Below are 72,089 nucleotides of genomic sequence, written 5' to 3' on the forward strand. Positions count from 1 at the left end.
TGTGACATTAATTTCAAACCGAACAAAAAAATCTGCGTGACGGTGAGGTATCTAGTGTCATCGGATTTAGACTTTTTCCACCATAATATTTTGATTTTCTTTTTTACTGCTTTAATGTTTTCATACAAATATCATTATGCCCACCAATCAACAGCACTAAATTTGTTATTTTAAAACTATCCTACGGATTTTAAAAGAACTATCCTTTGCGTTTTAATCCGGTTCAATCCAGTTTCGAGTGGTTTTAGCCAACGGGATTGGTTCACAATGCATCATCATATGACTAAGGAGATACCAAAATGCATCCAAATGAAAATTTAGCTCTAGACCAATCAAAACGCTGAACTGGAGAAACACGACGATCGATAAACACGAAATAGGACGGTGGAGTCTTGTCGCTAGAAAATTACCATTTATTGTAGAAATATTGTTTCTTTTTACCAAAAATTGGAGTGATAAACAGTTCCTGCATAAGTTCAGATTACACTGCCAGTATGACAGGATCTACGGAGATTCTGGACAACAAACCAATCGGGAAATTTGTGTGCGGAGTCGTTGAAGGTGAGACATCAAAATGGCGATTTGGCATATTTCCAACTGATTTTTTTTTTTTTGCCTTTTCTATTTTGTTTTCGTAATGTTTGTATCACACTGATAAATCATAAATGAATGGTTATGTTGATCACAAAAATAATTAAAAGATGTAACTTTGCAGACTGCATTCGCCTCGAGAATAAATTTGCATAATTTTGCTGAGCCCGAGGACAGGGATTTTAGCTGCCCTTACTCGTTCGCTCATTTTATGGTATGTTTTAGACAATGGGCTATTTCAGAAAATAGTTAACCCCTCCCCTGTAGGAAGTTTAAAAAAAAAGAAAAAGCTCCCCCTCCCGGAGACAAAATTTTAGCCCCCCCCCCTTCCACACACTGTTACCTAGAAATACCCCCCCCCCCACTTCCCATCGGGTCCCTCCAAATAACCCCCATCCCCTCCCATTTATCTGAAAAATTCCCACTCCCCTGGCTTGAGAACTGCTTGCATACTACGCATACAAAATACAGTGCTTTAGGGTATAGCTAACTAATATTTCCTGCATTCCAATTCAAAGGAATGAAATTTAGTACTTTTTTCTGTATATCAAACAGAAAACAGCCATTATTTTCAAAACATTTAGCTTTTAATAGAAATTTGTGTGTTTTTTCTCTCCATGCCATTGTTTACACATGTGCTAGTTTAGGGTGTACATGATAGCTTTGGTCATTTTTTCCATTATTAGTTTAAAATCCACATCTAAACAAACTTCCAAAGATTTTTATACTATAAATCAGAATAATAATGTATTCTCTTTTCAAACATGTTCAGCTTTTTGAATTTCTATCAAACACTTTTCATTCACTGATGTGTTTTACATGCACACTGATTTAGTCAGTAAGGGATAGCCTTGATTTTCATTTGATGACATGATATAAATGCTACAACAGGCCAACATTTAAAATGTCTGTCAAGATGTCTGTCTGCATGCCAGTGAAAAGATGCTGTGAAAATTTATACAATAATTCAAATCTAAATACAAATTTTATCAACCTATCCTCTATACCCTAAAATCTGGTATACCCTAAAGCGCTGTACATCCCACTCCCCTTTAGACCCTAGTTCTATAAATAAACGTCGGACTAAAATATTTTACGATTTTGACATTTCATATCAGGGCCCTCGTTTGCCGATTTTTGGGGCCAAAATTCGGCCCAGTTCCCCCTCAAAATAGTATGTTTTTTTCCCCCCAAGTGTAGAAAAATTCCCCCTCGAAAAAAAAAAAAATCAAGAAAAAAATTGATACCCGATAGTCTTAGGAGCGTCTCGTAACTTAATGGACCTGATAAAGTTTTACTCGGGTTCCATTTGACCCGGGAACCTGGGTCCGGGAGATTTTCAAAAGACGCTCAAAGGACCCGGCATGATAATTGCCTGTGCGTCACTCGGGACCCGGAGACTTTTTCCTTTGATAATCCTTCCTCTTACCAGTCATTTCCTACAGTAAAACTATGTCTACGATAAACACGTGTATTCAAAATAAACTCTGCTAAATTCCCGCCCTTTATCCTGTGGACATGCCACGCTGATTTTTCTTTATCAGCAAATTACGTCACGGCGAGTGAACATAGGTAATGAGAATCAATGAAGTGTTAACATTAATTGACATTGAGCCTGCATACTGTCAAAAAAGGCGCCAATTATTATCGTAATTAAGCGACCAGCTGATTACCGAGCATGTGAAAAGTGTCCTGCCTGATTTCTTCATGCAAACTTTAAATTAGACCATTGTTTAATGATTGTACCTTAATATCAACGAGAAAATCCACAAATTTAAATGAATTTGGAAAGTAAAAAAAAGATTAGAATGTCCGTTCACGATTCTAAATACACCCAATGACATATGCAATTTTTCCAAATTCACTACAAAAACTTGACTTTCAATGCAATTTTTAATGAAAAGTAGCATCATTATTTGAGGAACTATCTCTGGTTTACCTTAGTGGACCATGTTAACTGGCAAAAACAACATTTCAGACGACATTCCAAAAGTGTACCAGTATCCAGATAGTACGTTTTTGGATACATTTTTACAGTGTTTTAGAACTTTTCTGCTAACAAACAAAAATATTGAAGAAAAACCTCATCAAATTAAAATGAATTTTGATAAAAATTTATTTACAATATGAGATTATATGACCTGAAACAGAAATTGTTATTATGATGTAACATGTTCTTGGTTGTAGTAGCTATTAATTACCTAGTATTACTTTAAAAGAAAATATAGTCAATTGTATCGATGTGTTGAGACAGGACTCTTGTATTTTGAAAAAGGACCCTTCAAAATTTGGACCCAAGTGTCCCGGGACTCTTGGGTTTTCAGGTCTAGTGGAACCCCTGGTTTTACTGATCCGTATAATACGCGTGTTTTTCAGTTCCCTGGATGCGTGTATGCAAAGTAACTTCCCTTTGAAAAAAATGTCGCATAATGCACATCATACCGTAAAAAGATCACAGATGCAACAGGGGCGAAATGCGCAAAAAATAGATTTGCTTTTTAAGCAGCATGCTCTCAAAAAAAAAAAAACTACTGTCACGGACACCGCTGTTTCATCAGGGCTAGACATGCACAGTCAGGTAGATACGACGAAGGGAAGCCCTGCTCCGGCTGCTGCTGAGACAATGTCCGTGGATACTGCTAGTGCTACCAATAATGACGACATGTGAACCTCGATTGGATGTCACATAACTGATTTAATAAAAGAAAATAAAAGTTGCCTATTTTCAATAGATTATGTTCTGTACAATACTTCAGATATATGCACATTAGTCTGATATCTGTAATACTCAATTGACCTTAATTTAAGGGGTTATGATCAGATGTCATATCTCCAGAATGAATTCCCCCCTCCCTTGAAAACGACGCGAAATTCCCCCCTCCAAGGGCCCCGGCCCCAATCCCCCAAAATGTAGAGAGGGCCCTGTGAATGTATATGCGTTCTAAACATCGCTTCTAGAAACGCCGCAATCGGAACATCTCAGATATTACCGTTAGCGTCGGTCATCAGGAATTTCCCTTTCCAAAGAAAAGCCTTTCCAGAATTTCTGATTCGTGGATATATTTATCTACAACAATCTGATTTGGGATATATTTAATGAACGAAACAATCTGGAAATATTGTTAAGTCAAACGGCTCACAAATAATTTGTGCGATCGTGAAATGATTTCAGTCGCGTTCATTTCAATCGACCGAATATTTCATTTGTGTTCATTTCAGTCTACGCATACAAATTTCGGTCCGCCCAACATTTCACTCGCATTCATTTCAATCTACGTGTAAATATTTCGGTCCACCCAACATTTCACTCGCGTTCGTTAAATCTTAGTGAAGAAAGTTTGAGATACAAATGAACTAAAGCAGTTCGTTTGGTTCTTTCATGTGCCCAATGTAAAGCATTGATACACAGGGATGATTTTTTTTAAAGCACCTCCCAAGTGCTTCAAAAAAAAGTGCAAATCATACCTTTAGGTGGTATTTTCGCTATACAGTAATATGTATGGACTAGATTGTAAATTGAGATTTATATATGATGCAATTAAAAACATTTAAAAAGCTTTTTAAAAGTCATAAAATAAAAAAGGACAACTCTATTTTTGATAAATGACCTTATATTAAGTTTGAAATACTAAGGTCAAAAATAAAGAACTAAATATTAATGCTTTATAAACATCTAAGTAGTGAAAAATGCCCATTAAAGGGAGATAATTCAAAAATTGCAAACTATTAAAGGAATAATTTCATACATTGAGCAATTACTTTAGCTTTGAAATTGTTCTTGAAAAATTTAAACATTTTAATGACAAGATTAAAAACTATTTTTGATTCAATGTGATATTAGGATGAAATGGTTCAAGGGCAAATTGCTTGGTTAAAGTATAAAATGAAATAGAGATTTTAAAAAAATAATGGCTTCTAATTCTGGCACTTTAGGGTATGAAATGGTCCCAAGATTTTGCAATTGGCTTAAGTCATGGCTAAAAGTGTGAAACAGCCAGGGGAGGCCTTGATCTTACTCAATCTGTGTTTTTTGTTTTTTCATATATATAAAAAAAATTCCCCAATTTGGTATTTTACGATGCAAATTTCCCCATCTGAAAGGACCCAACCACCCTTCCCCCAAAACCATAAAAAAAGGGCTGAGGTACTTGTGAGATTTTTGCGAGAAGTGTGAAAGCTGATCAAATTATCCGTTACACTAGAGGTGATTGTATTTAGCCAATTAGCCCTGCGGTTACGTCTTTGACACTTTGCGTTTGATTTGTCAACACGCGAGAGTGCAAAAAAAAGCCAACAATAATTCAATAAGCGTTCCTCAGTCTAGACGATGTGTGATGCCTTCTTAGTGTTTATTAATGGAGATCATATGAAATCACGATGCTATACTCGTTTGATTAGCATGATTTTTTTAAACAAATAAGGAAAATTCGGTAGCCTGGTCGGGCTTGTATCTGCGGAAAATCGGTAGCCCGAGCTGAAATTTGGTAGCCACGGGCTATCGGACTACCGCGAATTTCGAGCACTGCTTTTTCGTTCATTTATGGGTTTTAAAAATTCAAAAAGTTTTGAAATGCATACGATTTTCATATTTTCTTGTTCAAATATCTTTTGAAAATGGATAAGCGTTTTAAATGACATATGATTGTAATAGCGGCGTAGCGATGCTCCAAACGTTTAGAAAAAACACTAAGTTAAGCGTTCATAATTAATCCAAAATAAAAAAGTTTAAAACATCACTGTTTACAAAAAAACATGGACGCTCGGCGTCTGCCCACCCAATCTATGTCTTATCAATTCTAAAAATAGAATATACAACGGATTTGTATACAAACACGATCTCTCCTATTATCTAGATTCCTTAAAAAACTTTCAAACTATGGCAGTTAAAAAAATTCAGAGGTTTAACACGCGTGTACTACATATTGGAAAATGGCTGATACAGGTAAACACATTACTACACGAAGCGTTTTCATTGGTCACGCACCCGACAACCATTACGTGCAGCGTTTTTTTTTCACCAAAATATTCGGCGAAATTCGGCCCCATTCCCCCCTCAAAATAGTATGTTTTTTTCCCCTTTCCGACGCCTAAAATTCCCCTCCGAAAATAAAAAAAAATGCCAATCAATTAAATCATAATTCACTAGTTTATTTCATTTATTTTCATATAGAAAACAGTTCACCGCGGTATCTCGCGTTTTGTTTACATCGACACCGGTTGGAGTAACTTCCCTTGATAAATCAGTATCATCGAAGCGCTTTATTATTCTGCACAACAACGCTGTTGAATGTTAGTCTGTAAATGATTTGCATTCTATTTGTTTGGCCGAGTAGTGTTCAGTTTTCCATCTTCTAGTCAGTCAGGGTTTGATTTTATGCTTTGGGAAGGGACTAGTCCAACGCATACATTTTTTTTACAGTTTGTTTTTATTGTGACAGGTCAAATGTAACAGTGACTGCAAATGTCAGAATTTGACAGAAACCTAAAAAAAAACAGCCACTCACCGACTTGCTTAGGAAGGGACCTAATGTCTGTTGTAAATTTTGGTAGTCTAATGGATGTCTTAACCTCCACATTTGAAAAAATTATTTGGTTATCTGGTAATGATATGCTACATTGTGTTATATGTCCTGTCACATGCTCTTATGGGCTCAATAAACTTGAAACTATAGTTTATTTCATCACAAATGAAAATTCCCCTTTTCTTAGTTTTACGTCGTATTTTTCCCCCTCCAAAGGGCACCGACCCCCTTCCCCCAAAACTGAAAAAAATCACTGACGTGGAGACGATTGAACCTTAGAGGTTTAAATTTTTTTACAACAGAAATTCTTGATAAATATGTCCTGTTCTTACTCTTTTATTTACTATTTACGATTTAAAACAACAGGTAAGCTGTTAGGGCTAAAAAAAATTGTGACTACTGATAAATCGTTATTTCAATCGATCACAGTTTTGATTGTTTCTGGTTGAGACCTTTAAATTAGGTATACAACGTAAAATCGGTCTACCCGAGGTCTCATTATTTAGACTAAGCCCAATACCTGGTAATGGTCCTGTCTATATAGGGAATGAACAAATCTAATAAAGCTAGATAAGAAAATATGTCGGCTTTTTTTTTCACCAAAATATTCGACGAAATTTGGCCCCATTCCCCCCCTCAAAATAGCATAATGTTTTTTCCCCCTTCTCGATGCGTAAAATTCCCCTCCCAGCACATGTTAAAATATGCAAGGATCAACTGATGACAGCCGGGAAAGGTTACCAAAATATACTTTTTGTATCTCTATGTTTGCGATATTTTACAGACGTAACAGAGACCATTGAAGCAGTCTCATACTTATCAGGTCTCTTTGAGGTCAAAAAAGCATAAATAGTATTCCCTATAATTATATTCTATATAAAAATGACATTTTTTAAAGAGCTACCAAACATAGCTAGACCCATTTCAGAGAACAAATCCTTACCTCATTTTAAAGAGTTATGATAAAACTGACATAAAATGAAGAGATAAGTAGGGGTCATGTATCTTCTAAGAGAGATTTCTCTTGTCATATATATTTGCTTACTGTAAAATCACATCAAAATCACACTGCTCTGACCTGGAAGTACTACTCATATACTAAAATTGAGTTTCACTTCACCAAATACAACCTCTTCTCCCATTTTTTCTACCAAAATGTCAAAAATACGTCCACAATGAAATTTAAACAGAAACCAGCTTTAATTTAGACCTCTGTGGCCATGCCAAGTGAAAAATTAGTGTTCCGAAACCTATCTGCCATTACGCGACTAGACCAGATGGCTCCCACACTGGTTCCTTTACTATGGTTAGGCCTTGACTTGTTTGTAAACTGACTCCATTTAACAGTCATATTTGATATTTCAGTTTTTCAAGTGATGATCGCAGCTTGGAAGATGGAATGAAATAACATGTTTACTTTGTCAAGTAAACTGTATCCTACTATGTTCTTTTTATTCAGGTTTTTATGGTATACCATGGACAACAGAACAGAGGAAACTTATGTTTCAATGGTAAATATTCCCTGTATTTTTTAGTACCGTTTTAAACCAGGTTTTCAACGTTGAAAACCTGAGTTATCAGATTGGGGTAGATGTCGGGCGGGCGGCAGCGGCGGCGTCAAACTGGTGTTTCCGGTCAATAACTTGTTTCGGTAAAGATATTTGAATAAAACTTGGTATATACATGTATGTAGCTTAAATCAAGACAAAGGCTGGGATTGATTTTGGGGTTTCTGTGGTCAAGGTCAAGGTCACTGTTACTTAAAATAGAAAAAGGGTTTCCGGTCAATAACTTGTTTCAGTAAAGATATTTGAATAAAACTTGGTATGTATGTAGCTTATATCAAGACAAAGGCAGGTATTGATTTTGGGGTTTCTGGGGTCAAGGTCAATGTCACTGTTACTTAAAATAGAAAAAGGGTTTCCGGTCAGTAACTTAACTTAGGAATGAGCTATCATGATGAAACTTGGTGTATAGAAAACTTATATAAAGTTGTAGCTTGGGATTGATTTTGGGGTTTCTGGGATCAAGGTCAAGGTCATTGTTACTAAAAATAGGGTTAGGTTAGTGTTAGGGTTAGCATATCTTCTACATGCATGGAGGGATTTTGATGAATGTTGGCAGAATTGTTCCCCATCATGAGACAGAGTGTCATGCGCAAGAACCAGGTCCCTAGGTCTAAGGTCAAGGTCACACTTAGAGGTCAAAGGATACAAGAATGAAAACTTTGTCCGGAGCATATCTTCTTCATGCATACAGGGATTTTGATGTAACTTGGCACAATTATACACCATCATGAGACGAAGTGTCTTCCGCAGTTCCCTTCTTTAGAATTACTTCCCTTTGTTGTTACTATAAATAGCTTATATTGTAACTTTTTCATTACTAGACGAAGGGTAAATCGAGACCACTTTTCTGTAGTACAACATGCATGTTACATCCAATTTTAAGGTGTATTTTGACCAATCTCTACCTGGTAAGGATTTCTGTGTGGACTTACAATTTTTATTTTTTTTGTTTTTTTTTTTTTGTTTTTTTTTTAAGATTAACTTCCCTTAGTTGTTACTATAAATAACTTATATTGTAACTTTTTTATAATTGACCGTAGGGAAAAACCAAGACCACTTTTCTGTGGTACAACATAGTTGTTACTTTCTAATTTTATGTGTATTTTAAGGTATCTCTACCTGGTAAGGAGTTTTTTTGTGGACTTAGAAAAACAAAAGAATTACAATGATTACTAAACAACCACAAAATTAAAATTACATCTGCAAATACAGGTGCTAGAGTAAAGAAATTTGCTTTGACGGGCGTATATTGTGACATTCTGGCACTCTTGTTTATTCTTACGAAAAGTGTTGAAAACCTGGTTTTGTGGCATTGCCGCGTTTCTTGTTATTACATTACTATATGTCTGTTGCAGTATGTTCCTAAGCCTATTCAGGCGTGCTTAAATGCTTTTGCAACATAACTTCATTGCATTGAAGTTATTCTTATGACAAATTTGCTAAATTTCTGCAAAAGAAATTCATCAAAATTGCACAAATTATGGACAATTTTGTAATGGCAGTATGTTAAAGATGTTGTACAATGTGAAACAAGTGTATGAGAAAGTGCTTAAACACATCCTTACAATATCCTACCGGACTAAATATTTCCCAATTCGGAACATTTACTTGTCAAATTCCCAATTTTTGGGGTATAGGCTATGTTCCAAAAACAGCAAGAAAAAACCCTGCAGTATATGAAAGAGCAAAACACCCTGTGCTGTTTCATTTAGACTTGCCTTGTTTACATACACGTTAATGCAGATGCTTTCAGAAAAGCCTGGGAAAAATTGTATATAATTTATTTTTGATTTCTTTTGATTTTTTTGTTACAAAACATTTAACATTGCATGTATTTGCAGGATGAATGCAATGGGAATGACGACATATATGTATGCCCCAAAAGATGATGCTAAACACAGAGCTTTCTGGAGAGACCTATATTCCGTGGAGGAAGCAGGTATGTTGAAATTTTAATCCTTACTCGATAATCAGGCCTCTGCAAATCCACTTGTTGTGTAGGAAGAGTTTCAGTAAATTCACTTAATGCTTATGGGGGCTACTGTCCCCACAGCGCCATTTTTCTTTTCTGTTTATTGAATATTTTTACAATTTAAGTGATTGTAACAAGCACACCCTGACTTTTAAATTCCTAGCTGGAAGTACATACGCGTAAAGTGCATTCTAGCCCACAAGCTATGCCACATGTTTTATACTGCCATGTGACTTTCAGTTTGTGTCTGATATTGACCAGACCTTCACAGCTTAGATGCTGGCTTTAATTGAAATCCTATGATTCAGTTGTGGAATTTTTCCCAATTGTGCAGCACATTCAGGATATGTATTGATTTTCATTCCAGTAATCTTTCTTTTACAGACAATCTGACTGGTCTTATTGAAGCAGCGACGGAGAACAACATAACATTTGTATATGCTATTTCCCCTGGGCTGGATATAAGCTTTTCAAGCTCTAAAGATGTACAGTGTTTGAAAAGAAAATTAGAGCAGGTAGTTACTATTTATAGCATTTACAAATTTATAAACTTAACATACTGATCTTAAGAAATGAAGAGTTCACAATAGACTGGTTTAAGCTTTGTCAGTATAAAAAGATTGTTCAGATTACAGGGGTTTTTACCAGGAGGGGAAGGGGCCCAGGCCTGTGATTTCGGGGGGGGAACTGAATGATTTAATTTTTAAAAGAAATTTTCTGAGGGCTATTATGAAGGGAAAAAAACCTGCAAAAATCTGTAAAACTAAAAATTTAGTGAATTATTATTAACTAGCTTGGAAGTATTTCTCTGATATACCAAGCAGGGTTTTTTATGCCCCCGAAGGGAGGCATATAGTTTTTGAACCGTCGGTCTGTCCGCATTTTTCGTGTCCGGTCCATATCTTTGTCATCGATGGATGGATTTTCAAATAACTTGGCATGAATGTGTACCACAGTAAGACGACGTGTCGCGCGCAAGACCCAGGTCCGTAGCTCAAAGGTCAAGGTCACACTTAGACATTAAAGGTTATTGCATTGATGGGCGTGTCCGGTCCATATCTTTGTCATCGATGGATGGATTTTCAAATAACTTGGCATGAATGTGTACCACAGTAAGACGACGTGTCGCGCGCAAGACCCAGGTCCGTACCTCAAAGGTCAAGGTCACACTTAGACATTAAGGGATAGTGCATTGATGGGCGTGTCTGGTCCATATCTTTGTCATCGATGGATGGATTTTCAAATAACTTGGCTTGAATGTGTACCACAATAAGACTACGTGTCATGCGCAAGACCCAGGTCCGTAGCTCAAAGGTCAAGCTCACACTTAGATGTTAAAGGTCTTTTTTCATGATAGTGCATTGATGGGCGTGTCCGGTCCATATCATTGTCATTCATGCATGGATTTTAATATAACTACGCATAAATGTGTGACACAGTAAGACGACGTGTCGCGCGCAAGACCCAGCTCCATAGGTCAAAGGTCCTAAACTCGAACATCGGCCATAACTATTCATTTAAAGTGCCATCGGGGGCATGTGTCATCCTATGGAGACAGCTCTTGTTTATTTCTATAATAGGGGCCGTTAATAGGCCCCTTCCCCTCAGAAAATTTCTTTTAAATCATGCAGTTTTCTCCAAAAATTGACATTACATCAGGTTTTTTATTCCCCTTTGCCCAAATACCGAGCTATTGTTTTCCCCAAATCACAGGCCTGGGCCCCTTCCCCTCCTGGTAAAAAAACCCTGCCAAAAGTTTTTAATGTGGTATCAGACTTGAATATTTTTAGCCCACCATCATCAGATGGTGGGCTATTCAAATCACTCTGCGTCCGTGGTCCGTCGTCCTTCCGTCCGTCCGTCAGTCCGTCCGTCCTTCCGTCCGTTAACAATTTCTCGTTATCGCATCTCCTCATAAACTACCTGGGGGATTTTGACCAAACTTTGTCAGAATGATGTATTGGTACCCTAGTTGTGTCCCCCTGAAAATCAGACTGGTTCAACAATTTTTTAGTAAGTTATGGCCCTTTGTTTATTTCTATAATTTACATAGATTTATATAGGGAAAAACTTTGAAAATCTTCTTGTCCAAAACCACAGAGCCTAGGGCTTTGATATTTGGTATGAAGCATCATCTAGTGGTCCTCTACCAAGATGATTCAAAATATTTCCTTGGGGTCTAATATGGCCCCGCCCCGGGGGTCACATGGTTTATATACACTTATATAGGGAAAAACTTTGAAAAACCTCTTGTTCAAAACCACAGGGCCTAGGGCTTTGATATTTTGTATATGACATCATCTAGAGGTCTTCTACCAAGATTGTTCAAATTATCCCCCTAGGGTCAAATATGGCCCCGCCCTGGGGGTCACATGGTTTACATAGACTTACATAGGGAAAAACTTTGAAAATCTTCTTGTCCAAACCACAAAGCCTAGGGCTTTGATATTTGTGATGTAGCATCATGTAGTGGTTCTCTACCAAGTTTGTTCAAATTATCTCCTAGGGTCAAATATGGCCCCGCCCCGGGGGTCACATGTTTCATAGACTTATATAGGGAAAAGCTTTTAAAATCTTCTTGTCAATAACCTACAACATTCAAATTTGGACCACATGTATAGTTTTGAGTGGCAAGATGAACCTTGACATGAGTTGACCTTTATTTTGACCTAGTGACCTACTTTCACATTTCTGTAGCTACAGCCTTCAAATTTGGACCACGTGCATAGTTTTGTGCACTGAAAAAAACTTTGACCTTGACTTTGACCTAGTGACCTACTTTCACATTTTTGAAGGTACAGGCTTCAAATTTGGACCACATGCATAGTTTTGTGTTCTGAATTGGAATTTGACCTTGATTTGACCTAGTGACCTACTTTCACATTTCTCAAGCTACAGCCTTCAAATTTGGACCACATGCATAGTTTTGTGTACGGAAACAAACTTTGACCTTTACATTGACCTAGTGACCTACTTTCACATTTTTGATGGTACAAGGCTTCAAATTTGGAACACATGCATAGTTCTGTGTTCCGAAATAAAATTTGACCTTGATTTTGACCTAGTGACCTACTTTCACATTTCTCGAGCTACAGCCTTCAAATTTGGACCACTTGCATAGTTTTGTGTACCGAAATGAACTTTGACCTTAAGATTGACCTAGTGACCTACTTTCACATTTCTGTAGCTACAGGCTTCAAATTTAGACCACATGCATAGGATTGTGTACCGAAACAAACTTTGACCTTGACATTGACCTAGTGACCTACTTTCACATTTTTGAAGGTACAGGCTCTAAATTTGGACGACATGCATAAATTTGTGTTCTGAAGTGTAATTTGACCTTGATTTTGACCTAGTGACCTACTTTCACATTTCGTCCTTGAAATTGATCTAGTGACCTACTTTCACATTTCTCAAGCTACAGCTTTTGAATTTGGACCACATGCAAAGTGTTGTGTACGGAAATGAAATTTGACCTTGAGCTAGTCAGTAAGTCTTGAAATTTGAAACACTCAAAAATGGCACATTGGTGGGCGCCAAGATCACTCTGTGATCTCTTGTTTTTTGTTAAGTATATTTTCCTTCACCAGACTATTACTTTAGATCTAGGCTCAATCATTGAGCCTAGATCTAAAGTCAATGTTTCATGTCCATGTAGAAATAGTGCAGAGAATTCAGTAGCACTGGAGAACAGAATTCAGTATCTAGACAATTTTGTGTTAATAGCTTAATAAAAATTAATTTTGAAATAATGTTTCTGTCATAGCTCAATTGTGTATATGTTAAATTTCAGGTAGCAGCATTTGGTTGCAATTCATTTGCATTGCTGTTTGATGACATTGATCCAGAATTGAGTATATCTGACAAGAGTGCATTCCAGTCTTCAGCTTGTGCTCAGGTCTCTATAACAAATGAAGTGTTTGAGCACCTAGGGCAACCAGAGTTTTACTTCTGTCCTACAGGTAAGTACATACATCATCTTGCAAGTAGACATGGCTAGATCTGTTGGAATATGATATTTTGGCAGTCTTTGCCTGTTAATATGTTTCATGAAGGCATTTTGTGTCAAACTGAATATGCTGAACTTGCATTTCAAAGTGAACAGAATTTGTTGATTGTCTAATGGGTCAGCTACCTTAAACATACGGATATTGACAGGTTAATCTTTTTGGAACATTGTACTATCTGTAATTACTTAATGGTAGGTTGGTATTATTTATGTGCCTTGCATTCATTCAAGGTGAAATCTGGATATAGACTTCATAATTGTACTGATTTCAAAATAAATTGATACCACGTCTTAGGTCATTGACTGAGAGCTGTCTTCATGATTATGATACTAAGTATGATAGATAAAAAGTGGCTTTTTTCTGTTCAGTTTATATTGTGTTGACTATAATTAGATATTTTTAACTTGTCATTATCGAGCTGAAATATGCGCATATATACTAGTTAAAGCCCCAACTTTAACTACCCTGGCAGTAAGTTTTGTAGGAGGAGCCTATCAAATTACAAGGCTACTCTAGGCTGTCTGTCAGCTAAAAATAGCTCACTTTCAATGATTCACAAGCAAATGTAAACAATGGTCAGTTGAAGAAGAAATATGAACTTACATGTTTTGATGATACAAATTATTATTATACATATTTCGTACATCCATATTAATATCATTGTTATGAAAAATTGAGTTGAGACTAGCATTCCTGATTTTTAAACTTCTTATAAATGTAAATTGAACAGTGAAACTGGAAATCAAACATTCTTAACTTTTCTGTCATTGCTGGCAGGTCCATTAATTGAGATAATGTAGCAATAAATGCAGAAATAATAAACTATTGAAGTCTGAGATGTAGCACAATGCACACAAATTAGCAAGTGTTGCTGTGATAAGGTCTCATAAAAATGATAAGCTATTTGAAATAATTTATCACTGTATGTCTGTTATTTAGTTCCCTTTCTTTAAAACATTTTTTAAATAACACAAAAAATATAACTGCAGAAATGATTGAATATGATATTCTATTCAGTTTAAAAATTCAAAATTACTTTTCTGGAAAAGTTTTACAATGCACTCTATGTGTTAATTTGATTGATACATCAAGCCTTCTGCTGATCAAGTTTGTTGATAAAATTAACCATGTGGGAATTGTTTACATTCTCTGTTTCTCTAGGGTTCATGACCTCATTAGCTCCTCCCGGCAAATTCAAATTTTTGGCAGTTAGGTTTAAATAATTTTTTGAAACTATACTTCACAATTTTTTGTTTTAAAAAATAAAAACACCAATTGATAAAGAATGTTTCAGTGTGTATTTATGCAATTTTTCATAACTTTTTATTCAGTAGTTTATTTAAAATTTTGAAAAAGGGCTCTCTGATGTGAAACATGCATAATTTATATAAAAACCTGCCCCAGCGCCATCTTCTGGCTTTTATATGGCAGTTAGGGGTTTAACATAAAAAAGAATATTTTAATTTCTTTTTTGTACTTGGTTTATTGTTCTTAGTTTCTGATCAAAGGACAGTTTCTCCTGTTTGCTCTAAGTCTTGTAAAACAGTTTTGTAATTTTGTATCTTTATGTTTACAGAATATTGTACATCAAGAGCAGTTCCAAATCTTGCCTCATCTGGGTATTTAAATACTGTTGGTTCTAAACTGCTGAACGATATTCACATTCTCTGGACAGGTGAGTTAAAGACCTTTCACATTTAAACCTGAACCTAAATATAGCGTAACAGTGTGAGACTGAAATTATTTCAGCCTTGACTGGGAACTGAACAAGGGATCTCTCACTCTGAAGGCTGACACTCTACCATGTCCTTATAAAAAGCTAACTTACATAGCAAGACAGTAAATGCGCATTCTTGAACTCTACCATACTACACATGTAATGTGTAATCTTGGTTTGAATAACCACTGTATTTTAATGTAATGTGTATTGGTAGTAATTCTTTTCTTTGCATGATGTTACATGATTGGATTAAGATATGTCTGATCAACAGAATAACTTAACATTTCAAGACATGTTTTAGGTTAGATCAAAGGCTTCTAGTTTCAAAAGATTTATTCAAATATTAATGTTTAAGACTAACCTTGTCAGACAAATTACAAAGAGCAAATTCATAGTGTAGTATATAATATTAAGCCTTTTACTGTTGTCACTAAACTCTGTTTATTTCATGTCATTGAGCGCACAAGGCTAAAACCAGAGTTTCGTTTCGCAGGTTCAAAAGTAATCAGCAAGAAAATCACAATTAAAGAATTGGAAGAGGTTGGCAGTGTGTTGAGAAGACCCCCAGTGATTTGGGACAACATTCATGCTAATGATTATGACCCAAGGCGAATCTTCTTGGGACCATATGACGGAAGATCACCAGAAATTATACCATACATTAGAGGGGTGCTTACGAATCCAAACTGTGAGTTTGAAGCCAACTATATTGCCCTCCACACATTGGGACAATGGTCACAGTCAAACAAAGATGGAGTGAAGAAGGATATCATAGCAGGTCAGTTCTTTAGGAAATTCAAGTCTGTTGTTTTACATGGAGTGTAATGAAAAATTTCAGATAACCTTTTGAAATAGAAGTAAAGAAGAAAGAAAGATCAGAGTAACTACAGTGTTGGTAATTTTTGCAAGATAGATTCTTGCTTGTTTTGGAGAAATCATAAATTTCTATGATGGACATCTATGATGGACAGCAATACAGATGTCCAGCTGTTCAGGTTTTGTGCCAGGGCTTTTCATCAGGAAATTGGGAAGTGGCCCAGGCCTTTCAAATTGGGAAATTTATGCGCGATAATTGTCTATTTTGGGAAAAAAGCTATTCGTGAAAATATAGGTACTAGGGTATAAATTTGAACAGTAATAAGTATTTTTCAACTGAAATTTAACTTTTACTGTAATACAGCACTTTATTTTGAATTTTGATTTCAAATTTCACAAATCTTATGATCACAAGTCCATGTCTCTTTGTTTTGTATTTTTGAAATTATCAACCAACATATTCAGTTCTGTGTCATTTGGGGCAAGCAGAAACAGTGGAAATAGTAGTATCGATACTAGTTGGGACCTCCTCGGTGATATTATCACCGGTACCCTCCTCTAACTTACGTTGTTTCACCCTGCAGTCGAATAGTGACCTCTGATTTTCTGATATTGCCGCCCGTTACATTGTTTTGTTGTAATACTTTCCGTTATGTGACATGTTTTTTAGAAAATGATAAACCGGAAGTAAACGCCGAAATAGGAATTAATTTATCTCCCCTGAAACACAGACTAAAATCTAAAATCCGGGACACGGAACATAACGGATTAGACTGGTTATGCGTAACACGTGGTCAATGTGCTATAGTAAAACAAAAAAATCGATACCAGACAAACGCTTCCTCCAGAGATAATAAATGTAAACAAAATCAAAATCATCTGCTGGCGTAATTTTGGGAAATCTTACCTTGCATTTTGGGAAGTGTCTGCCACAGTTGGGAAAAATTACTATATTTTTGGATTGGGAAGTAGCCGAATATTGGCCTCTGTTATATAAGGATGAAAAGCCCTGTGTGCAGATACAATGGTTCTTTGCAGATAAAACAAAAATCTTCTTTGTATAGGAAGGCATTTTTAGCCCACCATCATCAGATGGTGGGCTATTAAAATCACTCTGCGTCCGTGGTCCGTCCGTCCGTCATTCCGTCCGTCCGTCCGTTAACAATTTCTCGTTATCGCATCTCCTCATAAACTACTGGGGGGATTTTGACTAAACTTTGTGAGAATGATGTATTGATACCCTAGTTGTGTCCCCCTGAAAATCAGACTGGTTCAACAATTTGTGAGTGAGTTATGGCCCTTTGTTTATTTCTATAATTTATATAGATTTATATAGGGAAAAACTTTGAAAACCTTCTTGTCCAAAACCACAGAGCCTAGGGCTTTGATATTTGGTATGAAGCATCATCTAGTGGTCCTCTACCAAGATGATTCAAATTATTTCTCTGGGGTCAAATATGGCCCCGCCCTGGGGGTCACATGGTTTATATAGACTTATATAGGAAAAACTTTGAATAACCTCTTGTCCAAAACCACAGGTCCTAGGCTTTGATATTTTGTATGTGACATCATCTAGTGGTCTTCAACTAAGATTGTTCAAATTATACCCCTAGGGTCAAATATGGCCCCGCCCTGGGGGTCATATGGTTTACATAGACTTATATAGGGAAAAACTTTGAAAATCTTCTTGTTCAAACCACAAAGCCTAGGGCTTTGATACTTGTAATGTAGCATCATCTAGTGGTTCTCTACCAGGTTTATTCAAATTATCCTCCTAGGGTTAAATATGGCCCCGCCCCGGGGTCACATGGTTCATATAGACTTATATAGGAAAAGCTTTTAAAATGTCTTGTCAGTACTACAACATTAAACTTGGAACATGTATTTTTTGGTTGGCAGATGAACCTTGCATGAGTTGACTTTGGAATTTTGATCCTAGATACCTACTTTCAAACATTTTCTGTAGCTTAGATCAGGCTTCTAGTTTGACCTTTTCATAATTTATGTGCATACTGTGACTTAAAAAAATTTGTGTTTATATTGACTAGACCTATTTACTGTTTTGAAGGTACAGCATCAAACTTGGTCATTTCATGCATTCCAAAACCGATTTCGTCGCAGGTTCAAAAATCGAGAAATCATTGATGACATTGGCATTGTTGATAAGTACCCAGTACTTTGAACATTTCTCTAAGTATGCAAGCGATCCTTCACAATTGAGGATACATGATATTTTTGGTGTACGAAAAAACTTGACGTTGACATGACCAGTATGCCTACATTGACATGTTTTAAAAGAGGTACAGGCTATCATCAATTTTGGACAATCAAGTTTTGTATTCTGTGAATAAAAATTTGACCTTGAATTGATAAGTGACAAGTTACATTCATAACTACAGCTTTTAATTTTGGACATTGCATGTTGTTTTGGTAAACTGAAAGTGACCTTTGACCATACATTGACTAGTTGTGACCTACTTTCACATAATTGAAGTGCCAGGCTTCAAATTGGAACACATCGCATAGTTTTTATTTGGAAATTTAAATTTGACCTGATTTTTGACTAGTGACATAATTTACTTTCTCAACTACAGCCTTCAATTTTGACACATGCATGTTTTTGATTGTACGAAACAAAACTTTGACCTTTACATGCCAGTGACCTCTTTCACATTTTTGAATGTAACAAGGCTTCAATTTGGACACATGCATAGTATAGTATTCCGAATAAAATGTTGACCTTGGATTTTGACCGGTGACCTACTTTAACATTGTCACTCAGTCAAAGGCCTTTCTAATTTGGACCACTTGCATAGTTTTGTTGTACGAAATGAATTTATGACCTTTTAGAATGATGACCTGGTGACCTGATTCAATTTTCTATGCTACAGGACTATCTAAATCTGGGACCACATAGCATAGTTTTGTGTAACTCGCAAAACAAAACATTTGATACCTTGACAATGACCTAGGAAACTACTGTAACATCATTTTGAGCGTACAGGATCTTCATTTGGCACATTGCGAAGTTTGCGTTGTGGAAAAATATATTTTTGGACCTTGAGTAGCGAATATGGTCTGTTGATAAATTGGAAACCTTCAGAAATGCACATGGTTTTGCGTCCAAGATCACTCTGTGATCTTTTTAAAGGATGCCTAAATTGTTATCAAAGTGTGCTTTATAAACTTGAAAGCATTTCAGTACCTCATGAATGATAGCTGTTTAGTTTAGCTGGATATAATATATCAACTGTTCCTTATTATTTTCAGAAAATAGACTTAGTCCCGTAGCATCCGACATCAAGCTTGAAAGTGAATGTGATGATGTAACAGATGAAGGTATACCAGTACTTGGATTGAAATACCAGCCGAGACTTGCTCTAAGGACAGCCATAAATGACTGGTTGTTGGAATTTCACAAACCAAGACATCCTCCAAAGTCAGTGGCTGTGGCAGCTCCTCCGCCACCTACACCTAATAATATAGCACCCCCAATGCCAGTCTACAGCGATTTAGAAACAACAAGTCTTCCAACTTCAACTGTAAACAGTGCAGTTGATCCATCTTTCCTCAATCCAACATCGACAGTTCTTGTAAACAGTTTAGTAGACCCATTGTGTTCACCAGAGGCTTCCCCCTCGCATGTACAGCAAGATTCAGACTCTGATTCAGACATTTCACTCACTCCAGAGCCAATGGATTGTGTTCCCTCAGCAATAACAGACAGTCTAAATGTGCTAGAAAGTGATATAGATCTAACTAAAAATGCCTCCAGTGACAGTTTAATGCAGGTAGAAAATACAGTGTGTACTTGTGCAATAGAGGACACTAAACAGTCAGCGGAATTGCCAGCCCACATAGTGACACAGGAGGAATTAGACTTGTTTATTAGTTTCTTTTATTTGCCATTTGAGTACACATCGAGACCAGTCCAACTACTTCAAGATCTGCACTGGCTCAAGGTCAATGCTTTCCTCATTCCTAACTCACACAAGGAGAATCCAGCACAGGTATGCTTAAAATTATAGGTTCACAGTTTCAGGTAGAAAGAAATAAAAGTTGTAAGGTTAGAACTTACACATAATCTTTTTGAACATGTTCCAGTTGTTGGACAAATACATCGAAGTTTTCACTTGCCTTCTACAATCGAATTTCTGTTTACAGTGAATGCAAACATCATAATTGAGTCTTTCCTTGGCGAACTTGCAAGTAAAGTCAGTGAAGAAGTTTTATTTACCAATTCACAATGAGAAATTGATTTTATTTTATAAAATATATTTGATTTTATTTTATAAGAAGTATTTATGTCAATATACATGTGCCTTTGTGGTCATAAGTTGTTCCAAAACTTGTTTAAGTCAACATTTTTGTACTGCACATATATGCATAAAAGTGAGTTGCAGGAAAAACCCTAGTCTGGCTACTGAGTAGATAATCTTTGTAAATCTTTTTAATCATCTCTTATATATTCTGACCGATATTTCTTAATTCTTGGCTCTGATTATCAGTGTTTTGAGAAGAAAAGGGACATAATTATACAAAATTTGAATAGCCTCAGGATATCTCCTGTGAACAAAACACAGGGTCTGAACACAGACTAGAAAACCCCGAGAACCAGGTATGCTGACTTCTCAGCTGAACAGAAATATAAGAAAACATTGCCAGTTTACACTTTTAAAGTAGGAAAAAAATTCACAGTCTTGGGTGTATAATGAAAAAGAGCCTTAGTTCTGTACTGAAATAACTGGTGAAAATTGAACGTTTGCAGGTTGCTGAGTGGTGGGAGACCTCAAACAGGTTCCTGAGCACAGTGGAACAACTACAGTCTTTCACAAACCGTCTACGAGACATCCCCAATCAAGCTGTTGGCTACTACATTTACCCTTACCTTTGGGACATGCTTGGTGTCTTACAGAGCTGTTGTGCATTTATCAGGTGGTTAGGTAGGTGTTTCTCAAGATTCATTTATTAATTACTTTTATGCATTAAAAAATATATGAATTAGGTCATGTACATCAAATTTATAGTATTAAATAAGTATTTTACAGACTTCACTGGTGGGCAATATACAATAAATTTGAAAAAAGTTGATAGATACAAAATTAGATTCAGTTCACATGAAATACATGCAAAATTTGAAAATTTAACTGCTATTTATCTGCAAGTAACTATATCTATGTTATTTGATATATCTTTAATGCTTTTAGGTTTGGGTCAGCTTTCCAACTTCATTGTGTGTCAACTGCAAGGCCCTTTCACATGTACGTATACCTTCTAAATATGTTTTAGTGAAGCTTGTTCATCCGCCATTTATTGTTGGAATACTAAGTCCAGGAATGACAGCATTTTATAGTGTCTGTAATTCTATTATTTTTCAGAGCCGACATAGATTTATTTATATGATAAGATATGAAACCTTGCATTAAAGTCCTTTGGATGCACTTGAGTAGATGTTACAGATTCTGTCTTTGCACGAATTATTTTATCTTTTTTGGTTTTCTTGTGTTTTTGATTCAGATGACTTGAAAGAGAATTGTGGGTTGGACTGGATAGATAATTGTGGGTGGGACTGAAGAGAGAATTATGGGTGGGTACTGATTAGAATGGCATATAGGAGAAGGGCAATCGAAGAAAAATAGAAAATCTGGCAGCTTTTGCAAGACTGGTTTGGTATATTTTGATGCAAGCTACAGTGCATAATGTTGTTGTTGTTTGACAAGACTTGACTCACAGCAAATCAAGACTGTAATGCATGTTTAATACATGTTGCATATTTTTAAGGTGGGTGGGAGAGGGGGTAACAGTAATATTATTTGTAATCTTTGTGTGTAAACAGGATTTCATGCAACAGTCTTAACATGCTGTGTATATGAAGACTTGAAACTGTAGTTTCCATTAGAAATATCATCTGTTAAAAGAAAGCTGTGGAAATGATTGTGGGACGTCACTGAATGAATATTTTTCAGCAAAGATGGAGTTACAGACTTGAATGATAAATGCATATTGTTTATATTTTGCAATTTCAGAATGATTTTGTTTCAGAAAAAAGAATATTGTAAATAAACACGTTATGGTAGTAGTATTATTGAAATGCAAGCTTTCATGTTTTATACAAATGCATTTATGCAATACTCTGCAACCAGCTGTATGCAAGTCTTAAACCAAGGTTTTTGTTACATTTTCTTAGGGAAAAAATCAGCATAATGATTCAAATGTTCCTTACTGTAGTGTATTGTCCTTACTGTCGGCGAAACATGTAGTCATTGTCCCTTACTGTGAAAAAAGTTTGGCAAACTAATTGAAAAGATATAACTTAGGTTTTTGTACATTGGCTATAGCTGGTTCTGTTATGTTAATGCAGTAATTAATTGTCACAATGTTTGAAAACAAAATTCCACATTGAATGTGGGTACTTGCTGGTCATTTTTGGACATAGTTTTCCCAATTGTCAAATTAAACTGATGAAAAATCATTGAGCCAGAAGTGAAGACTGAAGTCCAGAGTTCAGGATTTGGTAAGCTAGTGGTACGGTAAATGTAAATCTGTCTTTTAAAAGTATTTTTATTCATTTAATAAAATCTTGTAAATAAAATCATGTAGAATATAATTTCTTAATAGTTTTGTATACATAAAATTTAAAAAAAAAATCATACTTGTTAGTAAATAATTTACAGTGCCTTTTTTTTTTAACGTTTAAATACAGTAAGATTGAGCTTCAAATGATCTAACAGAATTATATAAGAGATTAGAATTTTACTACTTGTTATAATGTACCAACTTTTGCATTGTTCTAATCACATTCTACTTTCTCTTTCCATACAGGGATGACCAAGGATTATCGGGATATGTTCCTAAGTGGAGATCAGGAACCCTGGTGTTTCCAAGGTGGCTTACAAGCCGAGTTTCAAGTATGTATAGTCAACAGAGCGCCCCCTACATGCATCTTTGTCGGAATTTCGGCTTGTATTGTGGTTGGACTTACTGTGTAAACCACTTGGCTGAAGATTGGAGGATTTAAAACATATAGATGATTGAAGATCATCAGTGTATAGATTACTATGCTTAGATAATAACCATTCTGTTGCAGATTTTGGGTCCTCATTCCAAGTGTATTATTTACAGGTGTGCAGTCTTGCTATGTGAAGGGATTCTCAACAAAACACAACCTTTTCACAACTCAGCTTGTTGCATTTTTATATGGTTATAAGTGTGCTTGGTAGTGCAGGGAAGGGGTCACAGGTGTGCTGGTGGGTTTGACAAGCTATGGTGAAGATGTTGTGTTTTGAAATTGATAATCACTGATTAATTACCAGATTGACTTTCAGATCAGAAACATTTGTATACTTTTATAAAACAACCAGCAGATTTAATTTCAAGTCGGAAAGTAAAGAGAGTAAATTTATGAGAAGTGATTGTGTTTCGCTAGTAGCATATGCTTTGCCTTGTGTTAAGTATGTGCTATCAGATTTTTTTTCTTGAAAGTTTTATTTTTTCTTCTTAATATGAATGGCTGGTCAATATTTAAGTATTCACATGCTTCCATGTAATGGACATAATGAAGGTTTTTACTTGCAGACAGCCAATTACAACATTTATTTCAGCATAAAAGCTATGGCTTTGTCAAAACATGCATCATAAAAGTCATCACTACTCCACAAAGTCTGCTGATAAGACAATTTTGGAGCCTGCAGTACTTTTGTTTATAAAAAAAAAAGAGAGAAGAGAAAAATCATGAGCGTGACGTGCAGATTACGTCAGAAGAAAATACAAGTGGAGACTTTTGACTTAACTTGATGTAAACTAGAGAAAGCCATAGTTCCTAAGCTGTAATTAAACAGTCAAATATATGGAAACACTTGAAATGAGGACCAAACTCTGCTTTTATGACAGCTCCTGTATTTCAAAAAATCTGATCATATTGGGGATATTTTACGTATCAATAATAATTTCATCACTTTGACATTTGTTAAGAACTTTAGCTGTCATACATGTTGCGAATAACCCTTTCTTTCAGAGCGCTGCGCTTGCGATATAAGACTGGTTTCCGTTAGATGGATCCATTCTGCGCGTCAAAATGAATGTTAACATATTCACAAGTTCTATTTTTGCTTTTGTAGCGAATGTTGCCAATGGCAGCAGCACATGATCTGCTGTACATCAGACATCCTGAACAGATCTTGAAGAAAACTTACACCTACAGGCCATACAGACCAGCTGATGAGGTATGTTAATGCTATTTAATGTTCACTACTAAGTGAAAAGAATATTGGATTTTGTGCTGTAAACACCTAAGTTGATTTTTTTAACCTTACTTGGGTTATGATTTGAGTGTGTCATACGTATTGCGGAAATTTAGTGTTTCTGGTACTAAAATTGTGTAAATCAACTGTCTTACAAAAGTAATGACTGTAAAGAAAGAATTTAAAATGTTTTCATATGTTTAGGATAAACTTTCTAAAGGAAGTTTCATAATTTCAGGCTGCAGTATATGATATCTGTCTGAAAACCTGTGATGATGGTATGGATGGGACAGAAGTCTTCCCTGGAAATCCACATGTTATTTGTGATAAGTAAGTAAACGTTCAATGTATTCATATATTGCATTTATCCTGAGGTCTACAACTGAAGATGCTAACATAGCTATGTGATACATCTTGGCGGATGCTGAATGCAGATTTTTTTGATAGCTAAAATCTACCCATCTTTTTTCATACAGATTTAACTATAGTGATATTCATCACAAAATACTTCATGCATTGATCATTAGTTCCTTAAGTTACAAACCCTGGCATACCAAAAATGCCTACCTGAGATGTTAATTGTTTTTTGTTACTTGATGGCTTTAGCAGCTGACAACTATTTAAATTAATGGAACTCCAAATAGAATGCCTCTTGACGTTGATGGAATTTGAGTAACCAGTACTTTATGATGCTATTTCAGATTAATTGGTGCTATAGTGACTTTAAGCCCGGAGTACTGTTTTGTTGTCGAGGATGAAATTGGTGTAATGGGTTACGCAGTAGCAGCTTTAGATGCCAAACAGCTGAAACAGCGTCAGAAAATTGCATGGATACCAGTCATGCAGGAAAAATACCCAAAACCTGAGCGTTGTAATGAGCTCACCCCAGCAGAGGTATGTAGCCATGATTTATATAATCATTATTTTACGAATCTTAAGGTACCAACTTCGCCTTAAAAAAATATGGGTTTAAATGCTTTTCTTAAATCTGTTGAATATTGGTTTGGTTGAAATTCCTTCCCATCTTGTTAAACTTAACGTAAGAGGCAGTAATATCCATCTGTTGAATGGCTTGCCAGTCATCAGTGGTCAAAACATGCCCAAGGTCCGAAGCAAGCATTTCATGAAAATGATATATTAGATGGTATCAGAAATTGATTACCACAGTTACTTTTAGCCCGTCAGGTTTAAAAAAAAAAAAAAATACGAGATCATCAGTGCTAAATTTTTGTTTAGGTCCGCCTTTTCTCTAAAACACTAGAAGAGCTACAGCTTTGAAAATTTGCACACTTGTTTGTCATCATTAGTTGACTGTGTAGGTCAAGAACCATAACTCTAACCTGCATTTTGCCCGAATTATGGACCTTTTTGTACTTAGAAATTGTGAACTAGAACTCTTTTCTTATATACTGACCAGCACGAACAATGGCTGCCGTAGGCAGTGCTCTTGTTTTAGGTTTTTAGCCCACCATCATTAGATGGTGGGCTATTCAAATCACTCTGCGTCCGTGGTCCGTCCGTCCTTCCGTCCGTTAACAATTTCTCGTTATCGCATCTCCTCAGAAACTACCGGGGAGATTTTGACCAAACTTTGTGAGAATGATGTATTGGTACCCTAGTTGTGTCCCCCTGAAAATCAGACTGGTTCAACAATTCTTTAGTAAGATATGGCCCTTTGTTTATTTCTATAATTTACATAGATTTATATAGGGAAAAACTTTGAAAATCTTCTTGTCCAAAACCACAGAGCCTAGGTCTTTGATATTTGGTATGAAGCATCATCTAGTGGTCCTCTACCAAGATGATCCAAATTATTTCCTTGGGGTCTAATATGGCCCCGCCCCGGGGGTCAAATGGTTTATATAGACTTATATAGGGAAAAACTTTGAAAAACCTCTTGTTCAAAACCACAGGGCCTAGGGCTTTGATATTTTGTATATGACATCATCTAGTGGTCTTCTTCTAAGATTTTTCAAATTATCCCCCTAGGGTCAAATATGGCCCCGCCCCAGGGGTCACATGGTTTACATGGACTTATATAGGGAAAAACGTTGAAAATCTTCTTGTCCAAACCACAAAGCCTAGGGCTTTGGCATTTGTAATGTAGCATCATCTAGTGGTTCTCTACCAAGTTTGTTCAAATTATCCCCCTAGGGTCAAATATGGCCCCGCCCTGGGGGGTCACATGGTTCATATAGACTTATATAGGGAAAAGATTTTAAAATCTTCTTGTCAATAAACTACAACATTCAACTTTGGACCACATGTATGGTTTTGAGTGGCAAGATGAACCTTGACATGAGTTGACCTTGATTTTGACCCAGTGACCTACTTTCACATTTCTGTAGCTACAGCCTTCAAATTTGGACCACGTGCATAGTTTTGTGCACTGAAAAAAACTTTGACCTTGATTTTGACCTACTGACCTACTTTCACATTTCTCAAGCTACAGCCTTCAAATTTGGACCACATGCATAGTTTTGTGTACCGAAACAAACTTTGAACTTTACATTGACCTAGTGACCTACTTTAACATTTTTGAAGGTACAGGCTTCCAATTTGGAACACATGCATAGTTCTGTGTTCCGAAATAAAATTTGACCTTGATTTTGGCCTAGTGACCTACTTTCACATTTCTTGAGCTACAGCCTTCAAATTTGGACCACTTGCATAGTTTTGTGTACTGAAATGAACTTTGACCTTAAGATTGACCTAGTGACCTACTTTCACATTTCTGTAGTTACAGGCTTCAAATTTAGACCACATGCACAGGATTGTGTACTGAAACAAACTTTGACCTTGACATTGACCTAGTGACCTATTTTCACATTTTTGAAGGTACAGGCTTTAAATTTGGACCACGTGCATAAATTTGTGTCCTGAAGTGTAATTGGACCTTGATTTTGACCTAGTGACCTACTTTCACATTTCGTCCTTGAAATTGATCTAGTGATCTACTTTCACATTTCTCAAGCTACAGCTTTCGAATTTGGACCACATGCACAGTGTTGTATACGGAAATGAAATTTGACCTTGAGCTAGTCAGTAAGTCTTGAAATTTGGAACACTCAAAAATGGCACATTGGTGGGCGCCAAGATCACTCTGTGATCTCTTGTTTAGCCAAGTAAGCATGTTTTGACTATAAACCGGTCACATAGTGTAGATCATGGACTGGCAACTTACATAAGGCATCATGTAGTGAAAAAAGGTATTCCACGAGTCAATGTGACACGATTATTTTAGTTATCTAGGTTGGATTTGGGAAGAGTATGTGCACTTTTTAGCTCACCTGTCACAAAGTGACAAGATGAGCTTTTGTGATGGCGCGGCGTCCGTCGTCCGTGCGTGCGTCCCTAAACTTTTGCTTGTGACCACTCTAGAGGTCACATTTTTCATGGGATCTTTATGAAAGTTGGTCAGAATGTTCACCTTGATGATATCTAGGTCATGTTCGAAACTGGGTCACGTGCCATCAAAAACTAGGTCAGTAGGTCTAAAAATAGAAAAACCTTGTGACCTCTCTAGAGGCCATATATTTCACAAGATCTTCATGAAAATTGGTCAGAATGTTCACCTTGATGATATCTAGGTCAAGTTCGATACTGGGTCACGTGGGGTCAAAAACTAGGTCAGTAGGTCTAAAAATAGAAAACCCTTGTGACCTCTCTAGAGGCCATATTTTTCATGAGATCTTCATGAATATTGGTCAGAATGTTCACCTTGATGATATCTAGGTCAAGTTCGAAACTGGGTCACGTGGGGTCAAAAACTAGGTCATTAGGTCTAAAAATAGAAAAACCTTTTGACCTCTCTAGAGGCCATATTTCTCAATGGATCTTCATGAAAATTGGTCAGAATGTTCAGCTTGATGATATCTAGGTCAAGTTTGAAATTGGGTCACGTGGGGGTAAAAACTAGGTCAGTAGATCTAAAAATAGAAAAACCTTGTGACCTCTCTAAAGCCATATTTTTCATGAGATCTTCATGAATGTTTGTCAGAATGTTCACCTTGATGATATCTAGGTCAAGTTCGATACTGGGTCATGTGAAATCAAAAACTAGGTCAGTAGGTCTAAAAATAGAAAAACCTTGTGACCTCTCTAGAGGCCATATTTCTCAATGGATCTTCATGAAAATTGGTCAGAATGTTCACCTTGATGATGTCTAGGTCAGATTCGAAACTGGGTCACGCGCGGTCAAAAATTAGGTCAGTAGGTGTAAAAATAGAAAAACCTTGTGACCTCTCTAGAGGCCATATTTTTCAATGGATCTTCATGAAAATTGGTCAGAATGTTTACCTTGATGATATCTAGATCAAATTCGAAACTGGGTCACGTGGGGTTAAAAACTAGGTCAGTAGATCTAAAAATAGAAAAACCTTGTGACCTCTCTAGGGGCCATATTTTTCATGAGATCTTCATGAATATTGGTCAGAATGTTCACCTTGATGATATCTAGGTCAAGTTCGAAACTGGGTCACGTGGGGTCAAAAACTAGGTCAGTAGGTCTAAAAATAGAAAAACTTTGTGACCTCTCTAGAGGCCATATTTCTCAATGGATCTTCATGAAAATTGGTGAGAATGTTCAGCTTGATGATATCCAGGTCAGGTTCGTAACTGGGTCATGTGCGGTCAAAAACTAGGTCAGTAGGTCGAAAAATAGAAAAACCTTGTGACCTCTCTAGAGGCCATATTTTTCACGAGAACTTCATGAAAATTGGTGAGAATGTTCACCTTGATGATATCTAGGTCAAAATTAAAAGTGGGTCACGTGCCTTCAAAAACTAGGTCATTAGGTCAAATAATAGAAAAACCTTGTGACCTCTCTAGAGGCCATATTTTTCAATGGATCTTCATGAAAATTGGTCAGAATTTTTTTATCTTGATGATATCTAGGTCACATGTGCTCAAAAACTAGGTCACTTTGTCAAATAATAGAAATAACGATGTCATACTCTTTTCAACACTGGGTCATTTGGGGATAGGTGAGCGATTCAGGACCATCATGGTCCTCTTGTTTGTTTTACTCCTGTGACAAAGTGAACTCACAATAGTAGCTAAAACCTTTTAAACTTTTTCTTACATTATGAAACTTGTATGTTTATAGGAGGTGATGCAAAGTTTCCATGGAGATTTAGTGGAGACCCCAGTCAGTGTAACTTCAGCATTCCCAGCTCTGATACGCCTGGATGTCCTCACAAGCAGAATGGAGGATCTAGCTGTTACGAAAAGATTACTTGCCTGTGCTCTGTCGGCTCTGCGAGCAAAGGGTGCTACTGGAGTTCACGTTGAATTGAGTGTCGGTGATAAATGTATGCTAGAGCATTACAGACTTTTGGGATTTGTGCCAGTGAAAGATTCCGACAATCTGGAAGATACAGTATATCTAGGAAGGTATCTGTGAAGAAAATACAGAAAAAAGCAACAAAAAAAACCAAAAAATATTAAATAAAATAAACTTCTTAAAAGTATTACAATTTTATATTGCAAGTCATAATGTATATTTGTATATTTTTGCTGATGACCCTCTAAGGGTGTGTCGTATTGTCTCGTTCAAAATGTTTGTTTTTTTGTAAAAAGTGAAGAAAAAAACTGTCCCAAGTCTTTCATATTGAATCATTTGTGTATTGATATAAAATATTAGTTAAAAATAGATAAAGGTATGATGAACTTAGAACTTGAATTATTAGCGATAATGGATGCTGATTTTAAATAAGAAATGATAGTGTGTTTGGAATATACTTGTATGAAGCAATAAAAATTATTAATGGTGTAAATTGTTATATAATTTTGTATTAATATAGGTAATTAAAGACATGTATGTTGGTTATGTTTTGAAACCATTTTGATATATAAGCTTGATACAGGTCTAGTAGACCGTTTTTCTTGACTGCATAGCTTTTTATGATACACTGTAGACAGAAATTTTAACCTTCATAAGAAACGGTGCTATAAGGGTGATAGATAAAAGGTTATACTAAAAGTGCTGTAAGGGCAACTTCGAGGGTTATAGAACAATATTGTCTGAGCTAGATCAAAATTGAAACCTGATAGCATAGTGACAGCTTGAGTTGATAAAATCTCTGCATAGCTTAGCTTTGGTTACTTTGTTAAATACCTTAAATTAAATCAATTTTGCTTAGATTTGTCAAGCTTTAGAAAACATTCTTATTCTTGCTTGGAACTTCAAAAAAGTTTACTGTATATTTGTGGAAGCCTCTTTTGGAGCTTGAGATATGTAACTGATGAACACTTGTGAACAAATTTTATGCATACTTCAAAAGTGTTAAATTAAAAAGTGGAAATTATGAAATGTGTGGGTGTATTACAAGATTTTGAGAAATAGTTTAAAAAATCCATTTTAGTGTGTATTGGTGTTTTAGAAGGTTTTTATTAGGGTTCATGTCGTGCTGATGTAAATGTGACATTAACTGTGATATTATGTACAGCCAAAATATTCTCTCTCTCTGTTTTGTGCTGTGATAGTATAATGATTATATTATTGAATCTTGTTTGATTATATTGTTATGTCAAATAAAGATCTAAAATCCACAGGTTGTTGGTTTTTGTTATAAAGTTTTTGGCATGTTGATGCACAATAGTACCTGATTTAAAAGCTTTTTTAGCCCACCTGAGCAATGCTCAGGGTGAGCTATTGTGATTATGTGTCCGTCTGTCATCAACAGTTGTGTTTAAAAGACATCTTATCCAAAACCACTGAAAGGATTTTGATGAAACTTTGCATGAATGGTCCTCAAACAGTTCCGCTTGGTTGCACATAGGGGCCGCCAGAGCTAAAAATAGAAAAACCTTAAACCAATGGTCCGATTTCGAAATAATTTCACACAAATGGTCCTTATGTCATCCTCTACCAAGATTGTTCAAATTATACCGACAAGTCAAAAAACATGGCCGCCAGAGGGCGTAGTCATTTGTGTGACCCTCTACCAAGCTTGTTCAAACGTTGCTGCCAGGGGGGCGTGGTCACTTTTCCCTATATGTATAAAGTAGAAACTTTAAAAATCCTGTGTGAAACCGCTAGCCCGATTTTAAAATAATTTTACACAAATAGTCGTTGGGGTGACCCTCTACCAAGGTTGTCAGATTATACTGATTCGTCAAAAAAACATGGCTGCGAGATGGCGTGGTCAATTTTCCCCATATGTGTACAGTGGAAATTTAAAAAAATCTTGTGTGAAACTGCTAGCCCGATTTTAAAACAATTTTACACAAATGGTCCTTGTGTGACCTACCCAATCTGACTAAAGTACTTGATCTTCTAAACGAAGATCTGAGAACGACCCATTCACATTCGTCTTCTGTATATTTTGGATTTCCATTATTGCTATTTTTATGTTATCCAATCAGGCGACTTGTTCGATTGTCAAAGAGTAAGAAAAATATGCAGTTATTCCAGGACTCGAACCCGGGACCCCTCGCTTACAAAGCAAGTGGCCTACCGACTGAGCTAACCGGCTATCTGATACAATACGACATAAAATTGTAAATATCAAAAGTCAATGCTAGAGGTAGATTTGCAAGCTGTTGTAAGTTAGGCTCTGATTGGCTAGTGAAAGGGCCGTCAGAACGAGGCAATGAATAGGTCGTTTTCAGATCCTATGCGTAGCGTAATAGGAGATGTACTTTAGTCAGATTGGTGACCTACCAAGATTGTTTAAATTATTTTGATTCGTCAAAAAAAACATGGCCACCAGAGGGCCCTTTATGTATATAGTGGAAACTAAGTTTTCTTGTTTGAAACTGCTAGCCCGATTTTAGAATAATTTTACACAAATGGCCCTTGTGTAACCCTCTATCAAGCTTGTTCAAATTATATCGATTCTTTAAAAAACATGGCTTCCAGGGGGCGTGGTCACTTCCCTCTATGTATATAGTGGAAATTTAAATAAAATCTTTTGTGAAACTTTAAGTCTTCTTGTGTGAAACTGCTAGCCCAATTTTAAAATAATTTAACACTTAGTCCTTGGGGTGACCCTCTACCAAGATTGTTCAGATTATACCGATTCGTCAAAAAACATTGCTGCCAGATGGCGTGGTCAATTTTCCTCATATGTATATGGTGGAAATTAAAAAAAAAATCTTGTGTGAAACTGCTAGCCCGATTTTAAAATAATTTTACACAAATGGTCCTTGTGTGACCTACCAAAGTTCATATTATTTTGATTCGTGAAAAAAATGGCCGCCGAGGGCGTGGTCACTTTTCCCTATAGGTATATAGCGGAAGGCAGTGGCTAGGGTTACGGTACCGTAATCCTAGCCTCCGATTCTAGAATTACGGAAGTTCCGTATTTCTAGACAACCCTATGAGAATAGGCTAGGATTACGGAAGTATTTAAGAGGAATCATATATATGTTAGGACATGCATAAATGATGTTGTTAACTTAATTGTTGCACTTAAAATAGCGATTTTTCATGTCTGTCGCATTATGGGTTAGTAAAAGAAGAAAGAGAAAAGGAAACAAAATGGAGAAAAACAATTAAAAATGAAAGAAAAAAAATGCATAATCATGACTATGAAATAATAACGTACTCTAAACAAAAACAAAATTACGACAATATTTTTTAAAAAAAAAGAACGATTATTTTTTATGGAAATTGAAAAGTAAAAGAAATGAGCCAATTGAACTGAGCACTCCTCGTGATGTGGCCCGGATATAGTTGGACAATTATGTAAACATTAAAACATTACTATTTTCATTAAGAATATTTTAACTTTTATCATTCATAATCATTCATCAACAGCGCATAAATAACTGTCCACCTATATTTTACTAACCCAAAATGGCGGATCGATAACACGAAATAATATGGCAGACATGAAAAATCGCTATTTTAAGTTAACAACATCATTTATGCATGTCTAACATACATATTTGATTCCTCGTAAATACTTACGTGATCCTAGCCTATTCTCATAGGGTTGTCTAGAAATACGGAACTTCCGTAATCCTAGAATCAGACGCTAGGATTACGGTACCGTAACCCTAGCCACAGCCATAGCGGAAACCTTAAAAATCTTGTGTGAAACTGTTAGCCCGATTTTAAAATAATTTTAAACAAATGCTTCTTCTATGACCTACAAACACTGTTCAAATTTTTCTGATTCGTCAAAAAACAACCGCCAGATGGCGTGGTCACTTTTCATCAACAGTTTCTTTAAATGATATCTCCTCCAAAACCATGGAATGGATTTGTGATCTCTTTGTATCCGTCTTTCAAAGGTGTTAAAATGGTTCCGGTTCATTGAACATAATTATAGGTCTTTTTGGTTAAAAATAGGTTTTTAGCAATCGGACTTTAAAAATCCTTTTCTGTAGAGCTTTAATATTTGGCATTTGATATAAGGGTTTGACTCTCTACCATACTTGTCCAAATTATTACCCTAAGGTAAAACAAATGTCCACGCCCCTATGTCTGGCATGACTTACTATAGGCTTATATATATAAGAAACTTTGAAAATCTTCTCTGAAACAATAACGGCTAGGGCCTTGATATTTGGCATGTGATATCAGATTTGTAATTTCTACAGTAATTATTCAAATTATTGCCCTAGGTTCAAACATGTGTATGGAATGTATATAATATAGGCTAACAGAAGAAACCTGCCTTGTACACAGGTGAGAGCTTTAGGGTCAATGACCCTCTTGTTTTGTCTATAAATATATTTTATAACGATAGAATATCTGCAGCTTTCATGTGCAGTCCTGTTTCCACTTCACTACTCGCAATTAGCCAAAGTTAAAAATGGTGAAAAAGAGCTAACAAACCACTGGATGGAAGTTCACTAAACTAGATATATAGCATAGCATCCTACTGCACATGGAATGTTGTGTAGCATCCCTGTGTAGTTTTGGTTCCACCCGACTTCACATAATTAGCCAGAGCTAAAAGTTGGGGAAAACGTTTGAAATTACCTTGCAAACCAATGGATTGGAGTTCACTAGGTATATAGCATCCTGCTTGACATAGCTTACCAGAGAAAGCATGAACATTTGCTGCATGGAAATGCATCCAATTGTTCTGCACTTGCGCACACGGGGCACCACCAGATTTTCAAAAAAACTTGACATCCTCGTGAATTCTGCTGCATTGCAAAGTAATCCCTAGAGCTCTGTGTAAAGAATAACACCTTTTGAAAATCAACCAATATCAATCTGACTAAAGTACTTGATCTTCTAAACGAAGATCTGAGAACGACCCATTCACATTCGTCTTCTGTATATTTTGGATTTCCATTATTGCTATTTTTATGTTATCCAATCAGACGACTTGTTCGATTGTCAAAGGATAAGAAAAATATGCGGTTATTCCAGGACTCGAACCCGGGACCCCTCGTTTACAAAGCAAGTGGCCTACCGACTGAGCTAATCGGCTATCTGATACATTACGACATAAGAATTGTAAATATCAAAAGTCAATGCTACATGTAGATTTGCAAGATGTTGTAAGCTAGGCTCTGAATGGCTAGCGAAAGAGCCGTCAGAACGAGGCAATGAATAGGTCGTTTTCAGATCCTATGCGTAGCGTAATATAGGAGATGTACTTTAGTCAGATTGAACCAATATTAGACCTATAACATCCTAACACTGACTGAAGGTCGAATGTTTAAACATGGTCATAACCTTTAAAGTATTATCAACCTTTGGTTGAGTGCCCCACCCATTAAGGTGACATGCAATAAAGACGCTCAAATTCACAATCCCGTGTCACATGATTTTGTTAGTAACATCAGAATTTATTTGTGTAAATAAAAACAAATTTTGCTCGCATTCGCGGCTTCCAATGTTGATGACGCCGAATGACTCCCCCCTCGCCTCTGAGGGCTCGAGCCCGGTTTGTGTCATTTCAGGCTGGCTTGCAGAAGGTCGTGGGTTCTACCCAGGTACCAACCCGTGCTTGAAAATATTGCCAGTAGAGCACCTGCTTCCTTAATCCATCATTTAGGTAGTGGACCCGTACTGACAATCGGCAAGTCATGCATTTTCCGTATGGCATTTTCCCGTTTTTACGGAATGTTATTAGCGCGTTAGCTACAATCGGATCACCTCGGCCTTTATGCTACGCAATAGACTATGGAGAATACGAAAATACCCGAAGTTTCACGATTGGTGTTAGCTACTTTACGTCCGAAGAATTGCCTAAACGGAAATTCACGATTGTCAATGAGTTCAACCGATCATAACGGACTTCCTAATTAGTTTCAGTGTGTAGAATACATTCAGGATATTTCTTCCTCGAAATATTTCAGCATAACCCTTATTATTATTGTACGAGTTAAAATGTAACTGGTATTATTAAAATTAACCAAATTATGCTGAAAACATTTTCTATACCGCAGTCTGTCTCAAACTGTTTCAGCATTTCTATGAGTATTTCATGACCGTTTAGTGCGGTCGGATATATCTCTAGTTATAGTAAATCAGGCTACATGGTCTTCGTTACTCAAGCTCTATAAAAGTATTGAAACTTTGCTAAAAGAGCCATGTTTTTCGGATGAAAAATGTTTGTGTAAAATTTCTAGGCTCCACAGAGACGACCGAGGATAAAATACTGTGTTTCTACCTAAGTGCCCGCATGCTGGTTCTTACTTTTGACACACAGAAAAAATGGTGGATATGTTTGGAGATACGTCAGTAAAGATAGTCTCGCAGTTTAAGAGGTCCGACACATGGGTGGATATGTTTAAATGTGGGTGGATTGAGTTTAATTACTTTTTTTGGTCCTAGAGCCAAACTATCAATAATCTCATACTGCTATGACTGCTCCCTAAACTAATAGTCATGGTAGTCTAGCATGACTATAAAACTTTTGTGATTCGAGGACAAACAATAAGTCATTAAGGTAATCTGCATGTTTGATAAACCGGAAGTAATATTAGCATAACGTCATTTGTCCCAATAACGTAGAATAAAGCCAGGACTCGGTATAAGGAAAATAAATGAATGACATCCCGAGGGCAAATTTATCAAAATGGCAAAGTTACTATCTTTGCAAATATAGAATATGATATTAAAACGTTTGCCAAGTTTACACTGGCCATAGCTTTCGCAGAAACGGTGGTTCCAACGCCGCGGCGGTGGAGGATTCGTCGCAGAAGCGGTGGATAAATATGGCCGGCTGACTACATTACGGTAAGTTTCCTAATGAGTTTCCCATACTCATTCACGTTTGAATGAAAACAACCAGTGAGACAGGAGCCTACATGTGTACTTTTCCAGCCACAAACACTTGTTCAGTGCAAGTCTTTGTCATTAATGTAAAAACGTCTGTACAGTTTGACGAGGGACTGCCGTTTTAGTAGTTCTTAAGAATAGGATCTGCTAAAGAAGTTCTTAGAAAATCTTCTGAGGCGAGGATTCTTTATTTTTTCACTATATTTCTAAACCTTGTAAAAACACAAATATCCCTTACATAACATCGCTCTGCTTCTCATCTCGTGTAAGGTAGAACAATTGTACCACTAAAATATCGTCTCCAGCCAAAGAAGCAGAGCGATGTTTTGTAAGGGATATTTGTCTGTCTATACTGTGTTTCTCTGTTTATTTTTCAGTGTTGAAACAAAAAATCTAAACTTTTTTCTTGACATTTTGAAATCTTGTAGTAAACCTCAGAAAAGAAAAGAAAAGAAGTAGAGATAAATCTTGTAAGAAGTCTTAACTCATATAACGCAGCTGCTCAATGGCATTTTCTATGGTATGATACATATTAGTAATTGTATTGTACATTAGTCAAGTTGGTATGTTATATGATGTAAAAGTTGCATGTGGTCAGCATTTAATCAAACAATCGATATTGTTAGTTGATATTTTGTATATATTTAGGGAAAATGAAGTTAAAGAAATCTTTCAAGCATTCATATAAACAATCATAATTGAAGTGTATTTGGTACGAAGTAACATGGTGTTATTTCTTGGCATTAGATTTAGTAACATAATTATGGTTCAAAACATAAAGCTTACTTTTCGTGTATGTATTCAACAGAACGGAAGTGCAAATCAGTAGTATATTATTACTAAACATTCGGTTTCTATTGCTGTCTAATGTCAAAGGGATTTCATGGACCTGCCCCAATCCAAATCCCGGGACAAGTGCTGTTTAGTTAAGTTAAATGTCCATAACGAACATTAAAGAAGCAAGATACACCGCAATGCGTTGCAATTGTTCCCACCGCCACTGCGTTGGAATCATTTTTGGTCGATTATATTATATTCCTGCAATGAAAATTCACCGATTACTAAGAAATAGGTTTTGCTTGACAGTGTCATACTTACGATTTGATGCAAACGTGCTCAGGGGTCGCTTTGTACAAGATTTTACCATTTTTGATGGAAATTCTACTAAAACAACAGTCCCTCGTCAAACTGTACGGAAGTGTTTACATTAATGACAAAGAATTGCGGCTGGAAGAGTACACATGTGGGCTCCTGTCTCACTGGTTGTTTTCATTCAAATGTGAAAAAAAATATGGGAAAACTCATTAGAAAACTTACCCTAATATAATCAGTCGGCCATTCTGTGACGAATCCAGACTCCGCCGCGGCGTTGGAACCACCGCTTCTGCGAAAGCCATGGCCAGTGTGAAGTTAGATACATGTAGTTCCAAATATTTCATTTTATGACTTGAAAATCAGTGTGTAATGCCGGATCTCTTCAATAATGGACACATATCTTAAAAACAAGTAAATGGGCCTATACATTTTATTTCACCATATTATAGTTCATACTCTTATTTACGACTGTGAGAAGTTTCAATAAAATCTACATGGTAGAAAAATTTCTAATCAAAATTGTGGTTTTCCCACAGAAGCCCATTATAAAAACCTGTGCGAGGTTCAAATTTTTCAAATCAGTCTAGCAAACAAATCAAGCACAGGACCCTATCTTTTTAGTTGTCCAATCTTCATTGTTTACAGTCTATAAATTTACACACCGATGTTATGACAAATACACAATGTACTGAACTGCTGAAATCACATGCGTATTTTTGTTTTCAAAATGATGAATCGCACCTGAGTATAGTCTGCATGTATAAATGTTGTTTGTGCTCCAGTTATTTCTGTTTATTTTGATTTTTGGGGGGCCATTTTCAATAATAACCAGATTACTGAAACTTGACTGACTGTAAATATACCGCTGTCCTAGACCCGACATTTAATGTACATGTTTATATGGTTTTAGAATGACACATACGTTTTGTATACAGAAACGTACACAATTGTATAAATTTTACATGTAATAGAAGATTATTGTTAATACTGTCAAATAAACTTCGTCAATATAAAGCATATATTGTACTGGTTACAGATACTTTTACATTGTAATGATCCAGTGGCAGAGCATAATTATCTGTTGTAAATACAGGGTTTTTTCTAGCTATCTTGGGAACATAGCCTATACCCCTAAAATTGGGAATTTTGACGGTTAAATGTTCCAAATTGGGGAAATATGTAGTCCCACAGGATATAGTAAGGATGTGTTTAAGCACTTTCTCATAAACTTGTTTCACATTGTACAACCTCTTTAACATACTTCCGTTACAAAATTGTCCATAATTTGGTCAATGTTTGAGCAATTTTGATAATTTTTTTTCAGGATGTAGATTGGGAATTTTTGCACTCATTTTGGGAAAAAACATACTTTTTGGCATTGGGAATATAGCCGGAAAACGGCTATAAAAACGGCCAAAAAAACCCTGAAATAAAACTCCATTTTGTGTGTCATTTATATATTGTTGAAAGTAATCATGCCTTTTAGTAGTAGCAGCTGAATGCAAATTTAAGCAGGTTAGCCATTGATTTTTTTCAAGATCAATACATAACACACTCACAATATCCATATTGTACTTACATGACAAGATTCAATTACAGATGAAGTGAGTTCTAGTTCTGGTACCTGCATTGAGCTATCATTTAGCAGGCTGGGCACATCTGTTGGTCGGGCTACTAAAGCACGATTTGGATATTTTAGCCCGATCGAGCTATAGTTAACAACAAGAAAGTAAAAGTACATTTTTATATGAATATGCCTAAATGTTAGTAATATATCATCAGCTCGGTGCAATTTTCATTATTTCAATGCATTTACCCATTTTTGGCGCCGAAGTAACGATATGTTATTTGACAAGCTAAAGTTGAAGAAGGGTGTTATAAACTGATAGATTAAATTTACAAAGGGACTACATTGTTAGGTACTTAATGCCAAAGTGTAAAACTGAAATCTTCCAGAAAAACAGGAAACTACGAGTGAAAGCCATGAATGGGTCAAAGCTGTCAGCTGTCAAGAAATCAATATTTGAATATCTATACCAGAGCAAGACTGGATTGGGTTGCGGAACGAACTTGGTCCAAACCTATCAGCTTTTGGTGTTTTGAATATTACAGTGTATATAGCGATTAAATATGAATAAATTGTAGACACTCGAGGATTAGTAATGTTCAGAGAAAGAATTTATTGTAATTTTAGTTCAGATAGTAATTAGATTCTACTGCGACTGTCACCTAGGGGAGGTAACAAGATTACGGAGCTGGTATTATAGAGAAGTAACCTATATAACCAAGGTAAACCTAAAATATATTTACATGGTAGATAATTTAAACAACCAGCAACTGCAACTTTATAATTGAGCCGCACCATGGGAAAACCAACATAGTGCATTTGCGACCAGCATGGATCCAGACTGTTCGCTAACGGTTTCTCTAATTGCAATAAGCAGCATGGATCCTAACGGATGCGCAGTCTGGTCTGGATGGGATCCATGCTAGTCGCAAATGCACTATGTTGGTTTCCACATGGTGCGGCTAAATTAAACGTTACTGTTTTATATACATACATTGTAAATGGCAATGTTTAATAGAAGTAAAATTTCAGTTATTCAAGTTTTATGTTTAACAAAAAGTTCCTTGTATTTTTCATAAACCTGTAGAATCTACGCTAATTTTTCTCTGTAGACTTTAAAGCTTCCGATAACTTTGTTAACTCCCTTGGAAATGTTTTCTTATTTTGATTACAAGGAAAGACTACATCTTTCTCTGTAAATTTGTACATTTCAAATGAAGATTTTCGAGGAAATTATTTGAAACCCCATAGATCTACATTGGAAATGTGTGACACAATATTTGATCCTAAAATACTTAATTAATATCTAACTAGAAAGCTTAAAAAGTAGCTTACCGTAGATAACGGGGTCTGACACGTGTGGGTCACCTTAATATGGCATAATAAATAGTCCCAAGCCACTGGGGACAAAAGCATGGGTCACTGCATATATAAAGTTTATATATGCAATGACCCATATTTATTATGCCATATTAAGGTGACCCACACGTGTCAGACCCCTTTGACCTTAGCCTGTAGAGATAAATGAAAACTGGTGCCACACATTACGAAATGTTTTCCATGATATTTACAACACAATTTCAAAGATGTTATATTCGTTATCACGGCAAAGCCAAGATAAATGGGCACTTCCATATTCCTCTGTGTTATATGTTGATTTCTGACAATATTTAAGGAATACAATATCATCTTTTTCTTTTTTAAAAAGATATTTATAAGGGCTTTCTGGTGATGTATGGTTTATCATACTTTTGTTCAGTATTTTTTTATTTACAAGGGTTGGAGAGTCGGAAAATGGCTCATTTTTAATCGTTATGCTGTTGCACGGAAAATTCATTACTTTTTGACCATTTATTTAATTACTATTTTAGTTTGTTACAGTTTTTATTTCAAGTTTTCTAACTTCAAATGACATTCAGGTAAGACACATTCTTTACAGATTTGAAATTGGTCCGAAAATATTCAAGATATTTATAAATAACTAAATCCATCACTTCGTTATGCGTTGATGGTTTTTACCTGCTCCGTTTCTACAAAGGGAATACCAAAGTTATTCTTTAAACTGGCAGATATAAACATTATAATCATGAAAAAGAAACACATTTGCCAGCATCTAAAAGCAAGATATTGATTTGCACTACATTATTTTCTGAAAAATGATAGCTGAATCTTGATATTTTTATGTAGAGTCCGTAGCCCCATTTTCAACAGTGTACCCTTTGCTCAAAAACAAGAGCAGTATAAAAATGAACCTTTGATTATTTTCGGGTTATCCCACATACTAACTACAGAAAAGACATTTCTTCAGAGAAGAAGCAGAAAAAAGTTTTGAACAAAAAAATGGTTGTCCGTAGCCCTGTAGAGTCCGTAGCCCCACCATATTTATGCAACTAAATCAGAATTTTTTATGCAATAATCATATCTAATACTAATAATTTTTCTCATTTATGATATAACAAAAGAGCTTCATTCTTTCAAACGTCTAAGATGTTGATAGTAAACAGTATAATGGGAAAAAAGATATAATTGTAATAAATTAATTATATTTTTGCCAATTTCCAACACTAATCTTACAGATCTAATGCATATTGATGTTTGTTTAGTATCATAAAGTATGGTTAAGGATACACTGTATCAGACTTATAATAAAAATTGTATTAACAAAGTATTTATATATTGATAATAAGTACAAGTTAAAAGTTATACAAGGGGCCTACGGACTCTACACTTCCATAACGAGTCCCGTTTCTGTTACATTTACCAATCTATTTCCAGATAATGTAAAGAAACAAACATACCAAACATGAGGCCTGTAACAAGGAACCAAACAGCTGAAGAAAGCAATTTTTTTGCATAATTGTGTGTACTGTTGACTGAAGCAGGGATGAAACATATTGTGTAGAGTCCGTAGCCCTATATTAGTCTGTATTTTAAATATGCAACCATTCTATATATGAATTCAGGAACTTCTTTCTAGGTTTAAACATGTTTTATTTAAGAAATAATTTATAGCAAAACAGTGCTTTATCACTATTTATACACAATGGGCGGTTATACGTCAGACATATTAATTTCACGAGGACACAGGCTGAGTGAAATTATTTCGGATGACGTATAACCACCCGAGTGTATAAATAGTGATATTGATAAAGCACTGTTTCGCTATAAATTATTTCGATTCTAATAATTTCTTTATTGTAAAATTTATATCAAATATAATCATAATGGAACTGTTTCTTCGCGCAAGCATGGCGCCAATAGTAGGTCTTTGTTTATACATGCCAGGACCGGAAATGGTAATACGTCTTGCAGTAGAGTTCAATTCGGATGAAAATTATTATGAATTATTCAGCAAAGCGAATAACTAAGTAAGTTTGTAAATTAATCAACACATTTGTGCAATGTGACATTTTGTTTAAAACATGTTATTAAATTAAATATTTCATGACATTTGAAAGTGCTATTTCTTGATGGGTACATGGCGCTAAATATCACATTGACGAGATGTCAACATAATATCGCTGTGATGATTAAAGCATTGTTAGTCATATTAGAATGTGATTAATCTTCCTGTTAAAACCAAAAGTGAGGTACACTGACACATTTCAATGTTTTGTTCATGTTCTTCATGTTCATGATGAAACAGTTTGTTCACTTGTGTCTTTACAAAGTTTAAATATTTATCAAAATGCAAAAAAAAAAAAAAAAAAAAAAAATGTTAGTTATATAATGCTCTTAAATGATCTAAGAATTATAAGACTGTCAGAAAATATCACTAATTCTGGAAACTGACTATGAAATATTATACTGCAGCAACTATTTTTCAAGTAACCATACATGGATGTAGAGTCTGTAGGCCTTGATCAATATCACGTATTGGGTTCTGTATCAGAAAAGTGTTTAAAGTTATTATCTGAAACCTTTAGTTCTATTTATACACATATTTCTTAATAGTTTTCAAGGAAGTTTGTCATACTCTTCTTAGTTTTCTGTTCAGAATGTAAATTGGAAGGCAGTGCATATTGTCTCATTTGATGGTACTTTGATATCCAGCTCTGGATATATTACGATATACATAAAATCAACTCTATATTCCATAAAGCAATATTGAAAACATCTTAATGCAACTAGATCTATTTAACTTATTTTCAACACCATGAATAACTTTTTCTGTGTTATCTATGTATGTTATGCTTTGGCATGTAGAGTCCGTAGGCCCTAAGAGGTGTGGTTCCTTAAGCATCCGTAACTTTTTTAGTTTGCATAATTGAAGAAAATCCTGATAGATTCTTGTGCGCGAAGGATGTACCTTGAAATCATCTACATCTACATCTACATGATACTTCCAACAATCATTAACGATTATGACTGGAAGGCCTACATCTGAAATCACACGATAAGATAAGAAATTTTGATTGAGTTTAAAATTCACCATATGTGCAACATCAGGGGTACCCTTTATCTTGGCTATGCCGATCAGTATAACACAGAATTACTTCCCATTATCCGGTACATGCGCGGAGGTCGCTAAAATGCATCGCCAACGTCATAGATATGACGTCATAATAATAAATAGGCATAATTCCAAAGGGTTTTCGGATGAGATAAAACGAAAAATAAAAATGTCTCTGAGCGTTATTTATAATTTTACGGAATCTTGGGTATGTAATGTTGTCACTCTATTACAATCATCATGAAAACTGACATTTGCGAATAACTGCTAGCACGGTGGGATAGATCTAATTTCGTATTAAATTTTATCACAGATCTGGGGGAAAAACTCTTTTCCATACGAAACATTCCATAGAGTAAACTCTTTTTCCATACGAAACATTCCATAGAGTAGGTACACACCTCTGAAATGTGTGTGTGTGTTATACGTCTATGGACGCAGTGACTCGGTAACTGTACAGTATGGAAAAGAGACCCTAGATCTAGTGCCTATAACGACGAACAGGTCTCGTGCCCCCACTTTTCGTTAGGGGATATAGATAGATTCGTCTGTCTGTCCGTCTGAGAAAATTTGTGTTACGCATATCCTAAAAGTATTTGACCTAGATCTACCGTAGGCCTAATGAAATTTTATAGGAATGTTATTCAACATTAGATCTATCAGTTTGCGCACAGGTCTGAGTTTAGGTAGTTTCAATTTTAGTCGAAATCTTTGTCTTAATGACATATAGATCTAGATCTAGTATAAACTTTGGCTATCTTAACTTTGTCCAAACACTAGATCAAATAAAGGAATAACATACTGGATCTAATATGAATCTGGCCAGAATGTTTGTCGTCATGGAACAATCTATCTAGAGTAAGATTCTAAATTGTGTCACTTTGTCAAGTTTCCTATGTACTAATGTCTCGGTGTGCAAAAGTTTGTTGCCTATTAGCAAATAAGGCTTGATTATGCGTTGCAAATATATACCGGTAATGGATATATAGATCTAGATGTTTTAACCCCAGTTACCCCAGTTTCAATATGGCCTCTCTAGAGTTTTAACAAAATGTTTTTGCCAATTTGACAAAGTGAACTGGATTTTTACGCCGGATGACGCAGTTTGAAGACTATGTTTCAGATGATCAGGTAGAACAAAATGCCGTTGGAGCATTAACAAGACTTTTCCATATGACTTTAATTGTGACTTAGGTTTGATTCCAGATAACTCAAATTAGATCTAGACTATACAATTCTGACCAGGTTTATTATATAGAAGTTATGAGATTTTTCTACGATTTTACAACGTTACCCAGTTTAACCCAAGATGACCAATTTTCAAATTTGACCTAGGTCTTATAAAGTTGGACTTTCTGGACAGGTTTCATATAAACCAGTTTCTAACTTAGTTTATAAATCATGAATGTACACAATTATTTAGAATTCGTTTAGATCTGGTAGATACTGCTACCTCTAGACTGTGTTAACAAGGTTACTCTTTAACTTCACCTAGTGGCCTAGTTTTGACCAGTTTCAAACTTGTCGTCTTATGACGACGACGACGACGGACACAGGGCAATCATACCAGTTCACACTGAGAACATTGTCTAAGGTGCTCAAGTTCTAAAACTGAGTAACCTTTCAATAAAATGTAATGACAGCAGGTCAAATACTTCTGGAGATATGTTTAAAACACATTTTCTTTTACAGACAGATAAATGGACCAACAGACTGACAAACAAAGGTTAATGTATATCACCCCTACAGCGAAGTAAAGTATAATAAGCCCAACTTTATCCCCGTTATATCTACTTGTACTTCGTCTTCATTTGCAAATGTCTAAGATTTGCATGGATTTTGTCTTAGACTAAACGCGGTTTCGGCATAACTTTGACCTTGATCAGCATACTTTTAGCTCGACTATTCGAAGAGTAGGGCAGTTATCCTACTCGCCCCGGCGTCGGCGTTAACGTTAGCGTGAGCGTCACACAAATGTTAAAGTTTGCGTACCACCCCAAATATTTTCAAAGTCCATTGAGATATTGCTTTCATATTTTGCATACTTGTTTACCATCATGACCCCAGTCTGTAAAAAGTAGGAGGCAACTCTATCAAGCATTTTGACTGAATTATAGCCCCTTTTCGACTTAGAATAAATGTTAAAGTTTGCGTACCACCCCAAACATTTTCAAAGTCCATTGAGATATTGCTTTCATATTTTTCATACTTGTTTACCATCATGACTCCAGTCTGTAAAAAGGAGGAGGCAACTCTATCAAGCATTTTGACTGAATTATGGCCCCTTTTCAGCTTAGAATAAATGTTGAAGTTTGCGTACCACCCCAAATATTTTCAAAGTCCATTGAGATATTGCTTTCATATTTTGCACACTTGTTAACCATCATGACCCAAGTCTGTAAAAAGGAGGAGGCAGCTCTATCAAGCATTTTGACTGAATTATGGCCCCTTTTCTACTTAGAATAAATGTTAAAGTTTGCGTATCACCCCAAATATTTGCAAAGTCCATTGAGATATTGCTTTCATATTTTGCATACTTGTTTACCATCATGACCCCAGTCTGTAAAAAGGAGGAGGCAACTCTATCAAGCATTTTGACTGAATTATGGCCCTTTTTCGACTTAGAATATGCTTATTGTAATGTTAAAGTTTTACTCATTGCTTATATTATACTATCAAGCACTGAGAATAGTCGAGCGCGCTGTCCACTGACAGCTCTTGTTTTATTCTTTGTAGATCTGTTTGTACTGTAGGTTGATCTAGATGCTCCCCTTACACGCGTTAAAATTGCCACATCATTGTCGTAGCCGAGTGTTTCAGTTTTACTTCTCTGCTTTCAGATCTTCTGCAAGGATAAGAACAGAACTAACTGCACAGAACTTTCAATGCGTATGGAAACCACGTCTAGTCTAAGTGACACCATGTTTGTCTTCGAACTGTTCCAAAGTGGCCTGATATTTTCAGCCTTAACCGCCGGATTGGTCAGCATCTGTCACGTGATCTATTGTCGTGCAATAATATGCCGTAATTCGTCATTACTGCTGGTACTCATTTTGACTGGTTTCTGTCATATGCTAGTCTGTGTGTACCTGCTTCAGATCTCTGAGCAGTCGGCATTGTACGAGATACCCAATGGAGGTCATCAACGGTGCACTGACTACTACCTCCCTGCTACACTTGCAAACACAATAATTTTAGCGTCTATAGTGCATAATATAATAAGACTGAATGTGAAATCAATGGTTTGCGCAGGGATCGTTTGGGCAGTTTCTGTTGGAAGTATAGTTGTCGGATTGTTATGTCTCGCGAGATTACACGAGTTCAGTCCTCCAGTAATGCAACAGGAGACATTTGTTTCTCTCGGAAGATCCAATGAAACACACCTGGATGTATTTTGGTCGGTTTGCAAGAAAGAAGTATATGCAGAGAAAATCCGACTTCTTGCGGAGTACGGACTAATATATATACCAGTCATTATCATCGTCCTTTTTGCCTGGCATAGATCTTTTAAACGGAACAAAGGTAGTATATAGATTAAAATATACTTAATCACCTTTACTATGGATTAATTCTTTTCAAACCCGCTTGAATTGTTTATGTTACAAGGCATTATGTCAATTTCTTGAAATAATATTTTTCATAAATATTAAGTATGTTCCCATTTTGAGCCGGAAAGTATACATATACATTTAGCCTATTATCCGATTATGTCAGACGTTACAGCTCGGCAAAATGACCGCATGTTACTGTTTAGAATATTTCTTGTCTGTATAAAAAACGATTAGTCAATGCAATCGCATTACACGAAATACGAAACTTGATAACAATGTCAAGTGTCAGGATAAGTCAACGATCAAGTTCGGTCATTCAGGTCAAAGGGGCATGTGGATTTATGTTAATTTTGTTTTCAAAAATTTAAAAACTTGGCCCTATTTAGAGTTATATACATGAGGTACTGCTTTTATGCAACGCCAAACTTTGAAAGTAAGAGATATATATATACTGGTATATCCGGAATGTTATAAGAATCCAACCCAACAGTAAATAAATATTGTTACGTTAGAGCAACGTCTCCAAAATTTGTAGTTAGATTAGGTACTTTTTAGCTCGACTATTCGAAGAATAGGGGAGCTATCCCACTCGCCCCGACGTCGGCGTTAGCGTTAGCGTGAGCGTCACACAAATGTTAAAGCTTGCGTACCACCCCAAATATTTTCAAAGTCCATTGAGATATTGCTTTGATATTTTCAATACTTGTTTACCATCATGACCCCCGTCTGTAAAAAGTAGGAGGCAACTCTATCAAGCATTTTGACTGAATTATGGCCCCTTTTCGACTTAGAATAAATGTTAAAGTTTGCGTACCACCCCAAATATTTTCAAAGTCCATTGAGATATTACTTTCATATTTTCCATACTTGTTTACCATCATGACCCCCGTCTGTAAAAAGGAGGAGGCAACTCTATCAAGCATTTTGACTGAATTATGGCCCCTTTTCGACTTAGAATAAATGTTAAAGTTTGCGTACCACCCCAAATATTTTCAAAGTCCATTGAGATATTGCTTTCATATTTTGCATACTTGTTTACCATCATGACCACTGTCTGTAAAAAGGAGGAGGCAACTCTATCAAGCATTTTGACTGAATTATGACCCCTTTACGACTTAGAATAAATGTTAAAGTTTGCGTACCACCCCAAATATTTTCAAAACCCATTGAGATATTGCTTTCATATTTTGCATACTTGTTTACCATCATGACCCCAGTCTGTAAAAAGGAGGAGGCAACTCTGTCAATCATTTTGACTGAATTTTGGCCCCTTTTTGACTTAGAATAAATGTTAAAGTTTGCGTACCACCCCAAATATTTTCAAAGTCCATTGAGATATTACTTTCATATTTTGCATACTTGTTTACCATCATGACCCCAGTCTGTAAAAAGGAGGATGCAACTCTATCAAGCATTTTGACTGAATTATGGCCCCTTTTCGACTTATTATAAATGTTAAAGTTTGCGTACCACCCCAAATATTTTCAAAATCCATTAAGATATTGCTTTCATATTTTGCATACTTGTTTACCATCATGACCCCCGTCTGTAAAAAGGAGGAGGCAACTCTATCAAGCATTTTGACTGAATTATGGCCCCTTTTCGACTTAGAATAAATGTTAAAGTTTGCGTACCACCCCAAATATTTTCAAAGTCCATTGAGATATTGCTTTCATATTTTGCATACTTGTTTACCATCATGACCCCAGTCTGTAAAAAGGAGGAGGCAACTCCATCAAGCATTTTGACTGAATTATGGCCCCTTTTCGACTTAGAATATGCTTATTGTAATGTTAAAGTTTTACTCATAGCTTATATTATACTATCAAGCACTGAGAATAGTCGAGCGCGCTGTCCACTGACAGCTCTTGTTTAATATCAACGTTATTAGGTCGGAAACTAGTACTACTTTTAGTGCTTTAGATAGTAAATCGAAAACATAAGAGATTGCTTTGACAAATAAAATTGTATTCTACTCCCTCTTTTAAACATTTTGTTACACGACTTGAAACAAAACTCTAGGGTAGGGGGTTCTAAATAGGTTATCCTACTAAACAAACTACATTTTTAGGTCTGAAGAACTCGAAACTTTGTAGAAAATGAGCAGAAGTACTGAATACATATAAACCTTTAGCCTGCTGCCGACAAGTGATTATGCCTTTGCGGCCAGTGGTCTGCACTGTTCGCTATTCAGTCGGTAAATTTTCAGTGAAAACCCCTTTGAATAATAAGTGGTGCTGCCCAAATTGAATGATGGATCAGTCCATTTTAGAAATGTAGCATGGTAAAGGTTAGATTCTTAAAGATATATTATGCTCATCTGTCACTGAAATATTCAGTCATTAGATTTTGACTATAAAAGTAAAATATCCTCACTAAATTCGTTTACTCCGTGAGATATATAGTGAGATACAATTTAATGTCATACATGGAATGTGAGTCGTGGTAGTGCTGATTCACATTGTGGCCAATTGCTCATTTATTAACTACTAGTAACTCGCAATGCACAAACATGTCACGTACTCCTCGTTTAAATGGGTCAACAGTGTTGTTGTACTTATAAAATAGACTGGCCCGGTTTATAGGTTGGTCAGGGCTACGGATATGCGATATGTATTGTATTTTGTTATTATTTTTGGGCATGGATCCCCTTCAGTTTGGAACCGTCCATGTTTACAAACACGTTTGTTTATTTTATGAGGAGTTGTACTTAGTCTTTACCTAGATAATATGGTGTGATTACGGTGTTTTCCTTTTCAAATATGAAATTTGGTCATACATGAAGTGTATATTGCCTAGGGTAGACCATAAAACCCGGAAACTTATTTTCAATCAAAACATTATCAAACGATATAAAACAATGCAGTCCATAACGTCTAGGTGTAAATAATGATAGACGCACTTCCAGTCAAAAGTAATTCAATTCATACACTTAAATTGCAAACTCGTTTTGAACTCTATGCACAGTTCATTTGAAAAAAATATGAACAGGTAATTAAAGTTCATTTTTAGTTTCATATAGAGGTTACTAAGAGTCACTTTCGATTCTAATGGTTTGGGCTAAGACTGTGTTTTTTTTTTTGCTATCTTCAAAAGTCCAGGCTAAATACACTTTTCACCGCGAAACGTAGACAGTTCTGCATATTTTGGGACCCAGATATTTCAGATAACATGCTTAACACGTAGTCAAATATCTGTTTGTTCCATTATAATTCTTACATTCATAATTATTCGCGACAATATTTTTGAAGCATTCTGACGTAGATTTTCAAAAACATTTTGTTTTATTTTCAGACGCGTCCCTGCTTAGGATCCGCATTGTCGATACCAGCTGCTGTGATGACGAAACAGACTTGTGTGTCTGCTCAAGACTCGGTCCGACATTCGTTGCCGTTTTAGCTTATTCGGCTGTGATATTGCTTATTGCACGTCCGGTGATGATTATGTATGCGCACGCAACGTCCGGATACTTCCGGGACATCCTTCCTAGTCTTCTACACACTGTTATGTATTGTTTCATTTGCTCTGAGTACCTGTCTAGAGCATTGAGGTACCAGACAAGGTTCAATGCAGTTGGTTACGTTGCTAAGGACAAAAAGAGAAAAGTCGTTTTGCATGTTTGAAAAGGGTAACAGTGCCTTTGAAATCCAAATAGTTTGACATTCCGGCGATTTTGACTACTGAAAAAATATAGAAATGTGTTTTGAACTTAATAACATTTATAGACATCGTAACTTTCAGGAATAAAACCTGTTGAAATGCATAAACGTCATCGCATGTTAAATGAGAGAACGTATTGTTATAAGTCAATCATTAGCAATTCGCTTGTTCATTGCAAATGAAACACACAAGTGCATGGAAGTGATTGCAACCTATCCCAATTTTAACAAAAATGTGCTATCTATTAGTAAGTGACTGTAGCTACTCTCGCATATGTAAATACTCATTTTTCCCCCAAAAATAACCGGCGAGAACTGTTAAATGTACATTCATAAATCCGTATTTGCATTCTAAATATTGAACGCCGTGATATAATCGTGGTATCAATATGTGCATGTGTATATCACTTAGTTTAGATATTTTTCTTTGCTGAAATCCATAAGTATTAATGTAAGTATATTTTGTTTCATGTTTTGTACATACATTGTATTCTTTTGTCGAAATGTATATAATGCTGTCACTTAATTAATATAATAATGCGCATTTATGTTGAGAAAATTATATATTTAAAGCTGTTTGATGTTTACATATTTTTTCTTTGAATTTCAATTTTTCAATAAATGTTGATACGAAAACTCGTGTGGATGTTTTTCTTCATATAGCGTTAAGCTCGGCCATTCGAAGAACAGTACGAGCTGTTCTACTCACCCAGGCGTAAGCGTTGGTGTCTAACTTTGGTTAAAGTTTTGCATACAAGTACATATAGCTATCATTTGAAAGCAAATATCTTTGAAACTTACTTTTTTCTTTTTCTAGGTCAAATACCAACCTCGCTGGGTCACGTCTGACATGTATTTTGGCCAAATTATGCCCCCCCCCCCATTGTGGACTTAGAAAATCCTGGTTAAAGTTTTGCATGCAAATTATTTTCTCCAAAACTAATGAAGATATTAAATTGAAACTTCACATGCGTCTTCGGGGTTATAAAACTAGGTGATAGCACCAAATACCATAACTCTAACATCTATTTTGGCGAAGTTATGCCTCCTCTTGTATTTAGAAAGTCCTGGTGAATGTTTTTCGTGCAAGTACATATAATTTAAAGGCATATAGCTTTGAAACTTACTTTTTCTTTTCCTAGGTCAATTACCAACCTCACTGGGGCAAGTCTCATGACTCTGACATGTATTTTGGCCGAATTATGCCCCCTTTTGGACTTAAAAAATCCTGGTTAAAGTCTTGCGTGCAAGTACATATATAATTATAACTATTATTTAAAGGCATTTAGCTTTGAAACTTACTTTTTCTTTTTCTAGGTCAATTACCAACCTCACAGGGTCAAGTCCCATAACTCTGACATGAATTTTTGCCAAATTATGCCCCTTTTGGACTAAGAAAATCCTGGTTAAAGTTGTGCGTTCAAGAGCATATAGCTACTATTTAAAGGCATATAACTTTGAAACTTATTTTTTCTTTTTCTGTGCCAATAAGCAACCCCACAGGATCAAGTCCCATAACTCTAAACATGTATTTTGGCCAAATTATGCACCCTTTTGGACTTAGAAAATTTTTGTTAAAGTTTTACATGCAAGTTACTATCTCCAAAAATAATGACGATATTGATTTGAAACTTCACACGTGTCTTCGGGGTTATAAAACTAGGTGATAGCATGAAGTCCCATAACTCTGACATTTATTTTGACCAAATTATGCCTCATTTTGGACTTAGAAAATCCTGGTTCAAGTTTTGCATATAAGTCACTATCTTAAAAACTAATGCAGATACTGGATTGAAACTTTTAAGATATTTTAACATTCAGGGTAATATTCCTGCTTCTGGGACAAAATTTGAATAGTCGAGCACTGGCTGTTTATTGACAGCTCTTGTTTCTAATGAAAGAATCAACACGCAATATATAATAGAGCCGCACCATGAGAAACCCAACATAGTGTATTTGCAACCAGAATTGATCTAGACCAGCCTGCGCATCCGTGCAGTCTGGTCAGGATCCATGCTGTTCGCTTTCAAAGCCTACTGGAATTAGAGAAACCGTTAGCGAACAGCATGGATCCTGACCAGACTGCGCGGATGCGCAGGCTGGTCTGTATCCATGCTGGTCGCAAAGCCACTATGTTGGTTTTCTCATGGCGCGGCTCAATTACTGAATACATTTCAAAACGGGTATGCCTTATCTTAGCTCGACAAAAAGCTTTTGCAGAAGGGCGGTGGTCTCTGCGTCACATCTTGGTTAAAGTTTCACGTGCAAAGCCATATCCCGGTAATCATTGCATTGGCTTAATTATATCTTGTTCTTTCATAGCTGAAGACTGTACAGTTTAGCATTTCAAACGTCGCCTATATTATCTAAATTCAACACTTCCTTTCGGGTGTAATCAACATATGGTGATATATAGAACATATCTGTGTACAATGTAAATGATAAAATCAGTTAATAGAATTGTTTCACGCATTTATGCATTAAAGTATTCACATAACAGTCGCTACAACCTCCGTCAATTATATGTGCAATTTATACTTAACGACAAGAGAAACAGTCTTTCCGCCATTGCATGTAAGTGCCTTAAGGTGGACTTGAAACATTTTACTCTCCGAGTATCGTTCATTTTGAAAGAAATGAGTCCTGACATCGTGTCAATGATCTGGTCCCGTGGGTTCTTTGCACAGAAACGTGTTTAATTTACGTTTCCTAAATATTTGTGTAATGTTAGCCATAAACACTTATACGACATTTTTGTGAACAATAGATGAGCAAGTGTTCAACAATACATTCAGTATCTAAATTGCATTCAACACAGATAATTGTATATTTTCTTGAAAATAACTCACTTAGTAGAAGTGTCACCGTCCTACAGTAAGGTATTGATTATAACACACTAAATAGTTTTTGTTCTTTATTCTATATAAAATTGACCTATTTTCAATGGCCGCAGCACACACCAGGACCCATTTTAAATGTCTGTAACCTACATTTTCTTGAAGAATATTGATAGTGCTAAAGAAAAATCAAAAGAAAAGTAGGGGTCATGTTTGATGCAAGAAAAATAATTTCAGTCAATCACACAAACTGCAAAATCAGCTAAAAAATGAGACCCCAAATTATACTAGTGGTGTATGATCTAAGTTTCCATGAAAAATTTTGTCATGTTGTTATTTCATTATGAAAATGCTACCTACATGTCAGTCATAGATCTGTCATGAGATTTTAGCAAAAAAAAATTGCAAAGAAAATAAGGAAAATAGCTCTACAGAGCAAAAAAAAAACAGGACTATTTGTGTCCGCCATTATGCGACTACCATTTTTTTCGCGCCATTTTTCTATTTAGTGTCTGTATACCTATTGTATTCTGTATCTGATAGAATTCATGAAGGCTCGCATCGCAAGCTGCGCGGACACAAAAATCTAGATTCCTATTTCTTTCCATATATTCTGTTTTGGAAACGTGGCGTCCATTTGAAATTTTGTGAATTGGCCAGATTATATTGATGCCCTTTTCTCGTTATTCTGAGCCCCTTAACCTGTATTTCAGTTCTTGTCAGTAACAGATTTAAGTTTCAAAAGAGGTTTTGCAATAGTTTGATACTCTTACATTTAAACTTAAAATATTCCCATGAAGAAAAATTCTAAGGAATATTGTCGATGAATAATCCAGGCATTTACGTGATGACCCTCGTCCCCTGAAACAGCCAAGCGCTTTCTCGTTGAACCGAGACTTGTGATCATTTGTACTAGCTGGCGAAAACTAAGATTTTTTTGAAAAAGTTCTTTAAGAAAATTAAGAACAGATATATAACTGTGTTTGTGGATCAAAAGGTTTTACAATAGGTGGTTACTGTTTCCAATAAGGTTATATATTACCCCAGCGATTTTAGATAAGCAAAATTTGTGCCAAAATTTTCTGTTGTGTATATTTCTATTTTAATGTGAATACTACTATTTTCTTTTTATTATCTTTAACAGTCATATGGTTTGCCACAACATGCATAAAATTTAGAAACAGGAAGTAGCTACAAGTGCAAATTTTCTAAGGCTCGGATCAATGAGAAGGTTCGGAATTACGAGAAATAGGCATACCGAATATTCGGTAGATACCCGGCACGAAACCAAGTGCTTGACGCGGATTATCGACAAAAAATTATAACTTTCGTTTATCTATTTCATTTTCAATTGGTAACATTCCCACGAAATCTAATGCAACGCCCGTGCGAGTTCTACTTGGAAGGGACTGCATATATTTAACGCATTGTCTATGTACGCGTTCGTGAGACTGTATCTGTGTTTCTGACAGGGAAGACCATAACTCAAACCCGTAAAGAGTCCTTGAGAGTACAATCGATTAGTACAAACGTTTGTGAATGGATGTAAGCCTTTATTGTGAATTCCACAGTCTGCGATGTTGCTCTTTGCATGCAGCTAATTTATACTTACTCCCGAGGAATGAAGTAAAGACGGGTCAGATCAGTTTCTAAAAATCGAACGTACAGAATAAGTTTGAAGCTCAGAATTCTGGTTCATGTACTCTGAATCCGTCGCATTGACGTATGTTAACATCTTAACTTGTGCTACCGGACGTACCATTTCTATCTCCCTCCCACTCCGAGAAGAGATAATCTAATTCGATATTCGTGGGTGGAGGGCGGGGTCAAAGTTTACCTAACTGTTTGACATAACCATCACACGTATATGTAAATACTAGTAATTGCATATTTAGAATTTAGGATTTCATATGTCCTAAATTAGTAATTAGTGCTTTTGGCTACAGGGTTAAGAGGGAAAACTTTTGGGCGATTTCTGACGAAGATAAAATACACAATATAATATGTTATCTATTTATTATCTACAAGTAACATCTAATTATACTCACATTACTCCAAGAGTCACAGCGTCACGGAATACAAATGAAAGGAAAAAATATTACAAATCTGTTATATTGTAGTACTTTTTATACAAAAAAACCCCAAGAAACAAAAAAAAAAACAACAACAACAAAAAAAAAACACAGTTAAACGCCCTCCACATTGTCTAATAATTCAAAACATGCCCCTTTGTATAATTACTTAATACAAAACACGAATTGAAAACAAAAGTTATAAACATATGATACACTAGGGCACAACACAGTTACACATGGAAATTCGAACGTGCTTTTTATTGACGGTCTATCGAGTTAGAAAAATTTGCCACTTCAAGAAGAAAAGAAAAGAAATTTTTTATTCATGTACCCCACTTTAGTCAGCTTGATTTCCCCGTTGTGATGAATTCTCAGATTCAGGCTCACAACCTAATAAAGGTAATAAATCAGACACAGTTTTCTTTATGTCTTTGTTTGTCGCTGCATATGTTTTCATATCATCCACGGCTATTCGGCATTCTTCATAGTTTTTCAATGCCAACTGACCACTGGTGGCTGACGATGTCAAACCGCGAGCCGTTTCGTTACGAAGACAGGTAATGGTTTCGTTGTGAGTATTTGTTTACATCTAGCGTGGCATGCCTATGCGGTTCACAAATTTTAATATATTTTGCTTTTTTTCGGTGTGGATCTTTGGATCGTTATTACACAGAAATGGTGAGTTAATGTGTATGTTATGTTTGTGTATGCGTATATGCGACATTTTGTTTTTTCTTAAATATTTTTGTGTTTATTAGTGTTCAATTACTATGTGTTACATAAAAATCCTTGTTTATTTGCAAAACGGTATAAAAGTAAGATAAAATAATCAAAGAAAGAGTCACTTGTCGAGATATCAGTGAATATTTGTTCCTGCTACAATAAGATGTCTCTGTTATTACGAAAACATTATTAAAATCGGCAATATACATCATTTTTTGTGTCTGTGTTTCGCACAGAGTGTGTCTAGGTTTTCATACGAAGTACAACAAAATAGTATGTGTTTCGTTACAAAGTCGATTTTCTTTTTTTTTTCAGAATCTTATGTGCAGCTATTGTGACTCTACATTTGAGAACATAAAAGACACAGTGTGTCATTGTGTTGAGGAATAGCCGGCAGAAAAGGTGTCCTACATGTGGAAGTCGATTGACGGGAGGAGTAATCGCCAAAGGACATACAATGTATTGGGGTCTAATGTTACCGGCAAAGAAATCAGTTTTGATCCCCAATCTGGGAAAATGATAGTACCTACCAAATCTTTAGCCAGCGACAGCCCAGTTCGAAAACTACACAAAATCAACACACCATCAAAATCAGTTCATCGTCAATTATATTCACAATTAGAAGTCGACCAAGAACATGTCGAAAACTTATCTTCAACTGAGGCAACTGATTCAGTTGCTGATTTATCGGAACTGTTGGACACCACAGTGTTATATTCGGATTCAGAGCCCGACATTGAGGAGTATGAACTAATGGAAAATGCAAATGACATCCCTGATGACGTAATGGCGGACACACAAACTGTACAAATGGTAGTTCAGCAACTTAAAACGTTATTGCCGTCTGTTACCACTCATTTAGCTGATTGTGGTCGTTTACATGAATGGATGAATTTCTTTCATTTGACTGACTCTGGAGATTTTAGTGTAAAGCACATTGCGGCCCAGTTGTTTCTAGATGTCATAAAGTTTTCAAGCCTAGAAGATGTGCGGCTAATGAGATACACTCCTGAAGTGAGACAGTTGTGGACAGTCGGACAGGCGCTGTTTAAATCTAAGTTTCTTCGATTCATGGGAGGATACAAGGTGTTTTCAGGAGCAATTGAGCATGGAGACAGTGACAATAAATCAATGACAAAGTCTGATATTAACATTATAAATTTTGTTTGTCCAAACAAGGATGTATTAAAGGAAGAGAGAAAGAATTACGCGCTGGACTGCAGCACCCCAGGGATTATACATTTAAATATACAGGCTGTATAAAACCTAGACATATTCTGTTGATGTCTTCAATAGAAAACACATACACCTTCAGTTGAAAACCCATACCTAATGCAGTGACTTCGAGAGAAAACCCATACTCATTTCTTATAAACACGACCGAGTATTAAAGGCATTTTTTTGTAGGAATAGAGGCATAAAATCAAATGAAAAACATGTACAGTCGAAAAATATGTTGAACTCGTTTTCAAAAGCTGAAAGTTTAAGCACAATAATTACATTTAATAACGGATGCTTGTGTTTATCATGAATTTGCTGTATAAAACCACACATTCAAAAAGAAACTGTCTGATTTTATTCAACACACGATCAAACAACTGCAAATTAGTCATATGTTTGCTTTGCTAACAATTGATAAAGATTTACAGCTAACGTTTCACACAAATACTCTTACCTTTATATGCACAGTTATGAATTCCAGAACAGGGGTGTGTGAGGCGTGTATGTAAACAAATACTCACAACGAAACCATTACCTGTCTTCGTAACGAAACGGCTCGCGGTTTGACATCGTCAGCCACCAGTGCTGACAGTGAAAGCTTAACACTTTGGCGTATAATAACAGATGAATAAATATCACACGTTTCTGTTCCGCAAGCATTGTTTGGATGTTTTTTGGGTACATTTGACTCAGACTTGGAAGTAAAATAACATCTAAGGCGATGTAAGTCCTCATGGTTTCTTTCAGTGAGCATCTTGGCTTAGATAAATCATAATCGTCATCAATTGGTTTCTTGGAACGTTCCCAGAAGGAATAATGTATCACCTGTCTCGTAAAACTTTTCTCAATCTCATGCACAATTTTCAGTGTTTCTTGATACTCTTTTGTACAAAAAAGATATGTCCCGAGTGTCAGCTTACCCGATGTCAGATTCAAATCAAGACCTGATCTTATTTCAGTTTCTGTTGTTTCTATGGTATTTTTTGTCTTTGATTTTTCTACTAAACATTGTTTGCAGAATTTTAAATATGCACCTATGATGTTTAATTCACGAACTAATAGTGTGCAAATGTTAGCACCTTCTAGAATCATTTCTGCGTTCTTTACTCTTTGTAGGCATACCTCTAAGTCTGTGCCCTTCATATCAGAATACATTAAAAAGCGACTAAACATTAGACAATTGATTGCGATGTGATGATGGTATATATCGTTTCTGTCAAAGTCAGAAATACCCACTTCGATTAATTTTATCCACATAACTTCGCCGTTACCCTGGTATGTTTCTAACTCGTGTTTTAGATTATCAAGCTTTTCTACTGGCTTTGTGTCCATCATATTGTCGTCTGGTATGAAATAATTTTTCATTTTCTTTGCATCTAGAGACATTATCAGTCTTTTCAGAAGGGCGTTCAGGCAAAAGAGTAAATTCTCGGGCTTCCAAACTTCTCCATCAGTCTCCTCTATAAGCCAAAATATTGTCGTTTTAATGAAATATGTACGAAACAAATCCGAAAATCTCGGGGAGATTTTGTTGCTAAAGAAGACTTTCATGATGCTTACACAAATTCTCTGGGTCTGATTAAATGACCAAACTAGTTGTCGCTCTGCTTTCGAAAATGACAGTCTCCATTCAATTTCCTTGTTTGATGAACTGGCATGTCTGACAGGAACCAGATTAATACCGAGTGACTTTATTTTAGCACGCAAGTCTTCTGAAAGCCAGTCATATTTTCGTTCTCTACTCAACCAGTCCTCTGCTACAACAGGCCACTCGCTCCTAAAGGAAATAGTTACATCAACATCTGCTTGTCTCGTCATTGCAGCATACGACATTAAGACGCACGAGCCGTGAATACGCATGTCATTTTGCTTTCCATGTTTTGGAAGAATGCGGTCTACTTGCGAGTTCCAGTAATCTAATATTAAAGTATTTGATATAAAGTTAGATCCGGGTTGACATAAGGAACTTAAACCACTACCATATATGGCAAACTCACTTATATCCTTGACATTCTCATCTTTTCCAAAAACTAGTTTTGAGTAACCGGAATAAACACCTGTGAGCTCCATGAACACATGTGTTGTGGTATCAGACAGGTCTGTTTCATGTGATATCGCATTTACCTGTACTCCTTCAGCCTCAAACATGAGATCAGTGTCAGATTGTGCACATGGCATACCCTCTGACCTTCTTCCGGAATATATAACTGAATGTCCCCAAATTTTGCTCAGAAAATAAGTCAAATATTTAGACCTTTCGATTCGCTTTTCGGTTTTTTCATTCAATAAATCCACATGTCCTGAATGAATAATTTCTTATTCATTCCTTTATTATTTTCAACAGGGTTCATTATGGTAGATTCACATCTTAAGTTTCGTTAATTTCACTAACGACTTTAAAATGTATGTCCATTGATTTGTATCTTTCCTATATATTTCCTCTTCATGAGACCATTCTGAAAAATATATAGTAATTTCACGGGATGTCTTATGATGACATTATCAATCCCAGTCCAAATAATATAATAACAATCTATAATATTTCATCCTCCATTTCTGAAGATGACGCATCACAAGACTTATTACAAATACAAACACATGTACATTCTATGTAAATATTAACACCTGATCTGTATATTTATGTCCTATAGTTTGTTACCGTGTATTGAGCCGTGACTACACTCTACGTTTAACATAATGTGTAGTAAAACTATAATCGTTTGATAGATTCAATAGTAGAGATCAATATAACTGCATATCTTCACTACTGATATTTCATTTTATTATCGGTTTGTTACCCAGCAAACACACAACGTTAAGACAACGTTGTGTTTTAGTTGTATGTTAGTTGTGTTATTTTACAACGTTGTGACAACGTTGTAACAACGTTGAGAACTATTCAAAGTAGTGATTTGAAATGTATAGGAGAAAGCCCTATGCAAGCAATGTGTGAATGTACTGAAAAGACCCTATAAAAAGACACACTGAGTTTTTATCTGAATCTTGTAAAATCTACAACGTTAGTACAACGTTGTGCAAACGTTGGGCTACAACGTTGTGTACGTAACAGTGCTGTAACGTTGTCACAACGTTGTTAAGTAACGTTGTCACAACGTTTTACTCAAGTTTGAATCACAACGTTGTTAAGGTAACGTTATATTAACGTTTTTACAATGTTGCCAATTTTCAGTGAAAGAGTAGTTATGAAAGTATATTCAAAACTGACAGTTGCCTAGAAAAGCCTGCCTACTAGTGGAGCTACCGAGGTCGCCTGCTCAGCAGCTGTCAACTGCCTCATACACGAACTGCTTTGCTACTCCCTTATATACTAATTTTTTTTGCTCGATTGTGAAGAATAAAGCTTTGAGTCCGTATCCGGGAAAACCTTTGTTGGAATGACGTTTAATGAGGACGTTAACTGTCATGACCCATTATTAGGGTTCAAACCCACGTCTCCGTGGTAAGCAGCCGGCACCTTGTCTCCAACACCACCACTCCCCTTCTGCCGCAAAACATTGCCAATTATATAGGTAATTTGTACAGCATATGCTATATGCAGGTCTAGAATTTTCTTCTTTTTTTATAGATATTCTGTAAATATATGTACAATCCATATAAATCTGAAGTCCAGAAGATTTTTCAGTATAAATTTATATCGACTGGTTGTATGAGATGTGTTAAAATTACAATTTAAATCATAACTGCAAGTTAAAATGAAATTTTTCACTCATTACATTAGCATGTAGATCTAGATTAAAAACATAGAAATTATTTTATACAGATGGATCACTTTATTTTTTTCACATTTTCCAAAAATTCAAAGTTGTCAATATTGACAGAAAATCACACAAAGAAACCTTCATATGCATTCTAAGTTTAACCCTGCAGTTTTGACTAAACTGTAATTCAGATATCGATACATCATTGAATACACCAAATCGGCATTATCCTGTTATTTGGTCCGCGGACCAGAAACTTTCCGGTCTTATTTTCTTGTATTAATGTAACTTTCTTGAAATTATATATCGGTGTTTCTCACCGTATTGGGGTCAAAAAGTAGTCCATCCTAAAAAGTAGTTCCTATAGTGTTGCAAAAAAGTCCCTTCCTCAGGTGACTATAGTCTGTATCAAAAGACTAATGCTATTTATTCCGTACAGTGTTGAAAAAATAGTCCCTAACCTCTGGTGACTATAGTCTGTATCAATAGACTAATGCTATTTATTCCGTAAAGTAACCGAATATGAAAACTACTTACATGTCAGTTAGAAGTCCAAAATTACTTCACAGCAAATGAACAACGAAATATACAAGTTTTAAAGGAACAGTTCCAGCACAAAATTAATAAAGTCTTTATTCCGAGATACTGTTTACGTACACACACAAAAAATCAATATACTCGTATCGGTTATTTGTGACATTAAATGCATACAGATTGTATTTCTTTTCGTCAAACAGACGGAATAAATCGCGAAAATGTTTATATCCGCTCTCATCCCTGCACAAATTTGTCAGATAAGCCCACTTTAGAAATATATCTGGATTTCATTCATTGACATACACGAATGCAGCTAATAATAAACGATCAAAATGTTTAACACCTATCTACCAAAACAGTCATCTAATTAGCTTTGGCCACTTTTTAGCATCTCCAATAATGTCTTGTATTATCATCTATTGTGTGTAAATTTTTCTTCTTCCATAGCTAACGGTCAATTGAAACTTGCAATCAAAATCAAGGCATATTAACATCTCTGTGAACTATGTTAATGGGTTCATTCGAAGTACATGGTTATCTTTTGATCTGAACGTAAAATTATGGGTAAACATTGTCTGCAGAATGCCTGACCTCACTATATATACTCCTGGTATTTGGTCCGCGGACCAAATAAATTCTTCGTCGCTATATATACTCCTGGTATTTGGTCCGCATCTGAAAACTTCTATATTAACGAATTATTTTAAGAATGTCACCCCCCAAAAGACTACCAAGCCCCATTTTCTGAAAATATGCTCCCCCAAAGAAAACCCTTTTCCCGGGGATACTTCCCTTTAAAAGGCATTAGAATGAATCTATTGGAAAACATTTTCGTCTCTATATATATACTCCTGGTATTTGGTCCGCGGACCAAATAAATTCCTCGTCGCTATATATACTCCTGGTATTTGGTCCGCATCTGAAAACTTCTTTATAAACGAATTATTTTGAGAATGTCACCCCCAAAAGACTGCCAAGCCCCATTTTCTGAAAATATGATCCCACAAAGAAAACCCTTTTCCCGGGGATACTTCCCTTTAAAAGGCATTAGAATGAATCTATTGGAAAACAATTTATACTTCTTTGGCCGAAGCTAAACATATCATTTAAATGTTGTGGAATTTATTTGGTCCGCGGACCAAATAACAGGATAATGCCCCCAGGTATTGGGACCTACGCTTAAGTAAATTATGTATTTATGAGGGTACATCAGAAATACTGATGACCTGAACTTCAAACTTCTGAAAAATAAGCTTGTTTCTTGAAATAAATTAGGTTATTTTAGTGTCAATATTTTGTTTTTGTTGTTGTTGTTGTTGTTGTTGTATATTTCATTATGTAAAGCTGACTTCGTAGCGATAGGTTCGAATCTATATTTTGCATTTATAATTTCGTTTATTTTAATTTAAGTTGTCGAATATACTGTAATATCATTGAACTTAAATATTTTTTCGTAAATTTACTTTGAGTATCTCCTTCTTAAAAAGAAACGTTGATTCGGATGTACTGAGACCTGAATATCTGCATGCGCGCCGATGTTTACAAAAGGAATGTCCAGTATTTTTGGTGTCTTTCGGTGATACTTTTACACATTATAGAGATAGTACCTAAGTTTTTCAAATCATAGGTTTGAAGTTAAAAAGCTTTGAAATGAAGACAAATGTCCATATAATTCTCAAAGTAAGTAAGTAAGTAAGTAAGTAAGTAACGACTTTATTTATAGTGGATGACATATTTGGCAGAGCCAATTTACAATATGGTCCACTGTATAAATATGTACAAGTACAATAAACATGATTATAAACAATAATAAGAGAAAATTTTACAGAACATGACAGCAACTGTTATGAGATATAATCCATAACTACAATTACAAAAAAAGCAATATGAACTGAAATAAAATTATATACATGTATAAACAAACAAAAATATTCTAAGTAAAGTTAATGACTTACATTAAAAGTCTGTACATGTAGAAACTTAAAGAATTTGGTAGGCAGTATTTTCTGATGGTAATTTTGGGTGAGAAAAGTGCCATTGAAGATAGGATTGTTTGAATTTTGCAAGAGTATCAGATGAGCGTATATGATTGGGTATGTTATTCCAGATTGTGGGTCCAGAGTAGCTCAAAGATTTACGAAAAAATTCTATTCTTGGTTTTGGTACCTTTAGTTCATTGTTTTGATTTGATCTAAGTTCACGATCACATGTTTGGTTTTGGTTGTGGTTAAATTTTGAAGTAAGATAGTCCGGCGATTGCATATTTATTGATTTATATACTAGGATAGCTTTTTTGTATTTTATTCTGTCAGGAAATGTCATCCATTTCAGTTCAAGAAATAATTCTGATGATGGAGCATTGAAATCTTTGTCGAGAATAATTCTTGCAGCACGCTTTTGGAATTTTAGAACAGTTTTTAATAGCTCATCATTACAGTTCCCCCAAATGGTACAGCAATAATCTAGGTGTGGTAGAATGTAGGCATTGTAAAATAACTTTCGAGAATGTAAGCTTAGGTATTGTTTTATACGTAAGAGAAGATATAAATTGGTATTGCATTTTTTTAGGGTTTGTTCAACTTGACATTTCCAGTTTAGGTGTTCATCAACATGAATTCCTAATAATTTCTCATTTGATGAGTATGATATAAGTTGACCTTGCATTTGAATATTGTTAGAGTTTGTGTGATCTTTTATCTTGTTGTTGTTATAGGAAGCAGTGATATACATAGCTTTAGTTTTTGATATGTTTGGAAGCATCGAGTTGCCTTTGCACCATTTATCAACAATATCAATGTTGGTCTGCAGTGTATTGTGTACCTCCATTACTGTTTTACCAAACACAGACATTGTCGTATCATCTGCAAACATGTCAACAGACGATTTGTTTGTGTGCAATGGTAGGTCATTGATATATAGTATAAACAGTATCGGACCGAGAACGGAGCCTTGAGGAACACCTGCAGAAATTTCTCAAAAACAGAAATATAGACAATATTTTAACCAGAAGTGCGGAGTTATGAGCATTTAATATTTTCATGATAACGAAAATTTTGTGATCAAGGACATGTAACTCTTCTTGAACATGGAGAGCATAAACATCAAAGGGACATAATATAGTCAATATTTTCTAATTGGGTGCATTTGATTTAACATTCAACTTTGATCTGGATTGCTAAATACTGATCCATGATACTGTATGCAAAAAATTTAGAACATCTGGAACAGTCTATTAACAGAAAAACTATGCTTTAGCAGAATCTAAATAGTTAAGCTCTAACTGGGACTCGAACCCAGGACCTCTCACACCTAAGGCAGACACTCTACCACTTCCCTATAACAGCAGTAGCTAATAGCTATGCAGTTTAATTGCTGGATTACATTGCGTGAACTGGAACAATAATCGGTGAACTCCGGATTATCGGCGTATTCGCTTTGTTACCTAACGGCCTTTTTTTGTAAAGAAAAAATATAATCTAATGCTGCCAACGTCATAATTGCTCAAAACTGTCCAAATTTCTCTGACGTGTTGTTCAGAGTATGAACTTACTAACTGGCAGTACCAGTGAAATATTACTTACACTGAATATTTTATATTTGCCCTTTTTGCAGCTGCCGAACGGCAAAGACGATAAGATTTGTCCAAATACAAAGAGCTATAAAATAAGGGGCCTTCACCTCCGTAGGAAAGCGTCTTAGCCCTTTCGACCAATGCGTCCGCAACTATGTAATTTCTGTTTCGAAGTCTTTCAGTGCTTACACATGATCTACTTTTAAGATTATATTTACAGCACAATGTTATTTTATCTACAGACAATAAAATAAATATTGATTTGATTTGTTAAGTGCTGTGTGGCGGCCATAAAAAAGTTGCCTCAACTTCATTTCAGTGTTGATATATTTTCAGGTCCTTCGGGATCATTGATTTCAACTCATTTACTGATTTAGATTTGAAGATTGAATACTGCTTAAGCTGGTGATAGGGGGCGTGGGCAGTGTTGCATTATCCATAACTGCTCATGAACAGACTCAATCAAACTGAGTCTGCAATTTTCACTGTTTGTTAAAATTGTTTTTTTCTCGGTGCTTCCAAGGGATCTACTTTTCAGATTATATTTATATTTTTAACTATATAAGTATTAAATCAGAGCTTCAGATAAGTTGCGTACTTATGAAAATAAATTTTCAGAAAACCTAATTGAATTAATAAAATTAACACAAGGATGTGTCTAGCCTTCCGGGTTCCCAAATGCCTAGTCTGAGATTTAGCCGATCTGAGATCCCTTTACCAGACGGCTAGCAAATCCTCAAGGATTTTCTAACCATCCGGTAATAGATTTCCTAATGAATAAGTAATGATACCTGTTATTTACTGAAAAAATATAGATGTCGATACTCGTCTGCAAACAAAACTTTGTGTGAATACATACTACAGATTTTCTTTTAATCGTGCATGTAGATACGAAGACTTGCATGTCAGTACTAAGGTCATATTATAAACTCATTCTAGTGTGAAAGCTAAGTCAGGTTTCTTTGTAAATCTTCAGGTCTTTTTACATGGAGAGGTGGCGAATACCTTAAATGGTATGATCCTCATGCCAAGTGGGACAGGAGAGGTCGTACAAATGCATGCAGGGTTCAAATTTAGACAAGCATACAAGCTAAATGCTAGTGGAATTTTAAAATAGCTAGTGGGTTTGAAATGTACTAGCTAATTTCAGCTAGTCAATAATATAACAAGCAAATGTCTTCAGAGCTTTAATAAAGTTTAATTGTTTTGAAGGTACACATTTTTCTTCATGAAAGGAATGTCATCATTTATGTTTATGATCTTTTATTGTTCAACAAAAATGGCACAAGCTATTTGAAGCTAATAGAAAATATTTTTGTTTGTGACTGGCTACTAACAGAGATCAATCAGTAAGTTTAGGCCAGTAAAATATTAATAGAGTAATTAAATATTATTAACTTTAGCCGGTAACTTTTCATTTTAGCTAGTGATCAAAAAGGGCACTAGCTAATTTCAGCTAGTACAAACTATTGTTAAATTTGACCCCTGGCATGTAAATATTGAAACTTGCATGTCAGTTCTAGGTGCATCAAACATAGTAAACTAATTCAAGTCTGAAAGCTATCTCATGTTCCTTTGTCAATCCTCAGACCTGTTTACATGGAGAGGTGGCAGATACCTTAAATGGTTCGATCCTCATGCCAAGTAGGACAGGAGAGGTGGTACATACGCATGTAGATACCAAGACTTGCATAATGTAAATACCTAAGTACGTCATACATAGTAAAACCAATTCAAATCTGGAAGATATCTCGTGTTTCTTTGTCAATCCTCAAGCCTGTTTACATGGAGAGGTGGTGAATACCTTAATTGGTCCAATCCTCATGCCAAGTAGGACAGGAGAGGTGGTACAAATGCATGTAGATACCAATATTTGCATGTCACTACTTAGTATGTCATTGTAAACTAAATTCAAGTCTGAAAGCTACAGTAAAACCAATTCAAATCTGGAAGATATCTCGTGTTTCTTTGTCAATCCTCAGGCCTGTTTACATGGAGAGGTGGCGAAAACCTTAATTGGTCCGATCCTCATGCCAAGTAGGACAGGAGAGGTGGTGCAAATGCATGTAGATACCAACATTTGCATGTTACTACTTAGTATATCATAGTAAACTAATTCAAGTCTGAAAGCTAAAGTAAAACCAATTCAAATCTGGAAGATATCTCATGTTTCTTTGTCAATCCTCAGGCCTGTTTACATGGAGAGGTGGCGAATACCTTAATTGGTCCGATCCTCATGCCAAGTAGGACAGGAGAGGTGGTACAAATGCATGTAGATACCAAGATTTGCATGTCGCTACTTAGTATGTCATAGTAAACTAATTCAAGTCTGAAAGCTATTACATGTTTCTTTTGTCAATCCTCGGGCCTGTTTACATGGAGAGGTGGCGAATACAATGTACCGTAAATGGTATGATCCTTGTGCAAAGTAGGACTGAGAAGAGGTGGTACAAATGCATGTAGATACCAAGACTTGCATGATGTAAATACTTAAGTACTTCATACAATATAGTAAAACTAATTAATTTATTTAGGTTTTAGGGCACACCAACACAGTATAGGTTAAAAATACCAATTCAATTCAAATCTGAAAGCTATCTCATGTTTGTTTGTCAATCCTCAGGCCTGTTTACATGAAGAGGGGGCAAATACCTTAAATGGTTCGGTCCTCATGCCAAGTAGGACAGGAGAGGTGGTACAAATGCATGTAGATACCAAGATTTGCAGGATGCAAATACCTAAGTTTGTCATACGTCGTAAAAACCAACTCAAATCTGAAAGATATCTGGTGTTTCTTTGTCAATCCTCAGGCCTGTTTACATGGAGAGGTGGCAAATACCTTAAATGGTTCGATCCTCATGCCAAGTAGGACAGGAGAGGTGGTACAAATGCATGTAGATACCAAGACTTGCAGGATGTAAATACCTAAGTTTGTCATACGTCGTAAAAATCAATTCAAATCTGAAAGATATCTCGTGTTTCTTTGTCAATCCTCAGGCCTGTTTACATGGAGAGGATCGCGAATACCTTAAATGTTACGATCCTCATGCCAAGTAGGATAGATTAGGAGAGGTGGTACAAATGCATGTAGATACCAAGACTTGCATGCTGGAAATATTTAAGTATGTCATACATAGTAAAACCAATTCAAATCTGAAAGCTATCTCATGTTTCTTTGTCAATCTTCAGGCCTGTTGATACGGAGAGGTGGCGAATACCTTAATTGGTGTGATCCTCATGTCAAGTGAGACATGAGAGATGGTATAAATGCATGTAGATACCAAGCTTTGCATGATGTAAATTCTTAAGTACGTCATACCTAGAGATCTAGTATCATGGCTATATATGGGAGTCACATCAGTCTGTCCATCTACAGTTAGGTCTCAAAAACTGCTCTCTAAATTTTCAAATAATTTTACATGCACATCACCATCATGAGCACAAGGAACACGTGCATTTACATGTTACTTTGACCTTCACCTTGACTTGAGATACTTTTTAAAGTCAGTGTCTTCAGAAAATAAGCAATTAAGGTGCCGTACGATATGAAGGTATTCATCACCTTCAGTGATAGCTCTAGTTATTTAAATTTAAAAGATTTAATGACTGAAATTGAATCATTTGATACCATTAATGGCATAAAAAGTTTATTCAATGAGTACTGTCTTGTTCTTATAATGCGATCTACTTTTGTCAATACGATTGCTGTAGAACTGATTGGACCTACATATTTACAACAGTTTAACTGTTTTGTTTCCTTTTTACAGTCCCAATATTATTGCAATTCGGTAGCAAAGATGTTGACACCACATGTCGTCTGATGATGAGTTTTACAGGATCGAATAAGGTTTGGTCATTGTATTCCCTGAAAGGAACAAGAGGAGAAAAGAAACTGGAAGACCTGCATGCCTATCCGCAGGCCAATGCTGGCTGCAGGTCAATATTGAGTAAGTTCTGTATACTGTTACAGTGTGGAGTAAATTTGTTTTTAACATGTCCAGAGAAAGAGGATAGGTAGCTTGGTAATTAAAAAGAAACATTTTAGAATATTGATAACATAAATCATCATCATTGACAGGTATTTTTTAGGACAATTCAGAAAAGAAAAAACTCAGCTGGGCCTCATGTTCTCAAACCATTTTTCAGTCTCATTTGTTGTTTTATCTAAAACATCATAATCAATCGGGAATCCATTTAAATAGCTGTTTTAAATCTCATTTGTTGTTTCATTAATAGAATATAAGATTTAAATTAACATACATGTGAGCATGGCGCCTAATGTGGATGCCTTTTTTGTGATAACGGCGATTTGATTACAACTTTTACACCACTGTAATGATTTTTTTTTTCAGATGCTCATGAAAACTCATAAGACAATAACAAAAAAAAAAGAAGCTGAGGATGCTGTTTTTAAAACATGTTCCATTCAAAAATGGTGGATTGAAATCTAAGGTAGGCTTATAGATTCTATTGCTTTTCTATTGTTAAGTGTTGATGCTTTTTGGATAAGTCAGAAAATTTACAACATTAAAACAGCACTTGCTTTGAAGGGCAAACTGACTTAGGTTACAGTTAAATGTATCTAAAGATCAGTGTTACTTGAGCTCTTGATAATCTTCAGCTTTACTTCTTTATTTTTGGTGTTGCACTAAAAAGGCCAGCATAATTTGATTCAGGTTTTACTGCAGGATTCAGGATGGTTGAACTGATATAAAATTAAAGAACCAAATCTTCATCCTTAAAGTTTGCTTAAAACATAAATTTAAGTTTCAGAAACAATTTAAACAAATGTGTCTTTGCTCCAGAATCATTCTATCATTGACATTGTTTTACACAAGTACTTAATATTAATGAATTATATTAAAACAAAAACATTCAATATTATTACAGAAAGGTGTGACGGGTGCGGCTACTGCAGGCAGGGAGGATTTGACGGTCAGCCAGAGGATTTGGAGATATACTGTAATGTCTTAATGTGGACTTGCGTGTGATTTAAGTTTTCACAAGGGTTTTAGTGTGTGTGAAAGTATGTCAGTTTTCAAAATTGAGCTATGACAATTTGCTCAAACTACATAACTCAAAGAACTTTGAAGCGGTCTTGTTGACGTCATGAGCTTTTGTTTAATACCAGTACTGGTGATATAGGCCCATGATATACTGTAGAAAGTGAACAAGTTCACTGCTCGATACAGATAATCATATGGCCTGATCTCTGAATGATATTTATGAACCAAAAGAAGGCATAAAATAAAAACATACTGTAGTGATTTAAATTATTGATATTGTTAAACTAGATCTGGGCCTGTATTCATAAAGGATCTTAGTAAAAAAAATTATCTATAACTTAATATTCTTCAATTAACTCAAAAACATTTCACGCTCTTTAAATATTTCACAGCATGACTACAAACTTGTATATTATACCAAAGAAAAATAGATTGGCAACTTGAAAGGCGTATAGAGCAAATCTCGCCAACATCACATGGCAACTGAATGAGATCTCGTTTTAGTAAGCATATTTGATCACAATTGATCGTCAGTGAAATAAGAAAACTTGATCGTTTGTGTATAATGCTAATGGTATTTTTTTAATAATGTTATCAGTATTTTCTACACAGGAAAGCAATGAATTTTTGATTGGAAGTCTGAGAAATCAACAGTTGTTGTAAAATGGGCTCGATTCGGTTTATTACACGCCAGTGTAACATTAAATACTGACCACGTTGAAAATTGACCCCATAGATCCTTTTCAACGTTGAGAATTGACCCCGTCAACATTTCAACATCAAATTTTGATCAAAGGGTCATTTTTCAACGTTGAGAATTGACCCAGTCAACATTTCAACATTAAATTTTGATCAAAAGATCCTTTTTCAGCATTGAGAAATGGCCCCACCAACATTTCAATATTAAATTTTGATCAATGGGGTCAATATCTAATGTTACACCGGCTGTACTGCCAGTTTAATACTTCAGTAAGCATCTGTTGATTTGATCACGACTGATCAAATCGGCAAACACTTTGAAATAATATAACGTGAAATAATATAACGCGCTAACACGAGCTGATGCAAGACTCTCCAGTTGCCATATTACTGTCAAATCGCCGAATAGTGGAGTGCGCTGTCTTACAGACAGCTCTTTTTGTTAAGACCCCTTAGAGAATTTCAATTTGTTGTCGCAAATCTTCACTCTGATGTGTTGCACACAAGTCGCATCCATATAACCATGGTCAAGGTCACACTTTGGCCAAAGGTCAAAAGAGAGTTGATTCTAACACATTCTTTGTTTATTCTTTTACTATTTTTTATCAGAAAATCAAATTATTGATCGTCTGCGTTACTTAAATTTTGTTTTTCTGAAAAACTGTCAAAGGTAACCATTTGAAACTTGGAAAACTTGTTCACTTATACACATTTTATTCATTGCAATGCAGGTAACCC

The 72,089-nt window shown here is 35.7% G+C and overlaps 2 protein-coding genes and 1 long non-coding RNA gene across 4 annotated transcripts; all 3 read left to right on the forward strand.

The window, feature by feature from the left end:
* The first annotated feature begins 334 nt into the window (after positions 1 to 334).
* Positions 335 to 30,994, forward strand: LOC123547436 (protein O-GlcNAcase-like). Its single transcript, XM_045334546.2, has 15 exons — positions 335 to 561; positions 7,573 to 7,624; positions 9,523 to 9,620; positions 10,038 to 10,168; positions 13,450 to 13,618; positions 15,243 to 15,341; positions 15,880 to 16,164; positions 19,473 to 20,212; positions 20,971 to 21,145; positions 21,410 to 21,463; positions 23,025 to 23,110; positions 24,320 to 24,424; positions 24,681 to 24,772; positions 25,144 to 25,336; positions 29,550 to 30,994. The coding sequence occupies exons 1-15, from the start codon at positions 495 to 497 to the stop codon at positions 29,844 to 29,846; spliced, it is 2,643 nt and encodes an 880-aa protein (XP_045190481.2). The 5' UTR covers positions 335 to 494; the 3' UTR covers positions 29,847 to 30,994.
* A 12,847-nt stretch (positions 30,995 to 43,841) lies between these two features.
* Positions 43,842 to 51,603, forward strand: LOC128559579 (uncharacterized). Its single transcript, XM_053551683.1, has 3 exons — positions 43,842 to 43,961; positions 46,594 to 47,275; positions 50,599 to 51,603. The coding sequence occupies exons 1-3, from the start codon at positions 43,923 to 43,925 to the stop codon at positions 50,925 to 50,927; spliced, it is 1,050 nt and encodes a 349-aa protein (XP_053407658.1). The 5' UTR covers positions 43,842 to 43,922; the 3' UTR covers positions 50,928 to 51,603.
* A 15,542-nt stretch (positions 51,604 to 67,145) lies between these two features.
* LOC123550091 (uncharacterized) lies at positions 67,146 to 70,786 on the forward strand. Of its 2 annotated transcripts, XR_008372481.1 has the most exons (4): positions 67,146 to 68,128; positions 69,414 to 69,593; positions 69,999 to 70,098; positions 70,537 to 70,786. It is a non-coding gene; the product is annotated as an uncharacterized LOC123550091 (long non-coding RNA). The 2 variants fall into 2 exon arrangements; XR_008372480.1 differs by lacking the exon at positions 67,146 to 68,128 and having other exon boundaries at positions 69,096 to 69,593.
* Positions 70,787 to 72,089: the final 1,303 nt, after the last annotated feature.

This window comes from Mercenaria mercenaria, chromosome 9 (assembly GCF_021730395.1).
Source record: "Mercenaria mercenaria strain notata chromosome 9, MADL_Memer_1, whole genome shotgun sequence".
Taxonomy (NCBI): Eukaryota; Metazoa; Mollusca; class Bivalvia; order Venerida; family Veneridae; genus Mercenaria; species Mercenaria mercenaria.

Bases quoted from the DNA above. Each gene is read 5' to 3' on its own strand.
- LOC123547436 (XM_045334546.2), top strand. From the start codon at position 495: ATGACAGGATCTACGGAGATTCTGGACAACAAACCAATCGGGAAATTT. The intron at 15,342-15,879 runs GTGAGTTAAAGA...TTCGTTTCGCAG, and splicing joins TATTCACATTCTCTGGACAG to GTTCAAAAGTAATCAGCAAG. The intron at 21,146-21,409 runs GTAGGTGTTTCT...TAATGCTTTTAG, and splicing joins TGCATTTATCAGGTGGTTAG to GTTTGGGTCAGCTTTCCAAC.
- LOC128559579 (XM_053551683.1), top strand. From the start codon at position 43,923: ATGTCTCTGAGCGTTATTTATAATTTTACGGAATCTTGG. The intron at 43,962-46,593 runs GTATGTAATGTT...CTCTGCTTTCAG, and splicing joins ATAATTTTACGGAATCTTGG to ATCTTCTGCAAGGATAAGAA. The intron at 47,276-50,598 runs GTAGTATATAGA...TTTTATTTTCAG, and splicing joins ATCTTTTAAACGGAACAAAG to ACGCGTCCCTGCTTAGGATC.